This window comes from Amblyomma maculatum, chromosome 3, assembly GCF_055883805.1.
Source record: "Amblyomma maculatum isolate TAMU_Amacu chromosome 3, ASM5588380v1, whole genome shotgun sequence".
NCBI lineage: Eukaryota > Metazoa > Arthropoda > Arachnida > Ixodida > Ixodidae > Amblyomma > Amblyomma maculatum.
The window spans coordinates 179,527,987-179,600,075 of NC_139346.1; the positions used below are offsets into that span (position 1 = coordinate 179,527,987).

A 72,089-nucleotide genomic window follows, 5' to 3' on the forward strand; every position below is an offset into this window, starting at 1 on the left:
TGGCACCTGTCGCGCTTTGCAAAATACGGGGTTGCTCCCCTCCTTCAAAACCAGCCTGACTGGACTACCTTTGATCAGCCCCAGAGTGGGCTCGAACACCTTTGCGTACTTCTCAAGTAGCGCCGCAACTTTGTCTAAACACACGCCATGCACACTTGACCAGTCTAGCTTAAGAGCCTCCAGCCAGTCACGCCCTAGCAACGCAATGTCGCTATTGTTGTCGGTTTTAACGACAATGAGCGGAAGTTGCTTGCACTGACCATTATGTTCGACTGGAACCGTCAACTTCCCTGTGACTGCTAGCGGTGACCCACCGTATGTCCTCAGCTTTATGTGGCAAGGCTCTTTAGGTAGACTGGGCCACAATTTCCTGTATAGAGTTTCTGGCACAATGGAAACAGACGCACCCGTGTCTATTTGCATGTTAACATCCCTCTTGGCTACCTTGAGACAAATTTCATAATGCCCTGGGCGTTCTGCACAAGAATAGACATTGTACAACAACACTTGGTCACAATCCGCGTCCTCCACAGCTACCGAATTAGCCGCGTCTTTAGACTTGAACTTGCACATTTTCGCCAAGTGTCCGTAACGCTTGCATGCACGACAACGATACTTGCGAAATTTGCAGTTCGATGCTTCGTGCGCTGAGCCACACCGAAAACAGACCGGCGATTCAGACACTCGGTCCCTTGCTAGTCCTGCACCGGTTGAACGCTGCTGCTGGCGTTTCCCACCGCCTGGCTTATGACGTAAGGCGTCGACTGTACCTTGCGTCCCGGTCGGTTGAAATTCCCGACTTTCCTTCCGCGCTAGCTCGATGCTTTTCGCAACGTCGCAGGCGTCCGAAAACGTCAACTTGCTTCTCTTCAGCAACTCTGCTTGCGTTGCGCTGTCGCAGAGGCCCACTACAAAGCGGTCTCGAAGAGCCTCATCGAGAAATTCCCCAAATTCGCATGAAGCTGCCAAACGCCTCAACTCCACTGCATATGCTGCTATGGACTCTCCCTGATGCTGGTACCGCCGATTAAACTTGAATCGTTCTGCGATGACCATGGGCTTTGGGGTGAAATGACTTCCCAGCACTTCTACGAGTTTCGCATAAGTCTTGTCCTCTGGCGTTTTAGGCTCTAGCAAAGTCTTCAGCGTCTTGTAAGCCCTCTTGCCTATTGCCGTAATAAACATCGAGACCTTGAGGTCGTCGCTCACCTGGGAGGCCTTCAGGAAGTGCTCGAACCTTTCCACGTAGGACCCAAAATCCTCGTCTCCGTCCTCGACGAACTGGTCGAAACTTCCAAGCGTTGCCATCCCTGTGCCTCGCCCAAACGCTCTCCACGAACGCCGGTGCTTACACGCACGCCGCGATGAGTTTCACGCAGTACAGCAGGATCACGAACGCCGCGATGCGTTTTACGTAGTCCAGCGGGATCACGAACGCCGCGATGCGTTTTACGTAGTCCAGCGGGATCCCATCCTCGTCGCCAATTATGTTGTAGCCGCGGCGAGCGAAGCAGAGGCAGAGCGACTAAGCAACATGTTTATTCGGCATGCTGGGCCGTACAGATTAAGAGACCCGCACGAGCGATCTGCGCGCTGACTTCTTAACAAGTCCCACGCTCCCCCTCTCGGCGTTGCCATTCACACACGTCACAGCATCACGTGACACTACATACCAATCGCGCACAATGCGATCACATGATACTTCAGAGGTCATTTGAGTGAATTCTGCTTTCGATATCTAGGTTTATTCACCAAAGCTATTATGTCTTCATAGTCGGGGCACTTGTTACCCACTGTTAATACAAGGAACGGGCCCAGGAGGCCTATGCCGATTTGGCCGAATTGTGTATGTGGCAGTTGAATGGGTCTGAAAAATCCCGCTAGTCTTAGGGGTAGCTCTGGCATCGCAGTATTTTCTAATGTTCCAGTGGGCGGGTGCTCATTTTCTTGCCTATAATACGTGTTGCTCTTAATAGACAGTGTGTGCAAGCTAGTGATAAGCCAAAAGAGCAAATGATTTGGCTGTAAGTTCTCTGCGCTGGGAATCACAACGTGTTTGAATCAGATGTTTACTTTAAGGAACCTTTTGTGTTTTGGCTAGAGAACCACACGACAAAACTCATGCGACGACATTGTTCAAGCATTGTTGATTGGTAGTTTGAGTGCATTGGCATTGAAATTCGACAAGTTTTCTAACAAGGGTCGAAAAACTGATGGCCCCTATTTAAATAAAATTCATTCGCAAAAAAGTAAAATCAGAGAAACCTGGTCGCATTTACAAATGACATGTCAAGGCAGCCCAGAAGAGATATCAATATTGTTGCGAAGAAGAAGATCGGCAGTGGCGCGAGAGGAGCCCTCGCACGCTAGGCCAGACATTAAATCCTCGTTCATCCTTTCGCCATGTTGTGCCGTCTCTTTGCTTGTAACCACGTAACATTTTGGTTGGTGGTGTGGCGTACGTCACCCCCATCCTCGCCTTGGAGCATCAACGTCATCTGTAAGCCGGGACCATCGACTGATAGTCCTGGGACATCGCCGAACAGCTTCGCCCCAGCCCTTCCAGCTCAGGCCTGACCAAATACCACCGCCCAGCCCCCAGCCCGGATCTGAAGACAAGGAGAACAGACTGACCAACCAGACCCGAGACAAAGGACCCGAAATACCCGAAGGACCCAAAGGAACCGGACATGTACACGCAACCCCCAGCCAGCCGCTCGTCGCGACCTCAAACCATCGGTCCCATGGACTCTGGTGACGGATGGTTGAAGAGCTCCAGGGGAGGCGGATCACCCAAATATCATCGTGTTCATCGTCATCGCGGTGGCAAGCGCATCATTCTCTTCTATCTTTTCTTGAACATCTACACCATCACGTCACCATCGACCTCAACGAAACGATCGGGACGATCGCTCGGTGGCCCCGGGAAGTGTTGCGAAGAACAAGATAGACAGTGGCGCCAGAGGAGCCCTCGCGCTAGGCCAGACATTAAATCATTGTTCATCCTGTCGCCATGTTGTGCCGTCTTTTAACACGTAGCAATATGTTGAGCAGCACCAATTTATACACAAAATTATTTGAAAACTTAACTTTGTACCTTATATTTCAACGTAACTGTGAGCTCAATACTGTGCTAGGAACATTTCTTAATTTTCTTGCAAAACCGCGTCCATAACTTCCACGAAACTAGCGCAAAGCGCAGCACTTAAACATGTTTATCTGGTCTTGCCTACAAACTAACACGGCCGTCTGTTTTTGAAATTCACTTTAAACGACAAGGACTGCACTGCATAACAGTGCTTGCATTGGCGTTCACGAAGTCACTGATTTGTTACTCTCCCTTCTACACTAAATCAGGTTCCTCACTAGGCTCAGATGCTAATGCGCGGGGTTTTTGGGGTGATTTTTGTTCACGATAATTCCTTGTGTTCCTAAATTCCTCTCATTGATGTTCCATTAAGACCATTGCAGATTCAGAATTACGCTTTACAGTAAGGGAGGGAGCTAAAATGATCAGTAGTTGTACGACGCTACCAAACCTGAATATTGATATTTAGCTCATATCTCAGTTACTTAGCAATGCGTGATGACGCTTAAGTTGCATTTTTGCGTAAATTGTTTAGTAATGAGAATATTTACACACTATCTAGTACGATTGTATTCAAATTCAGCCGAAGTAAGTTCACGGATGGCTCGGGCTAAATGTGGAGGCCACCATCTTGTTTTCCAAAGTTGAATTCGGCTGGGCATCGATCTTGGCTCAAGTCACTGAGATCAAACTCTGGGGTGGCACAACGAGAGAAAGGAGATGGCTGCACAGTATGAAAGAGCACTGAACAAGGGTAGAAGAATGTAATGTAATGTAGGGAATGTAATGTAAAAAAAAAATAATCGATGGCCCCTTATGACTCCTACCGGTTGGTTTCCAAGAGTAGGCAGGTGCATGAAATCGAAGGCTAAGAGAGTGTCGAAAACGTTTCTGAGAGATAGCTTTACTTTTCCTTGGAAACAGTTATCTTAGAATTCTAAGATAACGGTGAACTGTTTTTTGGACGCTGGCGTGAAGGACCTCATTCGAGTCGTCTTTTTCTTCGTAATCCTTTTTAGCAATGACGCCCAACATATTTAGCAAAAAGCGCTCGGTGACTAAAATACAATAAATAAAATGTGTAAGTTTCACGTCATAGCTATTAAATCATGCGTGCGAAATATGCCGTATATTCGGTCAATTGGGCACTACAGAGTTAATCAGAAGTTCCGTCGTGCGCGCAACGTCGTCCCGGGGCTACTTACTGCACGTCGTTATTAAACTAGCTAAAAACCAACAACAAGGTATACGGGATGATAGTGTATGCTATCCTTATTGAAGATGTTCTGGTACTACTTTTTATACACGGAAGATTACAAGTGTTTACATTGTAGTTTTGCCCATAACCTTGCAGCAGGGCTGTAACGCAACAGGGCCAGAGGGAGCCATCAACCCGGTTTGTCGTCTTCTCCGAGCAGAAACTGGTGACGGGCTGGATCTTCACGCAGGCCGTAAAAGCGCGACGTACGCTAATTCTGGACAAAGTGAGCGATACTCCCCTTCGAAGTAATCGAGCACAAACCAAACGGAGTGGCCGTCCCCAGAGCCTGGAGAGGTTTCACCCCGGCAGCACACTGATTAGTAGTACTCTGATTGATTAGATATACAAGATCAGCACGCGCGTTTATTTTCAGATGGGCTATATTGTTGTGGAGGCGCTGAAATATAATTTATGTTGGTTAAAAAGATTTTTGCTATCGCCAGCAAATCTGCCGCGCAGGTTCGCGATGTCGATATACTAAGTGATACGCGACTGTCGTTCGCAACACGCATAATTATCTCTGTAGGAGTGATTACTTCTAGTCAAGCGAGCGTGCAGATAGTTCGCCAACCTGGAGAGATTCGGTCAATGAATTCGCATATATACAAAGAAGTAAACCTGAAATAACCAAAAGAATTCTAGAAACAGGAAAATTTAGCCAGATGTTATAATAAAGGTCCGTAATAAACGGCGTGGGAACGAAAGGACTCATATATGAAGCCGTATCTTATCGTTTTTTTTTTTTATTTCGCTCTGTACACACAGCTTCCAAAACTGCTCTCGAACAAATCGGGAGACAAGAAATTAAAGCGTTGTGTAAGTCAGTTGTAAGCCCTGCGTGTAAAATGAAAAACGATACAAAAAGCACTTGCCGCGAGTTCATGGCCATCAATGAATACTGAAAATGTACGTACGTCGTGGTAGAGGCGAAAATTACGAAATTTGTGATTACGTATAGGTAGCAAACCCCGTGTAGGTGAACGAGGTTCTGCAAATGTAGCCAGAACACGGGAGACATTCACGCCCACGCTTCATACCATTAAAAGCGGGGCTTAAGTGCCGCTAAATTTTTTACTTTTGTCGGTTCCACAGTGTCAAAATGAACACGCGTGCCACCGTCGTCGACCTAAACAGCTTACTGAGCCAGTCCAAGGAGAATCCTTTCATGACAATTCTTTAAGGGTAATTATTAAAGACAGCTGTGACTAACAGCTGAGGGAAACGTTCTGCAGAAAATCCGGCTTCAGCGCTGTCGTAGCATTGTAAGCCAACAATATGTCGGGTTGGTGGGTAACATGACAGGCACTCATTGGCTGATATTGTTTCACGTCACGCAACCACATGACATGCCCTAGTCGGCAGAAGGGCAGGTTTTCGCAGGAGATGGAAATTGACTTTTCGATCTCGAGTCAGACAAGTTCAATCCAGTGGTGGCTTGCGAGTCTATACCTAATGAGTAAGCCTAAGATGTTAAAGAAAACAACTATAATTAAAAAAATAACGGGAAGGCACAAATTAACGACTTAATGACGAAACATGTAGTCAAGTGAATGCGCGCTAAAGAGGGTCAGTAGGTGGCCGCATGTGGGAGGCTTTAAATTTACCTCATCATGTGAAGAGGCAGCTAAATTGTCCCCTTATGTTTTTTTTTTCTTAGTAAAGCTGCTAGAGTTTAATCGAAGCAGTAAAGGCGATGAGAGTAGTAATTTTAAGACATATATAAACTTAGCGTCATTATAACGTACCATTTATGTGGAATTGACCGTTTCTTTGCGCGGACGAGTACTGGCAAGCATCATACGTTGGTATCACCCGCCTCATGCTCGACATACTATCTTATGAATAGGCGCCCACGGACCTATTGCCTCCCGCGTTATATGGTCAAATAACCGATGTCAGTTTCATTACATTCTCGGAGCCCTTTATTGATTGAATGTTATTCTGTGCGCGGATGGCAAATGAGGATGGTAATACGGGGCAGTTTTTGCCGATGGGTCCATCTCACACTGATGTATCGTTCTTGTTGAGGACTCAGTAAAGCGGAACGTCGTCAGAACCACACGTCGGCCGGTCGCGGAAACTAAGGATGAGCATTTGCGTCACCGTCAACGATCGATATAAGAAGGAATGCTAACCAATGGCAGCGGAGTTTCAGACAATATGCAAGGAAAAAGGCGAGGAGAGCAGAGTCATCAAAGAACAGAAGACCATCACGTGCTCTTCCACATGCGGGTCTTCGGAATTTTGAAACCCCGCTTCCCGCGCTGCCTTTGTTCCGTTGTAATATCGAAAAGAAAAGTAACGAGTACGCTGTCAGATTTTCATCCTTATATTCAGATAATATAACGCTTGGAACAACACCCGGATGTCTCCGCGGAAGAAGACCTGTTACCTTCTATTTCTTCTAAATAATATTATAATATAATTCTGAATTCATGAATAATAACATCACCCCGAGAGCGGTGATAAAGCAATCCCTTTAGCATGCACAGTTTTAATCAAGATTCAATTAAATTCGATTAAGATGTTTTTTGTAGCGTTAATCCTACGTCTCGTTCTTGCGACATGCTGACACCACTGATACCTGAATGAACTGTTACCTGGAGCGTAGGATGTGTTCCGCGTGCCTTATTTTATTCTTGCAGCAGCATATCCCCATTGCTTTCTCAACTGACGGTTTACTCGCCTAGTACTAAGTCTACCGAATTTCTCGAAGCTTTGCGTAAGCTGGCGAGTAATTATCTCCGCTTTTATCTTGTCAGACGCATCTAACAATATCAATGATTACATGCCAGTGCTCGTCATCGCAGCAAGCAGTGGAAGTAAAAATTACTAAACGCGAAGCTCACCGGGGAAACGCTAAGAATTCTCGTTTTCTAGAGCAGTTCGAACTTGCCGTATCCAAACCAAACAAATGATTTTGTAGATATGTAAGAAAAGCATCGGCATAAACACAGATAAAATAACTTCGACCCTTGTGCCAACAACGATTGCTTCGAAAGACTAACTCATTTAGGAGGAGAAAAGCAGATGAATAGTCAGAGGCAGTCGGGGATTGAGGGGGGCGGAGGGGAGGGAGGGCGCGGGAGGAGGAGCTGCTCTTCAGGCACTGTTGAAATAGAGTGGCCTTCCTACGTGGCTGGGACGCTGAGCGGCCCGGAATCGTGGTTACGTGCTCGCCATGCGTGAACAGCTTTGGACAATTGGACGGCCAGAAATGAAAAGCCGGAGGCAGAACTGCTTCTGCGCCGGGGTCACGGCCCAAGTGACTGGTGCGCTGCTGGACGGGCCGGCAGAAAAATGCTTCCCCGCACTACAAGGGGTGCCAGGCGATCCCTTTTCAATCGAGACGTCACTGACCGAATCAAGGCAACAGCAGGTACTCTGCGGTCGGCCGTAGGTCAGTCGAGGCCAATGGCTCCTGAGCATGTCGTAGAGAACACCGTCATTTAGAAGGGCCAGAACCGCAGAACAATGACAAAAACAAAAAAATAGTTTGGGAACATCTCCTAATAACTCTGCATGTCTGGGCAGACCTGGGATGAAACAAGTCGTTAGCTCTCTGGGGTGTTGGCTGTCTACATTTCATGCGGTGTACATAGCTTCTGGTAGTTTGTACTCGGCTCGCAGTTTTTTCTTCTCCTTCGTAGATCGAGGGAAAAAAATGATGCAGCTTCAGGTAAGTGCATATACGATAAGCAAAGAAATATTCAGAACCCCAGTCCGCTCAGCTGCTTAAATGCTTAAACACTAGGGGTTAACAGTAGACGCAATAGCGTGGCGTTGATAGCCTTATTTGTTGCTAGTCTGATGTTACTTTGATCACACCCGCTCTTTGCTTATTAATAAACTACGTTCTCTTTTCAGTTCGCCATTTTTACCTTTCAGTACCAAACGAGCTTCAGCACTCTGGTTCCGGTCACAGGCATGTTGATGAAGTTTCAGCTCGGCTTTTTTTGCTTAATTATGGCTGCTTCTAACGTTTGAACCTCAGAAGACCGCCTTCATATCAGCTGTCTATAGCTTCATCATACCGAGTGTTTTTTTTCGACCTTCTCGGCATCCATCTTACAGCTTCTCCCTGGTTGGCAAGCAGCGCCATCACAAGACTCATCGTCGAACGGAGCCCCCGCACGATTATGTACATCTGGTAAAATTTCAGGCAGCCAAGTCACCCTATAGTACCAGCCACAGATATTCCGGCGTGTTCAAATTCCGCGACATACAGAGGCGAGATTAATTGTCTCAGGCTGCTTTCATTCTTTAATCACCAATCTCTACTCACTAAACAATCAGCCAACCAATCACACTATCAACCACTCCAAATTGCTATACCGACAGTACGTGTATCATATACACTCTTTAAAATGCGTGTATAATTTTTTCGGCATTTCTTTCGACTGGACGCGCATCTTAATTATTAGGCCCGAAAACACGAAGTCGCCATTTGCCTTAGCGAACACGTGTCAGGTCTGTAGTTCTGGCGTCCGCTGCATCCCTTGACGGCGCCACTCAAGTATCTGTACCGGAAAAAACTCTTACTTCTCCTTGAACGCTTTTTTGGCGGCGGCTTTTTGGTACCTTGGGTCCAGGACGCTACGTGCATTAACTTTACTTGTGTATTCTCCTTGAACGCTTTTTTGGCGGCGGCTTTTTGGTACCTTGGGTCCAGGACGCTACGTGCATTAACTTTACTTGTGTATGCTAGAATTAAGTCGCGTATAATCTCCTCGCGGAAATGCACTTTGGAAGCTATTAATGTTTGTAATATCTTGTCGTAATGTCTAAAATATTCAATACTATGTCTCCTAAATAACCTTCAGAATTCTACCACGCCCGACTAACTTGACATCAATAAGAAGATATAAGCACACCACACGCATTTAGCGTAGTATACTTCCAGCCCTGTTTCACCATTATCCTTATCAGCTGGTTTTTACTACATGACTGGTGTTTTCACAGTGATGCCCACCTTCAAATAAGGTGATTGTTTTCTTTTCACTCGTTTCTCGGAATATCTTGTTAGATTATCGTCTTTTCAAACCTCTAAAACATGCCGTCTATATTGATAGTTCTCACACAAAACTAATAGGGCTTCATTTTGAAATCACATCACTGTTTTAAAATATAGCTTTTCTTGTGAGACGCAACTCGACCAATTCCTTCATGACATACTTCCTCTTTCGATGCTGAAGTCAAGATAGTGCCGTGTTTTTATATTTTTACAAAGCATTCGGTTTTGACCCTCATAATAGGTAAATATTTAAACTAACTTGGTTGAACTTTTACCCGCTATTATTGACGGAATAAAGGACTTTCTCCCCGTTAGGCTATATTTTACCGCCTAAGACAAATACACGCTTTAAATTCACTTTTTTGGTAACGTGGAGGAATGTTATCGGTCTCCTGCTCGTCTTATTATAAATATTTGGCTCATCCAACAAGTGTCGTCTCCAACAAGACATTTCACGATGACTGCAAAATAAGCAGACGTCATTCTAACGATTACCATCAATTTTGGCAAGCTGAACTGCACTATAGGTCAACGCAATGTATGTATCATTACGCATGCCCTTCAACTTCTAAAGAAAGCTAATGTATTTCACGTGCGGTTCTTCTTGCATAACCACAACGTATTTGCAAAATACCGATCCTGTCGAACTTGTCAATACATTGACGTTTACCTGCAACCTGACTGAGTGTGGAGCCACCACATTAATCTAATTTTAAGTAGCGCTCATCCCTCCGTCGCCCTTATAAAAAATAATCTCGAATAGGCTCCTTTCATGTGATTAAATATCCTTTATAGTAAACATCCAGGAAATTGAATATTTGTCAGCCATCTGTGATTGAGATCAAGCCTCACTCGTAGCTGATTTAAGGCTTTTCAAAACCATGCTGGCCGTTTAATTTTTTTTTTTCATATTACTCAGACTTCTCGTAGAGAAACAGTATTTCAGCGCTGTGTACTTTCCGGCCTTGTACTCTTTTACGAACTTTACCATCATCAGTCCTCCATGACAATTTTCTTCTTAGTCGCCGCCTTCGCTCAGCGTCTCAACTATCTACACAAAGTCAAGGGTACCGAGTACTGTCTACCACCATTATCGAATGCTTTCGTGGCAATCAGTGCACTCAAGTGGAAAAACTTACCAGCGCGGATATCAACTGAGCCTAAATTGCCGCAATTTCATAGCTTCATACGCCGCGGAGGGGGCGTTTAACTTCTTTGTTTCTTGTTGCGCCCTTAGCAGTTGCCTGTAATTTTACCATTATTTCTTATCTTTGTACCTATAGTGAACTCAGCTGCACACTATATTTGCTATTTTGACTTATTATCATCTAGATTTTAAACATTTGCACAATAATGTTCTCACATTCACAGTTTCATATGGCTAAATTATACTATCATGCCAAAACTAGCCTGTCGATTATAACTTCTTCTAGTACTTTAAAACCACTATGGTAACTGTACGCTTATCCCATTAAAATATTGGGGAAAGAGGACCTTTAGGTTTATTCTAGATTAGTAGAATGAAGAAATAAAACTCAATAGAATCATTGAATAGTAAATTTTCGGGCGATGCAAGCTTCCATGCTAAAACTGTTTTTCAGTCTGTCGGCCTCCCACCTCCTTCTCTAAAAAGGATATCAGCAGCTTTTTTAAGGGAAAATTGAAATATATCTACAATTATGTTTTGCAACTAATACGCAAAGAAGTGTTAATTTTTCTGTACTTCGCGCCTCTCATAGCCTGTGTCGCTTTGCGACGTTAAATAAAACGAAACCAAATATCTGTATTATGCAGTCAGCTCTAGCAAACTTCTCTTTTTTAAGCCGTATCATATCTTTATGATTATATTCAACTCGAATATTGTCTGAATTCAAGACTGGTTGGGACAAAATAAGACGAAAATAATTACAACGTACAATTCCCAGAGCCGATAAAGAGCTGTGAAAGAGGTCACCGCAGTAACAGCTTACTACTTATACTTAAATATACTTTAAATTTATTTTGCAGTTAGCAATGTACGGCAAAATACAAAAAATAAAGAGGGCATCTATATGCAAAACAGCCCAGCCCCGAACGGCTCACGTCTCCACAAGCAAACAAGATTAGGAATTACGAGCAATAAAGGCCACTCTGTAAAACCAGATATCTGCCCTTTGTTTTATGGTCGCTTAGGCAAAAATATTATGATGTTAAGAAACCTTTGCTCTCAGGTTTCTCCGTTCTGCTTTGATGATATCGCGCTTTAACGCTCATCACCTTACAGCTTTAACGGCATCAGCATACGCAGCGCGGCATTACGCGTGCGAAATTAAAACGAATGAATAAAATTACGCGCTTTTTTTTACGGGCGAAACCAGCGTGCTGCGCGCAGTTTCACGCCAGGCCCGCCATGCTTGCTTTACTTTTTTCTCCTGTCGTCCCAGGAAGAGCACTGGTGCAGAAGCCATATAGCATACGGTCGTTGGTCGGCGCGGTAACGACCCGAATTGACTCCGGAAATGGCTGCGGGAGAATCATTTCAACGCAGGAAGAACTTATCTCCATTTGCTGGCGCGTCTTCTTCTCTGTGGCCCCGAACCCGGCGCTATCCATCTAGGTCGGGTGCCTATTTGCGCGGCCAAAAAGATCAATAGATGGCACAGACAGACAGATGCCAGTTAGCGCGGAAGTCGCCAAAGCGCGTCCTCTCCTGGTTGTCGCGCCACAACAGTTATGCTTCTTTGTCGTTGTAGTAGTCGTCTAGACTTCTGACCTGACTTGGCTACTGCGTTGCCTTTCCCAAAGTAGGCCGTCATGTTAGGTAGATGTAAAAATGGTAGGTCGTAAGATTACGGCCCGCAGTTGCCACTCGCCCTGATATGCTTGTTGGTGGTCCACCAACATTTGCGCGCACACATTGCTCTTCTCGACCCCCCCCCCCCCCCCCTTGTTTTTTGTTGCAACTGTATGTAATTGTTTTTGTTCTGCTTTCTTGCTTTTTATCCTTAACACTAAATTACAAGTGCAGGTAGGCATTTTGCCAGCGCATAGGGACGTAACACACGATGGCGTGTTTCTCGGCGTTGTGTTGTCAGGATAAATTGTGCTGTAACGCTGCGACAACGCTACGTGGCAGAGTTGTACACTATGAAGGAGTTTCCTATGGCTGACGCTTCCAATGTACTTACGAGCTCTTTTAGGGCTTATATGCAAGGGCTATTTCGTCCACGTTTACACTTTCGGCATCGTATAACACTGGCTCGGGGCTTAAGTGCGTCATGCAAAATGTTTTTCACTATTTTGTCAAATTTACCATCAGCAATAAGAAAAAGCAAAGCTGAGAGAACATATCGTGACCTATACGTTTTTTTGAGTGCAAAATTCGTTTCTCAGTATCTGATCTCAGCGTGTTAGAGAAATGCTTTGCCAGTATTGATCTGTGGCTTCATTTTAAAGGCTATAACAACTCGCGTAAATAAAACCACACAAAAGTCATGCTTGGCGCATGCCTGTCTGGAGCGATCATCTGCGTATTTTGGTTTGATATTTTTTTTTCTAGCCACAGATGTGCGGACATCATTCGGCAAAATCACGCTCATGTGGTTGGAATTATCCGCGCTCTTCCCAATCCACTGCAAGTTTTAAACAAATAAAATAGCTAATTTATTCGTGATGTTGGTGTGACTACTCAAGGCAGAATTTACGAGCTGGCAATTCAGCAGGAACCTCTTCGTCACGTTGCGGTGATGGCATTCAGCCAAAGCTAAATGTTGATGTGCTTAAAGATAAACTTGTTTATTTTGGAGGCTCTACAGCCCAGAAAGAAACTCGGTTAGACGGTATCAATAGGTGAAAGCGCGCTCAGCTGTCATCGAATACAAAAGGGAGGCCGCTTTTTACCTAGCTCGATATTAAAATGGGGACTAAAATTCCAGTGCAGGAACAACTGAGGCTATCATGCGCCGACAACGAGGTTGAATGACTGGGTGGTTTATGGAACGTATTTGATCTGAGTTATGGTTTGTGTATGATGTTAGTTTCTTTTAGAAAACTAACAATTCAGGAGAAGTCATAAAGAGGATTCTCACCTAAAACCAAAGCTGGGTGAAAAAAAAAAAGGTTTTTGTATGACTGTATAAAATGTTTCCTCCTTAGTGTTTCAAAAATTTTACATGAGTATAAACATGATTTACAATACAATCATCACCGCATGCATCACATAGGAGGTTGTTTGATTTGTGAGTATGAAGTTACGTGTCAGGTGTGTTGTCCTATGCGAAGACGGCTTAACATTACTTCCTTAAACGGATCACATAGGAGTTTGTTTGATTTTTGAGTATGAAGTTACGTGTCAGGTGTGTTGTCCTATGCGAAGACGGCTTAACATTACTTCCTTAAACGGATCACATAGGAGTTTGTTTGATTTTTGAGTATGAAGTTACGTGTCAGGTGTGTTGTCCTTTGCGAAGACGGCTTAACATTACTTCCTTAAAACGCTTCTGATGAGTACATGATTCCCACTCTTCCGACAGAGGTTTTGGCAAGCCACGTTTGTTATTTATCACATTATTCCAATTGGACTTTTGTTTATAATGTGCTAACTTTATGCAATCATTAAACGATACATTCAGTTTCTAGACTTTTCTATATCAAGCTTGAGCATCGCATACATATGCTCTTCGTTTGCTTTTCCGACATGACTTGGGATCCTGCAGAATTTGATGTTTAGTCCTGGACAGTGGTCATTGCCAGGTCGTTTATGATGCCTCAAATCAGCGGTGCAACTGCGTTTCCGGGGTGAAGGGTTGTGAGCAGGACCGGGAAGTGTGTGTAAATAATACAGTTTGTAATATTCTCACCCATAATTTTATCTACTACCACATAGATGGTGGCGTAGTATTCAGTAGTAAAAATAGATGCACAGTGTGGAAGTCTTATTATTTTCTCACATCTTCCTTGCACCACTGCGCATCCGACATAAATAATTGTTTTTGAACCATAAGTGGTACTGCCTTTTTGTTTACATTCGCGGAATTCTTGAATGACAGGCCGTTTTGGAGTTTCTGTTTTACTGAACTGTGTCAGGGTGAAATAGATGTTTGAAGGGAAATAGCACCCCGGAGGCAGTGGGTTATGTATTTGGCAATGCCAGGTAATGCATTCAGTATGTTGAGATCTTGACACATTTGTTCAAATCGAAATAGCAGTGGTTAGGTGAAAGGCAGCTTTTTGGTGAATATTGTTCTAAAGGAACATGCTGTTGTAACCTAATACCAGAAGTGTTTCGAAAGGGATATGATTTTAAGAATATACGCACATGTGAGTGCGATTCTTCTGATATCCAAGAGAGTGTTCGTTTGTTTTTACTAGCAAGCCGGGTATACGAAATGTTCTGTCACTCCGCAGGAAAGGAACAGCTCTTGATTATGAACTGCAGCTAATGTTTTCAGGTACGATCGTCTTGCTGAAGAATAGACTATGCATTCATTGTCTAAGGAAGAGTGTACTAGAGCGATAATTGCGCAGAAGGCATGTCCTCTAGGATTTCCAGTGTTTTTTTTTTGTTTTTGTTTTTTTTTTTTTGTTTTTTGTTTTTTGCGAGAACATCAAGGTTTCGAGCTATCGTGAGAATTTAGTTTTTAGGTTATTTGCGCGTGGCAGGACTGAGAGTTCTGTGTCAGTGTTATTCTTGTAAATTGATTATTTTTTCTGGCAGGGTTTTGCTATAGTGTAGGGTAGGGTCAACCTGCAGGCCTGTTTCATATGAGTATAGAACGGCCACACTGTTTTTATGACGAGAACTTTCTTTTATCTTGTCCTTTGTCTTCGTGTTCGCGCTGTTTAAATTAATAATGAACATGTGTTTCGTGTTTTTGTTTGTTGTTTATAGGTACCAAACTTGTACTTATATTTGTATTTGTATGCAATTCCTCTCCTGTAAAAGTCACTGAAAAAGGGATTGACAGTATTTCTAAAATAAATAAATAAGAGACCCTAGTTAGCAGCGTAACGCCAGTCAAACCTATGCTCAATCAATAGCCTTCTTTGTAACAAGCCAGCTACCACTTGCCAGACGCATGCCTGGGATTTTGCTTTTTGTGCTGTGCGATGTCAGCGCACGCTAAAGATCCCCAGGTGGTCCAAATTACTCCGTAGCCCTCCACTACGGCTCCTCTTTCTCTCTATTCACTTTCACTCCCCCTTCCTCCCTTCCCTTACAGCGCGGTTCAGGTGTCCACAACTACAAGTGTGACAGATACTGCGCCTTTTCTTTCCTGTGAACCAATTATTATTATTATTTTTATTGCAACAGCGACATCGAATGGTTTGGTTTGGCCTATGGGGTTTAACGTCTAAAAGCGACTCAAGCTATAGACACGGCGCAGTAGAGGATTCCGGAATTTTCGGCCCCATAGGGTTCTTTAAGCTGAACTAACATCGCACAGCAAACGGGCGCGGATCTTCGGAAGAACTAGACATTTAAAGCTATTGTGTTAAAGGCTCTTTTATCTTGAAAACTGCTGCCCGGACAGTGGAGAACCCTACCACAGAACAAATATTCTGTTGGTTGTTTCGCTACTTCGAAGTTGGTGTTACAGCGGCATTATTTTTCGCTTAGTGTCAGTGAAAGTGCCTTCTTCCACCAAAATTTTGTCTAGACACCAAAGACGAAAAAAGAATTTGAGCAAATATATTCTCGCGTGCTGCGCAAGTTCTCGATGGAAAAGAGCTTCAGTGAAAGTCCGAGTCATCTTTCTCCAATCTGCTGAGGGACGAATTTTGAGCAGGGACAGAGTCGAACTTAACGGCCGTCCTACAACTAGAAGCCTGCACTGAGGAGAATTAGTGTAGATGACTTAGACAAGCCCATCTCACACCGTCCGTGCACTGCGTCGCGATTGAGCAGCCCCATGGTGATCTGCATCAGACTAACGACCGTTCCTCTACGTGCACTTGTCGCTATTTACGTATAATACAAGAAATAGTTCAGGATGCAAAGAACAAATACTAATGACAAGAAAATTATCTCTCAGATCATGTACTTTGAGAAACAACACAGGACCAAGGGAACAAAGTGCTGAAAAAGGTATAATGTATTCTTCAAAGCGCCTGCTTATTTTGTGCTTCGAAAAACTCAATGTCTGCTGTTTTCATAAGCAGAAGCTACGCAGTTCGCAAAAAAAAAAAAAAAAAAAAAAGAAAGAAATCACTTCCCACTCCGCTGCAATAGATCCAGCGTCTAACCATGTTATTTGAAAAATGTAAAGCCCATGAACACGGGCACATATATTCCTTCTTTGTCCGCTTTGGGTAGTAATTAGTGCAATTTTCTGCCTGCAGGAGACTACGTTTTGCCATTCGGTCATTGCAAAGTAACGGTAATCAAGTCATGTTCTTTGTGTTTTGCGAGTCCGTCCTTTCCGACGCCCTAACTTTGCAAACAATTCCTAGAAATTATATGAGAACAAAAACGCGACATGAAATAAACTTTACATTCCCCAACAAGCCTTGTACCAAAAAAATCTTGAATTGGAGGGCGGGTTGATCACAGGAGAAAAAAATGCGAAATAATGTGAAGGCACCAAGCGGCCTAAGGGAACCGTATTCAGGTCAGTATCTAAGCGATCCGATTCCGCATGAGGCCCACGGCGAAGAGGCAAAGCGGCTGGCGTAGAGTAGCTTTCGCTACAAATTACATAGGTAACCACGACTTGATCATGCCTTCAAAGTTAAACGCGCAAAGTGTCATTTATCATCTTATGCCAATTCATTCACACCTCGCACTATCATTGAATGGAACAACTTGCCATCGCACATCGCTACAGAAACTAACATAAAAAAATTCCAAGAGCTACTTCGCTGTGACGGAAATGTGTAGAATATTTGGTGTTGTTTTTTCTTTCCTCTTTTGATGTTATATAACGGTTCTTATTGTAATTGTTGCTAATTGCATCGTGTTTTTTTACAATTGTATCCCCCCCCCCCCATATGTAATACCCTCCTTTGGAGGGCCTTTAGGGGTACCCTGAATAAATAAATAAATAAATAAATAAATAAATAAATAAATAAATAAATAAATAAATAAATAAATAAATAAATAAATAAATAAATAAATAAATAAATAAATAAATAAATAAATAAATAAATAAATAAATAAATAAATAAAAAAAGAAGCGACGAGTATACGACATAAGTGCTATTGTTTCTACTCCTAGCGATTTCTCCTTGCGTTTTTGCCGTCCTGTTCAAACAGAGTGGAAACAGTAATATACCCTTATTGTTATTTTTAAATTTTTCTTACGGCCCACTGTGCGTCCAGTGCCTGTTCCATGGAAGGGTTTATATACTGTAACAAATTTAGTCGGCGTTTTCTAGTAGTAGCCAATTCTTTCCTTTTACTATATTGCGCTCATTTGGCTGACGTTTCCCATCTTTCAAATGATTATTCTGACTAGCATTGAGCCAACCGTGCTTTACTGTATTACTCATCACTTTTATGCGGCACTCCATTATCTCTCATACGTCTTCTCTGCAGTATATTCGCGGGCAAACAAAAAGATACTGATCGAAAGTGGTACCTCCACTCCATTATGAATCGTTACATTAGGCAGCCCCAGCTTCCTTTAGCGGATTTTTGGTGGGGTTCATCCGCGCAGATAGATTACATTTCAGCAAATTACAATAGCAGAAAAAAGTTCTATGCTTATGATCGCGTAACAAAATAGAGCGACCATCCTGACAATGACTGGGGCAACGCAGAATCCGGAAAAACATATTTATGTGTGTTATAAACCTGTTTTAATAACTTGAGAGGCGTAAACTGGAAGTGTAACTTGCAGGACTAAGCTCCTTTCTGCCGGCATTCGCTATCGCCGGAATAATTTCTTTAAAAGGTGACTTGTGTGATGACATTGCTACAGCCTGCATTCTCGACCGCGTTATTATATAAATTACAGACAAAGACACTAATGCGCTCCATGTGAATTGAAACCTCACAGCTTGCTCGCCAGCTCAGCAAAGTAGGAATGCAGAAGAGTGCGTGCCACTCTCGTAAATTGCCTACTCAAAGGAAGTGGCAACACTATAACAGCCTACTCCCACATTTTCAAACATGAGTATAACGCAAGGTATACTACAGCCGCACACATTCTCGAGTTTGTATGACTAAGGAACGCAAAGCAGGCGATAACCGTTTTCTGGAATTCATTGAAGGTCTTGATGCCTGTTTTTAGGTCCTTACACTCGCACTGATGACTTTCTATAATCGCCGCGTCAAGACCAGAATGATGAGGGCTATGCGCATGTCATTGTGGATGTTTGGCATACTTCGGTGCGGTGTCGTTTCGCAAACAGCTGGAGGGACGACCAAGCGGAAGCGCCAGTCAGTGCAGGTGGCTTGTCCTTTTTATTATACCTTGAATGTCATTGACCTTTGTCCTTTGCTCGGCTGCACTGTGTTCTCCAACCTTCGCCTCCTACAAAGCCGATAAAAGTTTAATGTAGGTTTCAACGGACGCCTACGAACAGGTATATCACACACAAGGACTTTATATTGTGATGTGTTTCATAACCTTAGATGTGAATGCTATTTATCGTTCTATTTTGAAAGGCTTTTGTCTTCTCATTGAGGTGTACGAGGGTTTATGAAGAGAAACGAAAGTAACACATCTAGGTAGCTGCTCTTAACGCTCTAAACATTTGAGGCAAGTCACCTAGAAAAAACGGCGGCGTTTTTCGAAAGCCTCTACCACCTCGTAAAACAGTAGCATTGGGGTTCTAGATCCACCTCATAAACAGCAACGTCGGGGTTCTACACCCTCCACCCCCTCCCATCTGACTTCGCAAGTGGTTATATTTGTTTGGTATTCACCCCGGTTGGTAAATAGAAGAGGCAGCTGTCACATTCCAGAGGTGGCGAAATTCTTCATATTCTAATATTATAAGATTCAGCAGGTTTGAGCGCTTCGAGTTACCGGTCATCTATGGCACAGCAATGAGCGACGTTATGAAGCCATGTTCGCGGGCCGCCCTTCCAGCTTTTCTCTTGACAACAAGAGATCCCGTAAGATATGTGGGTGGCTGACAGGTCAGTCTGCTCCTTGCCACCTTTTGTTGCCCTCAGCTGTCAACCAGAGAGGTATCGAGTTTGTTAGGCTGTAAAGGCACTCGACTTAATTCTGAATATAATTTGCCTATATGGGAGTTGCATGATAAATAGCGCTCAAACACACACCTGAAAAGTTAAGTCACTATTATTCTGTTCCAGTAATAATAAATAATGTAGCATTTACTTATCGCAACAGGCCTATTAGCTGGGACAAGATTCGCTATCGAAGTAACATTAGCATCATCTGCGTACATATTTAACCAGGGATGGGATGTATACAATACAAGTAATTTATAAAGAGAACAAAAAAAATTACAGTACTGCGCTTAAATCTGCTTAAGAGTGGAAGTGACGAAAGCCACTCTACAGGACTGTTTTTTTTTTTAATTGTATCGTCATGATCATCGCTATTATAATCATTATCATTGTCACTAACTGCGTCGTCTTTGCAGTGGTGACAATCATCATTATCGCTAACAGAAACTACACCGTCGTCGCAACTATCATCCTTAGGTTGGATAAGGTGAATTACGACATATTGCTCAGGAAGCCGGCGTGGAGTAGTGTTTTGCGCCTCCGCTGGGGATCAGGGGAATAATCACCAGAGGGATGATCACAATTTCTGCATACCCCACGCATGAGCCCAATGAGATTTACCCACAGCCCAAGCGAACTTAAGCTGTCGGTAACGCCTTAGTGTAGGGATCCGAAAATTTCGACCACATGGTGTTTTTTAACGTGCACTGACATTGCACAGCACACCGATGCCTTACTTTTCGCCATAATCGAAAGCGGCCGCCATGGCCGGTATTCGATCCCGCATCCTCAGTCACAGCAAGCGAGGCACCAACCACAGCACCACCACCGCGAGGCTGAGCCAAGAAAGGCTTTCTCATTATTCGCCCACGTACAGATCATTGCGGGACATCACTGATTGCTTTTAATTGCCATCAATGTAGTGAAGCCTAATGCCATAATTATTAAGTTTAGTGAATAGCATGTTATGGGTAACAGTATCGAAAGCGTCACTTAGCTCAAATAAAAGGCAAACGATGAACACTTTAATGTTGTGATATATTTATGCTTTGAATTCAGTTTCCTGTTTGGTATTAGGTTATCTTGTATGAAGAGTGAAAATTCAGATAATGGGGAGGGAATCACACTTCGTCTCCAAACAATCATCCACTAGTAACAGGTACAGCCTTTGTCAAAAGTGTAGCGCCCAGGGGGTCTACTTTTGAGCCATACTATGTGGCTCGTAATGCATTCCCAGGTTTCCAAACTTGCTGAAGGCAAGAAGAGTTTTCGTACTACCCTATCCAATGGATAAAACTTTCACGATTGTTAGAGAAGTCGTAATATAGAACTGAAAAACAAACCCTCTGGGCTTTAAACTTTTGACAAAGGCTGTACCGTCTTTACAAAAGTAACCAGGCTGCGTGTTTTGCTGCTCACTTGTATTATAAAGCCAACGAAGATTCCCAGAGGATCACAACTCGTTGAGAAGTGAGGACAGGCACTGGCCTTTAGTTTTCCCTGATTGAAAGCTTAAGATGTGGTATGAATTTACTACCTACGGCCGAGAAACAGACCCTGCAGCCTGATTACTTTTGGCAAAGACGGTAGGTTACCTAGTGTGGTTAGAAAGGCTATTATATACTCTCGCTGTGTAATGTTTCGCTGTTTCCACTCTACAGATTTAAACGTAGTCCATAGGCCGGACCAATTACTCAACAAAGATGCCAGTAGGCTCGATAGTCCACTGCAAAGTTCATCTATTTCCGAATGAAAGGAATGGAAGTCGGAGTTAATGCCAGTCTATCGGCAGCCATATAAGAGTAAGACCCCAACAACGGCTTCTCAGGTTCCCTTAGACTTTATGAAGTCTTAATCATCATCATACTGATTTAGCCCACTGCCGATATTCCTCCAATTAACTCGGTCCTGCTCCAGCTGTAGCCATTTTAGGCTTCTAAAGTCACTACATATTATGTGGTCACGTAGCTCTTTACAGGGTACTTCTTTTGGAATCAAGTCCATTAGGTATAAAAAACGTCGGCCATCTCGCGCTTGCTATATCTGTCCTGCCCAAGTGTATTTATTCCCTTTGATTTTGAATAGACGTTACTAAGCATCCTTTTTTTTTCTTAGCCGACTCTGCTATTTTGGTTTCTTTTAAGGCTAAACAAATACCCCATTCACTGGCACATTGCGTCAGGTAAATTTAAACTTGGCCCACCTTTTTACCCTGCAGGTGAGTAAACAAACAGGAGTACGCTGAGTAAGCTTTTAGTGCGAAAGCACTCACACCTTCATCACCATCGATCGAGAATCTTGTTCGATCTTTGTTGTGTGTCTGGACAGTCTACAGGGTTGCCAAATTTAGCAGTGTTTTTCCAAATTGGCGACATTTACAATTAAATGGCCATCAAAAGTGTATGGTGGCGACTTGGTGACTTTCTGGCGACTTTTTTTGGTAAACGTTCTGAAACTATAAGTGTTCTGACTGCATAATTTACACCCTAATATTGTAGCTTGTTGCAATATGGAGAATAACAGTGACACTGACAAATAATTTGACTGTACTGCCCAAGCGGCAAGCCTATGGTCGGCCCGCGCTCGGACCTTGGCAATATGGCCGACTGAAACTCACCGGGCCAACCTAGGCGACCAACCTCAGCCCAAGGTCGGGGATTGACAATGGCCTAAGAATGGCCAATCATTAGCAATCGAGCTCGGGCCAACGAGTATGGCCGACTTGGCCAGCCTACCGCCACGCTAGGGTCATGCATGGGCCATGGCTTGCCGACTTGGCCAGCCTACTGCCGCACTTGGGTCATGCATGGGCCATGGCTTATCCACACATGGCCCAACCTCGTCGGTGGTACTCGCTGGCCGGTGGTTTATCCACCATCGGCAGTAGACCTCGGGCCAATGAGTATTGCCGACTTGGCCAGCCTACTGCCGCGCTAGGGTCATGCATGGGCGCTGGCTTACCCACATGGCCCAACTACTTCGGCAGTACACGCTGCTCAGTGGCCTATCCATGTGTAATTAGTGATCTACTCATCCATGGCCTATCGTTTACCCATTAAAACATCCGCAGTGCTATTGTTGCTGAAAATTAGTGCTGCGGCAGCATTTTGAGATGCGCATCTTCTCCTCCAAGCGGGCTCTAACTTTGTGGCATCAGCAATGCTGTTCGCCGGGCAGGTGAAAAGCAACCCATACGTATGTAGCTTAAAAAAGCCTGTGCATCGACAAATGTAGGTTTAAACAGCACTTTTTATTGGTCTTTCTTAAATATTCGAAAGGCTCAAAGCCCTCCTAATACAAAATTGCACTTACAGCTTACTAAGTTTGTGAGGCTTCACAGCAATTTATTCTGGCATTCAGCTTCTAGGCTGAGTTAAGGATGCCACATTTCCCTGCTCGTTGTGCCTGCCGTCCCATTACTTCACTGTTACGAGCCATCGCTTGACTGCTGCCGCGGTCTTCCTGGAGAGGACGTCACTCAGGTACACGCTGCCTCTCCTCAGGCATCCTAGAAAATATACGAAAGAAAATATCAGCCTTCACTCCGTATTCATGTGAATTTTCTAGCCTGTTAAAGTGATAAAAGGCTGTCACTCAAGCATTTATAAGGACCTTCAGTGGGATCAGTGGTGTAGTCATCGGATATATTTTTACACATATACTGCTTGTGTAAGCAAATTTGATCCAAGGGGGAAAAAAGACATTTCTGAGGCAGGGGAAGGAAACCAAATACATATCACTGGAAGCTACCTTGAGCACCACAGAAAAGGTTTTGTTTGGAATCCTTAATTGACATTATTTACCCAAGTTACTGATTAATGACTTACACATTAAATGGTGTTGCTACTTTGAAGAGTACCGGCTCAAACCACGTTTCATTATTTGCGATAAAGAACCCTCACGTCTGCATTTTGTTCCCCAGTACAATAGGAAACCCCGAAAATACATCCCTCGTTCCCCATCGTCCTGACGCTTCCCCTCCTTTGGTTCCAAAGTTGCAGCAAGTCATCCGCAAACAAGTCTCAGTACTTCCCACGCTTCCTGAAGCTCCTGCTGTCGCTCCCTTGACATACGTCTGAGGACCACTACAATATAGCCAACCTTCTGTCCCAGCCCCTTTGACCTACGCGGCAGTAGCTGCGCGGCCTCCGCCTCAGCCGTTACCACCCGTGCAGCCTGTCCTACGCCATGCACCGCTTCCTCAAAAGGCTCCGCTTCATCCTGCGACTCCACGCTATTACAACCCGTAGCGCACTTCGGACAATCGCCCAAGTTACTACTGTGGTTGCCCTGGACACGTGGCTCGTCGGTGCCATCGCCACATGGCTGCGTGTCCCGAGCCTGCGTCTTTGGAGGACTCCCCACCGCTGCTTCATTCTGCTCCGTCTTCACCTGCATACGACGCCGAACAGCGTTCGTACACGACCCATCGTTCTCCTTCTCCACGTCGCAGGTCACTGTCACCAATGAGCTGGCGACCACCCCCTGCTGATGAGGGAAACTAAGTTCCGCGGTTCATGAGGCGAGAACTGCTTGCTCTGCGAAAAGCTCAAGGCCTCATATTTTGCCCACGAACGTTATAGTAATCTCTATCGATGGTCTGCCTGTACATGCGCTGGTCGATACAGGTGCTGCAGTGTCTGTGATTCATGAGCGACTTTGCCGATGATTACGAAAAGTTACAACGCCATTTAACGGTTTGTCGCTCCGCACTGCCAGCGAAGAGAGGATTGCACCTTTAGCAGCATGTACCGTCTGTTGCAGAAGTTTGCGGCCCAACGCGCCGGGCAGAGGAGCAGTATCGCTCCCGAGAGGCGGCGCTGCGCCCGCCGGCGCTGCCTGGTGACGTAGCTATAAAGAGTGAGGAGGCTTGTTCTCTTCTCCTCATCCCGCGGTTGATATCGCACATCTTTGCTCTCAGCCGCGGGATGAGGGGAAGAGAACAAGCCTCCTCACTCTTTATAGCTACGTCACCAGGCAGCGTCGGCGGGCGCAGCGCCGCCTCTCGGGAGCGATACTGCTCCTCTGCCCGGCGCGTTGGGCCGCAAACTTCTGCAACAGACGGTACAGCGCGTGTCGTCATTGAAGGTCTTTTATACAGTGTCGAGTTCGTAGTTTTGTCGTCTTGTTCTCACGATGTGATCCTTGGATGGGACTTCGTCTAAAAATAATGCCGTGATCGATTGCGCCCGAGCTGAAGTGGAATTTTCTGCACTGTGCGACGTACTGCACGACGAAAACCGTTCAGTGTGTCCTCAAAAGCTTACCATCGCTGAAGATGTCGACGTAGCTCCAGAAGCTTGTGCCCTTGTACCTCTTTCGTGTCCTGCCGTGTCAGCCGTTAGTGTTCTGTTTACGCCGTCTGCATCCTTCATCCACCGCAAGCACCTGCCGCTGTCGTCTGCTGTTCTCGATGTTCACGGTGGCTTCACGAAGCTACTCATCTACAATCCGTCTCTGCGCCCGATTACTTTGCTACATGGGGAATCTCCCAGTTCCATTGAACCAGCCCACCTTCTCTCTGACCTGGATGCCTCCGAGACCAAATGTGGTAACTACATTGATGCTCTGCAGTCCGATTCGACGCCTGATTCGTTGCCAGACGACTCCTTCCGAACCGCCATCGATGACGCCCTTCCTTCCACCTACCGAACACAGCTTGCGGCCCTTTTACAGACGTTTTGCTCCGCGTTCGACGCCGCCCACACACCTCTCGGCCACACTTCCACAGTCGCGCATCACATTCAGACCGGCTCTAACGCCTTTTCGACAGCGCCCTATCGTGTGTCAGCGGCAGAGCGTCGCGTGATCAATAAGCAAGTTGAGGACATGCTACAACGTGGTGTGATCCGTCCATCTCAAAGCCCCTGGTGTTCACCAGTGGTGTTAGTCAAGAAGAAAGATGGTTCGTTTCGCTTTTGTATCGATTACAGACGCTTCAACAAAATTACCCACAAGGACAATTACCCCCTTCCGCGTATAGACGATGCTCTTGATTGCTTCCAAGGTGCCGAGTACTTTTCATCCCTTGATTTACGTTCCGGTTACTGGCAAGTACCAATGGCCGCCTGTGACCGAGATTAAGACCGCATTTGTGATGACGGATGGCCTTTATGAATTTAATGTGATGCCCTACGGTCTGTGCAATGCGCCCGCCACATTCGAGATAATGATGGATAACATCTTACGGAAGTTCAAGTGGCACATCTGCCTCTGCTACTTGGACGACATTGTTGTCTTTTCCACTGACTTCGCTACGCACCTAGAGCACTTGCGGCAAGTTTTGGTTTGTCTTACTGACGCTGGCCTACAATTGAATCTTAAGAACTGTCACTTCGGTGCCCAGCAGTTGACAATTTTGGGTCACATCGTCTCTAAGGAAGGTGTTCGTCCTGATCCGGCCAAGCTGCGCGCAGTCGCAGAGTTTCCTAAACCGTTCTCACTCAAGCAACTTCGAAGCTTCATAGGTCTGTGCTCGTATTTTCGACGCTTCATACGGAACTTTGCTTCTATTATTGCACCCCTGACGAAGCTACTCGGGGGAAACAGTCAGTTAAGTGATTCGTCAGCCGAGTGCGACGAAGCGTTCACCGCATTGCGCCATCTTTTGACATCGCCACCAATCCTTCGCCACTACGACCCGACCGCACCCACTGAGGTCCATACTGATGCGAGTGGCATTGGCCTCGGAGCCGTCTTGGCTCAACGAAAAAACGGCTTTCAGGAATACGTCTTCGCCTACGCGAGTCGTGTTCTCTCTAAAGCTGAATGCAACTACTCAGTTGCAGAAAAGGAGTGTTTGGCAATTGTGTGGGCACTAACGAAATTCAGACCCTACTTGTACGGTCGCCAGTTTGACGTCGCCACGGACCACCACACGTTATGTTGGCTGTCCTCTCTTAAAGACCCGTCCGGCCACCTCGCAAGATGGGCCCTCCGCCTTCAGGAATTTGGCATTCGAGTTGTATATCGTTCTGGCCGTAAACACATGGACACCGACGCTCTGTCTCGTTCTCCCCTATCCAGCGAACCTGCTTGCTCCACGGCAGCTGATCCCGTCCTCTCGACTCTAACCATCGCAGATATGCCTGCGGAGCAGCGCAAAGACCCGTGGCTCGCATCTCTTATCGACATCATGTCCACTTCTTCCAACGCTGCGCCTTCTCGGACTTTACGCCGTCAAGCACCACACTTTGCCCTACGAGATGGTTTTCTCTACCGCCACAATGATATGACTGATGGTCGACGGTGGGTTCTCGTCATTCCCCGCCATTTACGACATGAAATTTGCGCCCCTTTCCATGCCGACCCTCAGTGTGCCCATCCTGGTGTAGTCAAGACGTTTCAAAGAATTTCTCAACGCTACTATTAGCGCGGAATGTACGGTTATATTCGCAAATATGTCCGCTCCTGCATCGCCTGTCAGCGCCGCAAGCCATCCACACCTCGTGCTTTTGGCCCCTTACAACCCCTTCCATGCCCGGCCCGTCCTTTTGATCGCATTGGCGTTGATCTTTACGGGCCACTTCCCTGCACGGTCTCTGGGAACCGCTGGATTATCATCGGTATCGACCACCTCACCCCATATGCGGAGACCGCTGCCCTACCTGCCGCTACTGCCCGTGAGGTCGCCCTGTTCTTGTTTCATCATTTTGTCCTTTGCCACGGCGCGCCGCGTGAGCTGCTCAGTGACAGAGGCCGAGTCTTCCTTTCCAATGTCGTTGAAGCTCTACTGGCCGAATGTCGCATCATACATCGAACCACCACAGCCTATCACCCTCAAACTAACGGGCTGACTGAGCGCTTCAATCATACTCTTGGAAATGTGCTCACGATGTACGTTGCCGCCGATCAGACTAACTGGGACGCTGTTCTTCCTTTCGTGACGTACGCGTACAACACCGCCACGCAGTCAACCACTGGATTTAGCCCTTTCTTCCTCCTTTATGGGCGTGAGGCTTTGTCCACGATGGACACTATATTACCATATCGTCCAGACTCCTCCGAGTGGACTCCACTTTGTGACGCTGTAAAGCATGCGGAGGAATGTCGCCAGCTGGCCCGCAGTTTAACATCGGAATCTCAAGGCCGCCAAAAGCATCGTCACGACAAAGATCAGACGCCACATGTTTTCCCTACAGGGTCCCTCGTTTGGCTCTGGGTTCCTGGCACCCCACCGGGATTGTCATCGAAATTTCGAACTGAATACCACGGCCCCTACCACATCGTTCACCAAACCTCCCCTGTAAATTATATCGTGGAGCCACTCACTCCCTCTTCGGACATGCGTCCTCGCGGCCGCGAAACTGTGCACGTGAGCCGCCTCAAAACATACTACGACCCGCTCGTCTTGCCCTCACCATAGGTCGCCAGGGTGGCTCCTCTTCGCTCCCGGGGAAATTGTAGTGAACGAAGAGCAGATGTCACGAAACACGAGGAAGAGAACAACGAAGTGCCGCTGCGCTGCTCGAGCTCGCTGGTTTGTGCCTAGACGGACTGTGTTCCTGTGCTTTCGCCATGCAGCTTACAGAGGACTATATTCTGTTGAACCCTCAGTAAAACCCATTTCACACTCATTTATATCCTTACCGCTTTGTAGTCGTTATCCGCATTGCAAAGTTCGGCGCGCTCACTGTAACTCGCACCTTCATGTGTGCCAAAGGGCTGACGTGAAGCAACCATTGCCAGCATATCACCCTTACTCATGCATGGGGCCAGCCATCATAGCGGCAGGTTGTTTCGTCCGCTCAAAATCATGTTGAGAGCAGCGCAATTGAGGTGCGCGAATGGGCTGGTAACGGTTTCGGTATTTACATAACCCGGAATTTTTCTGCAGACGAATAAAAAGTTACATGAGGTTTCTAACCGCAAATATTGAAACAGGGGTTTCCGAACGTGCTCGCCGACTCTGTAAGTCCTATTTATTGTCTAAAGTGAATATTTAGTACTTGGAGAGAATAACCTCACTTTCCTATGCAGAAAATAAAAATGTACTGCGCTGTGCGAAGTGGCTGCCAGCAATGCACCCCCGGTTTCCATCGCCTGTTTCCAATGGTTTATTTCTAACCCTTGTCTCAAGCTATCGGACACAGCAGGTGTAATGTACCATGCATAAAATCTGCGTGAGAGCATATTAATGGGTAGATTTGTAAGCTTTACAGATTTCACTTACAAATACTACGAGAATCGCGTCACTGCGGCCTTTCTTAAAATTGACACGCAACAGTGCAATATACGTGGCTAAAATAAAGTACTCAACGTATTAATTCAGCTTCGCAAATGCAGCTGTAACAGAAAGTGAGGGCTGGAGACACCGAAGGTGCGCCTAGCTTTCAAATTTTCTTAGATGGCACAACCGTTCGAAATATGTAATTTTAAAAATAAGCCCTTGATAGCGGCTTTCCCACAGCGTATATATGGGTGCCTTAGATAAGAATTATAATCGAGGTCCCATGACCATCTTTAGTTTCCAATTAAATTTTTGTATGTGATGGGCAAATATCAGAAACAAAGGAATTAACCTTAGCTTTGCAAGATACGGCGTAGTTTCCTTGAAAACAAAAAAATTGTACGGTATATCTTTAGAGGTAGAAATTAAACGCTGTTTTTGTCATTTCAAAATGTTCCAAGTTTGGATACCACGATTTTGTCATGTATGTTTTACTCACTAAATATATGCAGGTTTTACATTTACAAACACTATTAGAAACCCGTCTTGTTTTTGCAGTCGAGTTATTAAAAATCGCAAACTTTGCTTCAAGAGCAATGGGCTGCAAAAATATTCATTTTTAATCTTATATACTGGAATATGATGCTTAGGTTGGTTGCACTAAATATGTTTTCACTTCCTAACGCATGTTCTTAATTCCAAGCAATTTTTGCAGCTCCAGACCGCAAGGTGTGTTCTCCACAACTTATCAAAATTGCCCAAAATTCGAAAACAGCAGTAAAGTGTAAATTTGCTGCAAATAAAAAAAGGATCATATTCGATTTTCATTCAAATCCCAGTCAAGAATCTTCAGTGCCTCAAAAATATCACGGACTAAAATGTGTTGCGTTATATTGTTTAAAAATATAACGTTGAATATTAAACCGAGTGCTTGTCCTGATAATGGCCAAATTCAGTCTGCATTCTTGCAAGATCCAATAATATTGTGGCACTGAAACTATCTCTAGATTATCAAGGTTCCATTCTTTATTTCTAAAAAAATTTTAAGCTCTAGATTTGTTTTTTTCTGCATATTATATTGAAATCGGACAAAATTAAAAAAAAATGGTAAAATAAGGAAAACTGATTAGAATTGAAGAAACTGCCACAACATCGATTTGTATCAAAATCTCTGGAAACAATGCAAACTACTTTGTTAATACGAGTCAGTAAATATATTCAATTCTGCAAAATGAATTATTAGAAACATAAAAATGCCTGTTTTTATTCTATAGATGTGCTTATATGGCTCCACCTCATGGAGTAGGCATCAAATCTTCAATTTAGTATTTGCTGAATTTAGTTACAGTCTTGTAAAATTTAAAGCCTTGTCAGAGCTTATAAACCCTTTTTCTGCTTGTCGGCATAAAATTGAATTATTCCCTATTTCTGTCAAATTCATGACAAAACGCAAGTGAAGGCTGAACTTTTTCTCTGTCCTGCACTCTTTTTTTATTGCTAGGTGCAGTAGTATTCAATCAAGTTTATTAATGACCATAACTAACAATACTATAATTTTGAAGGGGAAATGAGGGTGCTCGTTATAATACATGAAGGAAAGAAGCCAACAGTCGGCGAGGCCGAGGAAAGCGTTGGGGATGGTACTTTTATGTCTTTTTTTTTAATGTTTACTTGGATAATCACAGAAATTATTAATGTAATCTGATTAGGGGAAACATAATTAAACACAAAGTAGAAGAAAAAACAACGTGCCGATGGTGGGAACTGAACCCACGACCTCCGAATATCGCGTCCGGTGCTCTTCCAACTGAGCTACATCGGCCGCTGTCCCCCCTGCTACTTTCTTGGGTATTTATGTTGTCTGTATACGAACCTTGAGAGTGTTCACCAGCGCCACCCTCAACCATAGCGGCGGACGTGGAACGTCCTTTGTTACCGCCAGCGTCACATAGAACGTGATCAAGAGCGAGGGCGAAAGCTGTGCTAGAACCCTCTTACGCTACCTATGGCTTCAAGACTGCCAGAACCGAGACCCCCGTACGCTACAAGCAGATCAATTAAGGAGGAATGAAGGTGCTCGTTATAACACATGAAGGAAAGAAGCCAACAGTCGGCGAGGCCGAGGAAAGCGTTGGGGATGGTATTTTTATGTCTTCTATTTTTTTAATGTTTACTTGGATAATCGCGATATTCGGAGGTCGTGGGTTCGGTTCCCACCATCAGCACGTTGTTTTTTCTTCTACTTTGTGTTTAATTATCTTTCCCCTAATCAGATTACATTAATAATTTCTGTGATTATCCAAGTAAACATTAAAAAAAAAAAAGACATAAAAGTACAATCCCCAACGCTTTCCTCGGCCTCGCTGACTATTCGCTTCTTTCCTTCATGTATTACAACGAGCACCCTCATTTCCCCTTAATTGATCTGCTTGTAGCGTACGGAGGTCTCGGTTCTGGCAGTCTTGAAGCCATAGGTAGCGTAACAGGGTTCTAGCACAGCTTTCGCCCTCGCTCTTGATCACGTTCTATGTGACGCTGGCGGTAACAAAGGCCGTTCCACGTCCACCGCTATGGTTGAGGGTGGCGCCGGTGAACACTCTCAAGGTTCGTATATGGACAACATAAATACCCAAGAAAGTAGCAGGGGGGACAGCGGCCGATGTAGCTCAGTTGGAAGAGCACCGGACGCAATATTCGGAGGTCGTGGGTTCGGTTCCCACCATCGGCACGTTGTTTTTTCTTCTACTTTGTGTTTAATTATCTTTCCCCTAATCAGATTACATTAATAATTTCTGTGGTTATCCAAGTAAACATTAAAAAAAAAAGACAAAAGTACCAGCCCCAACGCTTTCCTCGGCCTCGCCGACTGTTGGCTTCTTTCCTTCATATAATTTTGAAGGTCATTTTTCAATGTGTAATTTTTTATAATTATAATCATAAGCAAATCTCTTTCCAGCATAATAATTTTGAAGGTGTTACAAAGAACACACATACCAGCATAGAGCTCCAGATTCTGCCTTAAAATAACAATATAACCTGCGTAATAAACACAGAATGTTTTACTGCGAATAACATAACGCATTACGCCAGTATGTAAGGTCGAAAATTAACATTTTTGTAGCGCGTTGCTCCTGAAGCAAAGTTTGCGATTTTTTACTAAATCAACTGAATCAATGAAACAAGCCTTTAATACTTCTTATACAAATAAAAGTTATGTTGATTTGGTGAGTAAAAAACAATGGATGACAAAATTTTAGTGCGCAAGCAGCAGGCCTCCAAATGTGCAACTTTTTGAAACGACAAAAAACGGTGTTTTCTTTAGTGATAGGCGTTCTTGTTTTCTTTTTTCGGGAAAACTATGCTGCATATTGCAAACCTAAGGGTCTTTCCTTTGTGTCGAGACATTAGCCCACGACATAGGAAAATTTAATTAAAATAAAATGGTGATGGCACCACGATTACTGTTCGTGTCCGAAGACATGCATATTTGTTTTCATTTCGTCTCTTTAAACATGTTCGTTTAGGCAATGCGGTGAATAAAAATATCATCGCATATATTAAAGATTTCTGCGCTACGCGTTATACCTAAAGCCACCTATATTGTCACAACTGTTATTCGTTATTTGTAGCTGAAACAACATCACAAAAGGAATTCGATCGCAAATTGTTCGTGAGTTAAATAGACGTACAAGATGACACACGTATACTTTGTAGAATACAATTTAAGAAAGAGCAGTTACAAACTATAGGCAAATAATGCTATGATATGGAGCATATGTATTACTCCGGTTAACAGTAAAAAAGGCGACTTTTAACATATTAATGTATTCGACAAACTATTGCATGAACACAATTATGGGGTCATCCACGTATGTAATGTCTATGGGCATTAGATGTGTGAATGACTTCGTTTTAATCCAATTTGCGCGTCACTCAAACTAATTGAACAAGGAAAAATTTAGTATTTACACAATTTTCAGCGAGTATACCACAAAATATACTAAGGTGCTTCATATACAGTCACATCACATAGCAAGTGAAGTGGGATACCAGAAGTAATCACTCACTCTGATCAGCATTTCGCTTTTGCGTCATCTTTGTAACTTTTTAGGCAGGCTTTTTCACCGATTATCCTCTTTATTCCTCTTCCAACCACAGGACACAGATCTTCTGGGGGGTGCCGAAGTGTTGGTTTTCGCACCAGTGATACAACTCAATCGATCCATTTCTACGTAGAAAACACTCTCAGTGCGCACCTAAAAAAAATGAAAGCATGTATGTGTAGGCGAAATCATTCACCCGTGATAAAATAATATGATTTGAACAATAAAATCGAATGATCACACTCGAAACAACAAGAAAGTGGTGGAGAGATAGGAATTAAAGCTTGAAAGGCGGTTGCCTACTGCAATAATAGCAAGAGGTCCACTGTCTATAAGAATAGGCAATAAATATAAGGCACATTTAAAGGTGCATGCAGCAGTTACAGTGATGCAGTGCTACCTTTTGTTAGGCAGGCTTTTCCGCTGATTATCCTCTTCTTTATTCCCCTTCCAACCACAGGACACAGATCTTTTGGGGGTGCCAAACTGTGTCGGTTTTTGCGCCAGTCATACAACTCAATCGATTCATTTCTATGTAGAAAACACTCCCGATGCGCATCTAAAAAAAAAAAAAAAAAAAAAAAAACCATTATGTATAGGCTAAATCCTTCACATGTGATAAAACAATACGATTTGAACAATGAAATCACATGATCACACCCGGAGCAACAAGAAAGTGGTGGAGAGATAGAAATTGAAGCAATGAAAGACGATTGCTTACTGAACAAAGCAATAGCAAGAGGCCATGTGTCGATAAGAATAGGCAATGAAATTAAGGCACGTTTAAAGGTGCATGCAGCAGTTACAGTGATGCAGTGTTACCTTTTTTTTTCACTGCAGTAGTTGGTATAAATATTACAGCAATTGCTAGGTATCAGAGGTAACCCCATTGAAAACCTCATCCAAGGTACCGAGCAGCAGTGGCGCATTTGTACCTTAAATGAAAGCGACTGAACAGTGGGTGTTGTAAGAGGTGCAGCGTCCCTAGGAATAGGGACCAAAATTAAGTTTGCTTGTAATAACCAAGTACAAAAAGGAGCAAATATGCTTGCAATAATATCATGATGGCCTATGTTTTCATCAACAGCTGTAAACAACCTGTCACTACCAGTCGGTTCTTTGGATAGAGTTGTCAATGTCAGAGCTTAAAGCTAAGAGCAATATGAGTAATATTTATTGCGGTCACGGCTGTAAAGAATTCTAGCACAACACTCCATTACTGTAACTATTCAATTAATAATTATAATTTTTCATCTAGTGTCACGTCTATTAAACATCATCTTGGTTGGGAATCTTTAGCTCACCGCAGAAAACATTTCAGACTGCAGATCATGTATCGCATTTATTTTGGAAAGTTCAGCATTGACAAAGACCGGTACCTGCTTCAACCTCACTTTTTTTCTAGACGACTTGACCATCAGTGGAAGATCCGCGAAATAAAATGCCGGACAGATGTGTACAAAACCTCGTTTTTTCCACTGACGATCAATGAGTGGAACCGGCTGCCAGCTGGCATCACTGAGTGTTGCACTGAAAATTTATTTCGGGCTTTTTTATCGGATGTGTGACGTGGCGCCCAGTTCTCTTGCGTGTGTTTCCTTCATTACTTTGTTTTTTGAGTGTTTTCATCACTTTGTTCGTCGCGCAGTTGCCCCCTTTAGATGCATGTTTTTCTTTCCGCATTATCACTTGTGTCCTGTTATTTTCTTATTTTCTTCATTTTTATGTATTTTATCACTGGCGTTCCCAGCAAGATTACGTGTCATCTCTCCCCCTGCAATAATGCCTTCGGGCGCTGCAGGAACTTGTAATAAATAAATAAACCGTCCATTTGTATACATATTGTTCATTTAAGAACCATGCACATCTTATTAAGTTGCTCTTTTCTACTCCCAAATGGTTTCCTATAGAATTAGAATACGTAGATCGCTGCTTCGGTTTCAAAATTTTTGTACGATGGCTATGACGTGCACTTCATGCATACAGTACGTTCATTATTTCCTATTCTTCTCCCATACTCATTCTATCCTTCTCGGCCGCTCAATTCTCCGCAGCTTTTTTTTTTTTCCCGCAGCCACCCTAGCTTGGGGCATTCTAGGTTGGCCTTTGTGAAGCTCTGCCACACTTGGGAGGAAGGGTGTTCGCCACAAATGCTTTTCGTATTTATCTTCATTTTTACCATGTCTTTTACGGCTCGGCTGCTATCGTCTATCGACTTTTGCCAGAGCTAACAAAGGTTCCACACGTGGCTGCACTACAATAGACGCTATCTCCCTTGATTCATTCGGGGACACGGTGCCCGATTCCTTGCCTTCAAAGTCCTCTCTGTCACTGACCTGAGCCACTCTGCCAAAATCTGATACTACCTTGGTTTGCCACTGCCTGGCCCATCGCGAGAGAAAGCTCATTCTTCTTTCGGCTTAGTTCAGCTGCAATTTCGCGGGCTTTCAATCAAGTGAGCGCTTGGACGGCTCGGTCACCGAAGCTACGACCTTCCTCCTGCAGCATCTGCTCTGACCTGTTCGAAAAGAGGTACGGAAACTGCTCTGGCAGGTTCCGTGATACCGCTGCCTCTATTTCCAGAATGCCAAATGGGCCTATTCTGACACGTGCGACCGGCAAACATGGGCTATTCTTTACGGGAACCTGTTTAATACATGCACAATCCCCCGTTAAGTCAGCTGCCTTCACGTATGTGAGGTGGATTACGTCCATGATGGCCGCGGAATCTCTCAGAACCCGACAATGCTTCCCATTAACCTGCATCTTTTAGGTATGACTCTAGCAGGCGCATGTTTTTTTTTTCATCTGCATCTGCCAAAGAGAACAAAACCTTCAACTTCCTATGTGTTGGCAAAGTGAACGGGCTCGTTGCATCGGAAACAGACCGATTTTTCTTTGTTTCCTTCCCTTTGTCGGCTGTCACTTTAGGGTAGTTACTCGACTCTGCCCTGTGGCTTTCGTCTCGCTCCAAGGTGCCGCTTGCTAGGTTTCCAGTCTGGGTTCACGTTTTAGTTTGCTTTAGGGTTTCCCCGAGAACGCGATCACTCCGTTTCCCACCTAGCATGGAATTCTTCGGCCAGCTCTGCTGCACGTTCTAAGCTTTTATTTCCCGGCCTGTCTTGCACCCACACACACGTTCATGCTCCTAGACAGCTATAGAATTGTTCCAGGCAGATCACTTCTATTAAGGAATTGAACGGCGGCGCAACACGGAAACGGACACAGACAAGAAGGGGACACCACATGCGCACACTACCAACTATTTATTAAACGGAAAGGTGGCATATTTATACGTTCATCTCAAGCATCAGACTCATCGCCACAGTCCGCTCCAAACCCAAAGATATTCCTAACCTCAGTAGATAAACTATCAAAAAAATTTTTTTTTTTTTAAACGGAAGGCAGGCCATATCTCATAGCAAATGCAGTGTGGACCGAAAACAGCAGAGTAAGACATGAGAAGCGACCAGCCCGAACCCTAACAAATAAAAAATAAAACGATAAAACAATCGTAGCAAAAGCAGAGTCAAAACAGTTAAGCAAAAGCAGTCAGAACCCTAAGCCAACAACAAAAGACGATCGTAGCAAAAGCAGTCAAAACAAAAGAAGCAAAAGCAGTAAAAAAAAAAACTAGGCCAACAACAACAAAAGACGATCATAGCAAAAGCCGAGTCAAACAAAGGAAGCAAAAGCAGTCAAAAAACCTCAACCAACACCAACATTCATAGCTCAGAGTCAAAGAAATGAAGCAAAAGCAGTCAAACACAATCGTATACCAAAGGCGTAGTCAAAAAAAGGGGGAGCAAAAAGTCAGGAACCTAAAAGCAACTAAAAACGATCGTAGCAAAAGCAGAGTCAAAACAAAAGAAACAACAGCGGTCAAACCTAAAACAACAGCCTAAAACAACGATTTCCTGACTGTTTTTGCTCCCCCTTTTTTTGACTATGCCTTTGGTATACGATTGTGTTTGACTGCTTTTGCTTCATTTCTTTGACTCTCCTTGAGCTACGAATGTTGGTGTTGGTTGAGGTTTTTGACTGCTTTTGCTTCCTTTGTTTGACTCGGCTTTTGCTATGATCATCTTTTGTTGTTGTTGGCCTAGCTTTTTTTTTTTTGACTGCTTTTGCTTCTTTTGTTTTGACTCTGCTTTTGCTACGATCGTCTTTTGTTGTTGGCTTAGGGTTCTGACTGCTTTTGCTTAACTGTTTTGACTCTGCTTTTGCTATGATTGTTTTATAGTTTTATTTTTTATTTGTTAGGGTTCGGGCTGGTCGCTTCTCATGTCTTACTCTGCTGTTTTCGGTCCACACTGCATTTGCTATGAAATATGGCCTCCCTTCCGTTTTAAAAAAAGAAAAACTTTTTTTTTCCCCCGTTTTTGATAGTTTATCTACTGAGGTTAGAAATATCTTGTCTGATTTCCTGTTGGTGGTGCTCGGCGTTCACGTGTTGGGTTTGGAGCGGACTGTGGCGATGAGTCTGATGCTTGAGATGGACGTATAAATATGCCACCTTTCCGTTTAATAAATAGTTGGTAGTGTGCGCATGTGGTGTCCCCTTCTTGTCTGTGTCCGTTTCCATGTTGCGCCGCCGTTCAATTCCATCATGCACCAACTGGCCCCCCAGGCCGTTATTCACTTCTATTATTTTGTCATGAGTTCCGAAAGCCTCTTCTCCTCTTTTACCATTCTGTCAGGTCTGCCTTCAGATTGTAAGTGAAATGCGGAAACGACTGATTACGTTGTTACCTGGTTTCCCTGAAATGGCGGCAAAACGCATCTGAGGGATAGGCGGTACTTTTTGAGAAGCGCTGCCTTTGCTTTAGCATAGTCGGCTGCTCCTTCTTTTGTCAGACCAGCAAGCACTTGGGCTGCCTCACATGGGAGGATGGTCAGCAGCTTCTGGGGCCAAAGCTCGGATGATAACTCAACATTTTCACACGCCCACTCGAACTTTACGAGAAAAAACCCTATGTCTTCTTCTAGTTTGTACGGTAGCAAGAGGTTTTTTATTTTAACACTTGATGCTTCCTGACTCACGACGGAGTTTGGTGTGTGTCTCCCAGTGTATTTTGCCTGTGCTAACTGCAGATCGAGCTGTTTTTTTCTCGATCCCCCTTTCATTCTACTTGTCTTCAAGATCCTTTTTGAGTTTCTCCTGTTCCTCAGCCTTCTTTAACTCTTCTTGAATAAGCTCCTGACGTTCTGCTGTCTCCTCCGCGTCCGCACCGATGTCCTCAATTGCCCTAATCAGTTCTGGTTTTCTGCGGATGGGCCCACAGTCAATGCCCAATTCCCCAAAGATTAAAACCAGCTCCAGTTTGTGCAACTTTTTTCAGTCCATGACTACTGCAGCAATGGCAAGTCCCTGCACTATGTGGTTAGAGGAAACCAATCTGCCTCTAAAACCACCCTTCATTTGCCGAAGCTTACAAATATCTACAAGTTGTAAAACCTGGCAATGTTCCAAGAGAAGGACCATGTACTTACTGTACCAGAGTCAGGACTGGAGGCGCAGACCATTACACCGCAGCCATCCACTTGATGCGATCAGGTTCGGGGCCAAGGCTTCTGGGTAGTGTGATCAGGTGGACAAGACATCGGACGGGGAGCAGCAGGTAGAGCTGGCAAAGAAGTTTTATATACATTATTTACATGTCAAAACAGGAAGAAAAACTCAGACGAGGAGAGCAGAACCGAGCTGAACTCCTTAGCTACCATGGATAGCTCCACACATTAATAAAGCGTCCGCAATCTCCAGTTCCCTAGCTGGGGAAATGAAGGTCAATTGGGCCTGTCAGGGGGAGTACAATTATGCTATATCCAGCTTTTAACACTAAACAGCATGACGCATGGTAAAACAGTGTTGAATGGTTTTGTAGCGCATTGCGTGTAAAAAAAAAAAAAGGTCACAGCTCAGCGGTGCGCTACTACACTGTGATGGAAGCAATGACTTCCTCTTGCTCCTTTAGAAAATTAATATCTACCCACACTAGCATATTTATTTTCCTTTCCTACCCTACCAAGCTTTTACTGAATTGTCTCGATGCGCTCATATATGCACGGATCAGACGAAGTGAGCGTCTGCAGGTTCTTCGCTCAAATCGGACTAGGAAAACCAACTTCGCTCACAAAAAAAAAAAAAAAGAACTAGGACGGAAATTGAGTAGCCCAAAGCCTTCTGCGATTGGCTGCCTAGCGAGCTGCTTCTGGGTGATACGCGAAATTTTCTACAAACCCAGAACCTGAGCGCGACAGCGCCGAGCGGAATGCTTTGGCGTCCCTCGGCCTGTCACGCCTGTCAACGCTCCACTGCACTAAGGGAGCTCTTGTAATTAACGGAAAAGAACTCTCAGGAAAAACTCAACCTTATGATTTTTGAAGGAAGAACTGGGTAATGCTTGCCAGCTTCGCGTTGGCATTCTGCCCGACAAAAGCGTCCTCTAGCTGCTAAACGCATCGCATAAGCCGTTGGTTGCCGCCGCTGCATTCAACTTTGTTGCGGACACCACATATACAACAAAAATCAGTCAACGCTTCGTGAATATGGCGCGACAAAACAGAACCACACAATCACTAATTTGCTCTTGCCGGTATGCACATGCGGAGGGCAGCTGACCGAACCACGCCCAATAAGACTCATCAGCCCCCGCGTGCGATCGGTGCTTACGTGACTGCTCCCAAGGTGAAAAACGGCTGCGTCTGCGGGAATTTTGTATTCGCTCTTTAAACGTGACTGCGTTTAGCACTTAATATAAGAACAAAGCACTCGCTTGGAGCCCCTATCACTTTTTGGTAATGACCTGTGTCTTCGATCTTTGCGGTCAAAATTTCGACATATCCGCATTATGCCCGAAAAATGCTTCGAGATAAACGGGAGTCAGTACATAGTACCTATGGGAGGTGAAAGCGCGACGTGGAAAATTTTGAACTTAACCAATTTTTCGAGATATGCGAGTCCGTGTTAACGAGGGTTTACTGTATTTTTTTTACTCACATACCTCACAGGCTCCAACTGGAGTATTATGTGAGGGGGGGTTACATAAAAACCTGGGGTGCAAAAAGAAGCAAATAGAACACAGTTACTTGAACATTGTTATACAAATAGTTAAAAGCCAACCAGAAAGTTGAATGCAGTTAGAAAAGCTTCAGATCAAGAGCTGAGCACCCCAAAAATCAGCCACTCAAATAACACACTAAGCAATGCATCTTTAGCTAATAGAGTCACTAGCCGCTATTTACAACTGAAAATAAGAAGTGAAGCTCTCATTTCCTATTTCTGTTGATTTATTTGGCCGTGCAATGCAAAAGAAAATACTCTTTGTAATATTTTTACTTCCATGACCACAAGCTATATAAACACGTAATAAAAGGAAGTGAAGGAAAAGCCCTATGCTTATGTGTAGCAGACTGCACAAAATATCATGCAGTGGAATGTTTACTTCATGTGCCTACACTATGTACAAAGATACTGTCCATGTCTACCTTCTGGCTTCTTAAGTGTTATGGACAGAAGTCTGCCATCAAGGACAAAATTTACTGGACCACTCCACAGCAGCATATCATGCACACACTCATGGTAACACACCAGGTGATGAGACTGGCTCTAGGACCATGCGTGTCCTTCGTTACCAACAAGCATGCTATTTTTCTGTCACTGAGTAGCTGCTTATTGATTGCCAAGGGCATGCTGCAAGGCACTGTTGCAGCAGTGGCATTCTGCTGACTCACCAGTGCGAGCAGGTGCCTATTGTTCCCTTGCTCGGCCACTTGCACACCATTGTGATAATGCACATCTTCGGTACTGTGTATTAGCATAAATACACTGCCGCATGCAACGCATTCATTACAAAAAGTTCCGGTCTGCACGTCGCTGCTTCTTTATATTTGCACAGGCAGACAAGATGTTGCAAACTTGAGCATGCACTGGGGAGCACCTATACACAATACCAATGAATCAGAGTAATATTGTAGATAAAAACAAAATATAGAAAACTAGCTGTGTGGGTATTGCTCATACTTGCTCAAGATATCAATTGCATCTGTCCATGAGTTATCACTTATGCAAACACCTGGTGCCGAATTCTCTAAGGTGCTGTATGTTTGGCGACGACCCCTTAACTGATGCAATAAATATACCAACCATTTTCCTTGTTGGTAGATCATTTAATATGCAGCTCTATTGCAAAACTACATTCATGAGAACTGTGGCAGTGTCCACTCATATGATACGCATGGAGTGTGGTGGCTCGTAAAGGCACAACTGCTTTTTGCAACATTTGAATCAAATTAGCAGATAAGGAAGCTTGGGCAAGTTGGTGACAGTACTCTTGGTACCAGTGGCCTAGCCAGAAATATTTTTCGGGGGTGTTATACAACAGAATACAACAGACAAAACAGACCAACCAGAAGGGGAGAGCGGGGAAAGGAATGTGGGTGCAATGTTCAGAGAATTTTTCTATTGTTCTCCTCAACGTTACACTAACTTATGGTTTCTGCTTGTATATAGATCCCAAGTACTAAATCGAGACCACAGTTCTCACCTGGCCCTTAAAATGTAAGGAGACAGTAAATTGCCATTTTAGAAATGCGCTGTTTACAGCACTGCATTTGTTGTTTTATTTTCCTAATATGGCCTTTTAATAAGATGCGGTTAAAAGTGCTGAAGGCAAGCATAACCATAATTGCATTAAAGCTCCCAGGTAAGTGCATGAGACGCGCCTGACCATGCCAATTAGTCAGCGGGGTGCCAGTAGTGCAACAAGAAACTAGAAGCACATTCTTGACGACCAATAAGAAACTAGAAGCACATTCTTGACGACCAATAAGAAACAACCCGAAGCATGAAAATTGGCATGCTTTAAGGGAAGGATTGGGCATGCTCCCAACATTGGCCTTGTCACAAGGCGTCTCACTGTTAGAGTATGTGCAGATATCTAATTAATGAGCAGCAAGTCAAGTTTAGGAAAGTAACCAACATCTTCAATTTCTTTTCGACACTGAATATTGCTAAGGACAATGAAGATGAAGCGAGCAGTGGCACAGGCATGAGCACTTGATCCAGGCCTGCTCCCATTATTAAAAACCATCCCATCCCATCACCATCGGTCATGCTCTTTCTTCACTAGCTTCCCATCCTGTAACAATGTTTTTCTAATCTTTAGAGACAGGTAAAACTCAACACTGGGGCCCCAAAAGCCCTTCAAAAGAGGTATTCCAGCTGTACAACATCATGGCTTAGCCAGCTGCCAAGCAGCTCATCTTTGGGACTGCTGCAGGTACCACTTCTTACATAACAGCAAAAGCAGAAGGCAATATTCAGAGATAAACACAGGGGTTTCAATCCTCAGTGCCTTTACCTCTTGCTTCTCCCTGCCCTTCCGCCATGTGCAAGGTGGGTATCCAATTTCATTTCAATATTCTCTGCGAACACATGCAAACAGAAACAAGTCAAGTAGAGTTTGCAACCTCGTTATAGGTAATTAACAAGAAGCTGATGTTTGCAAGCTTCCTTCATGCACTGCACTGCATCAATGCTAAACACTTTTTACAAGTGACCAACATTTGACAACTCCTTGCATGCAAGCTACAATGAAAAACATTGTTTACAGCAAAGAGAAAGCCTTAAAAGAGCTTCGAAATGCTTGTTAAGCACATTGTTCTGCCTTTTGGTTACGTAGATAGTGACACAATAACTGCTGGTTGTTTTGTGTATTATCCAGCGTTTAATGCTTTAAGTTGGTCGCGAAAAATGAGTTCGGGCCACTGAGGGTGCTGGCACACAATGGCCGTTTTTGGCAGCGGATGTGTTATCACTGGGTAGGGGTTTGATGATTGGACGAACAATAAATTCACAGCTAAAAGGGCTCATAAGTAGATATATGTTCTGTCATATTTTTGTATTTTCTATAGTATCTACAAAACCAGCATGTTTGCTTTCGTCAAATTACTCCAAAGTATTGCAAAAAAGTAATCATTGCTACAGGCTCTGGCTATTGTTCTGCCTCGGAGAACTCTGCGTCTCTCTACATAAATGGCTTTGGCAAGTATAGCTACCCTCTATGCACATGCAAACTCTTGCCTACACAGCTGGTTTCTCGTAGGTGATATCTCGTTGAATTCTGCGCTGCCATGAGAACGAAAACTAGGCAGCACCATGCTACTTGAGCAGCGAAGGCAGTGGAAAAATGTTTTTTTTTTATATATTTCCCTCTCAGAATAAGCGAAAAAAATATGGATGGAAGTTCTTGGCATTCACGAGCCTGACGCGGCGGGTGTGCTCAGCACATTTCACTCGAGCACGCCCTCGAAACTCCTTAGAAGGTTCACCAATTCGGCATTCGCTGGCTACAAGCAACGGCGGCAACGATGCGACGCGGTGCTGGCGGTGGCAGGCACTCACACAAAACATCAATTGAAAAAAGTAACTATCGTGCGCATTAGCTGAGCAGTGAAGGCTCGTTCCGATCGGAGCCTATCCATGTTCATACATAATAGTTTGCAATGTTTTCACTGCTGTTCTTTTCTCAAAAACTCACCATCACGAGTAACGTCCCTGGCAGCAGCTCACTGTGCTCTCGCCTGTTGGCTTAGTTTTCAGTCAGATTAACGCGCGTGAGCACACTTATTGAGAGCTTACATGCCTTTGAAATATTTATAATATTGCGTTACCATCGGATGCATGGATTGTCAGCGCCAGGTTACAGTGGAGCACAGGAAGGTCAGCGAAATTTACCACAAGTGCACCATTCCTTTTTTTTTTTTTTTTGCTTCATTGTCACTAGGAAAAAATACTGACGTATTTACATCTATGGGACATGCGTTTCCTTTTTTCTTGCCAAAGCGTCTGTTGACGCAACATAGATAAAATGTATTTTCAGCCAATCCTGCTGCTGTTGTTTTTTTTCAATGACTTGAACCCATACATACCAAATGGAATTGATCAAAAACTAAAATGGGAATTTATCAACTGCGTGCTGGGTGCTTTTTTTTTTTTTTTGGAATGTGAACCTTTTGATTTTCCCTCGCAGGACGCAAATTCGGAACGCATTCACAGGAGTGAACCAGGCTGTATTCTATTTGAAGCAATAAGTCTTTTGAATGCATCTTTGCAATAGTTTGATACCTTGCTTGAATTTGCGCAACTGATTTAAGCGTCATCCTCAGCATTACTGGAAATGTCTCACTGCCCTTTGAGGTGTGCAGGCAATTTAAATATTAAGGCCATGAAAGATGAATGTACACAGACAAAGCCTCTATCCACTGAAGATGGCCGCATCAAACGCAAAACTGGTGGCACATCTGATGATGCCGTGGGCTGTAAATTGTTGGAGACTCCATCCTCCCTCCCTCCCCTCCCCCCCCCCCCCCCCCCCCCCTACTGCTGCCTTAGCACAAACCCCGATAGGTATACATACAACTGGGCGCCGTGCGCACCGCTCTGAAAAAGTCGCCGCAAGCCACCAGCTGACGGCCACTTGCCGCCCAGTGCTACGTAACGTGCGTCCCGATACATACAACTAGGCCTAGGCGCCGTAAACAGCGAGCCCCCAGCTGACGGCTACTTGGCTCTTCCACTAGGGTACCCCGTAACTCAGCTTCCGACAATAAAGTTTTGTTTCTCTAGTGACGCGCAACTGCCGATACTGCTACTGCTAGCCCTACTGCCATTGCAATGAGAAACAGGAATAGGGAAAAGGTACATACGCCCGTGTAAACATAGTTACAGCACTTACCTGCCAATTCTTCGCCATTTCCATGATAAAAGTTCTTCTCTTGCGGTCATCTCCTGGCCTGCCAACACCAGTAAGCCTGCCCTTCGCAACATTCTTTGTAGTCTGTGGCTTGTATGCTTTCACAAGCGATACGTTCACGAAAGCTTTCCCCCGTCGTCGCATACCGCATAGGCTATTGTGGAGCTTCCATGCCACGCGACAAACTGCCTGCAGGCAGTGACTGGCAGATATGAAACAATGAATACTTGCGTACAACAAGAGCATCGCACACCGTGACCGCGCACAAACACCGCCATTAACGCAGCCTCCCAGACTCTCTTGGCTACAGGAATGCCTAAAGCTTTGGATGGCTCTGGCTTCGTTCGTTTTGCGACGTGATATCGTCTGCTAGTAAATTATCGTCTTCAGACAGGAAAACCGGTTAGGTCAGATATTTGTCATGTAGTTTTAACAGATAGGAAGCACTTGCTGCTATTTAAAGTAAAGAAAATTATCATTTTATTACTGATGTCCACCGTGGTCATATGGCCAAAGGAAACAAATATACACTCTCATAATCACGGAGGTTAACATAACCGCGCGTTCACATTACCCCATTTTCTATGCGCTTTGGTGGAGGACGTGTTGCTCATTAACGTGTGCATTCATAGCAGCATACATACTACCGCGGTATTATTATATCACGTGATGCAAATTATGTGCTATTAATTTTTTTTTTTTTTTTTTTTTTTTTGTGACCACCACATTACTGCGAAAGGCGCGGTCGGGATTCTACCATTCTACTGTACATTATACCATATATAGTGTATATATCTTTATTTTCTTATTTTTGCCTACCCTGTCCTTTCTCTCTGTCGCTCTTCTTTGATTTCCTCTACCGCTTCCTTACTATCCTTTTATTTTCGCCGCCTCAGCCAGGTGCTGCCGGGGATAGCAAACATCTTTTCCTCCCTTTTTGATATCTAATGATAAATAACCACATACTACTGTTTAATTTTTGTGGCACAGTACGTCGATCTAACGTCGTTACCAGCGTAATTTTGCAGTAAATCTAAGTGCCCCAGCATATGTTAAGTTCAGTATCCATGCATTAAATGTACAGTCCAATACCATCACAGCTAAAATCGAAGGGTTGGTCCCCAGCATGGTCTTAGAATGGCGCAAACTGTAACGAGGCCCGGAGACGAAGTGTTGTCGCGTTTCATGCCTTTAATATATAGCTTTATTTGCATGCAATGCTGCTATATGTTCAAGTCCGACTTGCAGACTGCCACTTGATATATGACTTGATTCATACAGCTGCACAAAAATGAAAGTTTGAAGCCATATCAAGCCCTGTATGCCCGATTATATTAGCACACATTTTTTACCATAGGGTTTCCTCTGCAAATATATGACCATCACATTAAATGCTCCTACTTCGATTTTGTCTCATTGCATTCAGCATTAACTCAGGAAAACAACATATGCAGTTACTATACGTCCTGTTACTATACTTAATCCCTCTCTCATAACATAACGAGAGAGGTGTCCCTTACAAGGATTAGGGCCCTTACCCCATCGGTGACATGCCGACGGGGCTCTGAAGAGGATGCAGTGCAGAGTACATGCCCTAAGTGTACAAGGCCAACTGCCGAGGTGGGTCTTCGCCACCTTTTATGAACGTGCCCATGAATGCAGCCGTCAAGAATAAGACAACTACAAGAAGTTGGACTGTCGGCTACGAGGGAGGAACATTTATACGTGTGGCTAATGGACAATATTAAGAGCCGGAGCTTGCTCCGGTTTCTTGAAGAAAATAGACTGCATGACTTCCTTTAAGAAGACAGCCTCATTCTATGCCACATGGCAAGCCTTTGAATAATAATAAAAAAAAAATGAGTGCACTTCTGGGTGACCATTTTCCTACTAGTGAAATGCAGGACATGATAAGGGGGGGGGGGGGGGGCGGGGGGTGGCATGATTAAAAATTGTCAAATTTACAATAATTTATTTCTCAACTTTTGATGTGAAATTTTCTCTTGCAATATTTTCACATCTGTCTGAAACAAGGCAAGGGAGCAAATAATACAAGTTGAAGTTCATATACATATATGTAAACAACACTGTTTTATACAACTCTGTTATCATTGTAGTATATGCTCTGACACATTATTGACCTGAGATGTACATGCCACTACCAACCGGTGGCAAGATGTGGCTCCTATTTTATACTGTGCTGTGCTATTCAGGCATCCTTCCCTAACCGAATTTCATGATGCTTGTTGGTGCAGTATTCATACTACTTTTAGAAGAGTTGAGTGAAGAACAGCTATAGCATACTGGTAAGTTGAAAAATTTTATTCAGCTATGTTGTTTCAATATTTTAATAGTTCACACTTTTCTAACAATTATGCATGACATAAAAGAGATTAATAAGAAAGATACATACGACATATTTCAAAATGTACAGGGATTGCAATCACTGGCTTCAATTAAACTAAATGAGAGCTGTAACTATTGTCATTTACACATTCTGCAGACAAAGCAATTGCTGGATGTCACAACATAATAATAGTAGCTGTTCAAATACTAAGTAACAGTTGAGCTTGCACTCTTCGTGGATTTGCCCCTCTGCAAAGGATCAGTGGTTAGGGCACTTGATCGCTGTGCCCAAGGATGCAAGTTCAAACACAGGACATGACTGCTGCTTTTCATTGGAGATGAAAAGCAAGGCACCCGTGTACTGCATGACACCAGTGCACTTTGAAGAACCCCAGGGGGTTGAAATGACACGGAGCTGTTAACTGGTATACGTCTACCATTGTGGATATTGCGCATTAAATAATGCAGTGCATTTTACAAGGCGTGATTTCAGTTAACAAGGTATCACTTCATTTTAATAGAGATAAAAAATTTGTTAATCCATGCAGAGTATCAAATTTGATATTTGTCGGACAATTGAACTAACCAGAATCCATGTGTGAGATTGTGCATGAAGATGCCAATGTATGCTTTATAGTCATATTTTAGCATATAGCTAAAATGAATAATATTCCCCAGGGAAATAAAATGGGCACCCAGTCAAATACAGCAGATCCTATCACAACAGGCTGAACAAACCCAACTTTCCTGCCTTTGCAATTGTTTTGCTTATTGCACAGAATGTTTTGCCAGGGCTAATACATGCTTTATTTGTTCATTTCTGTGGTGCAGGTCACTTGCTACAGGAGTTTGTTGGATGAAGACTCTATAACCGGCAAATGATGATATTCAATCTGCATCAATTGCTTCACCTCGTAGCAGCTATTAGAAACTTTGGATATCTGTGGGGACATAGTGTTTTTGTTTTTGAGAATGGGAGTGGCAGGCTCATTAAAATGATAACTGGTGCAAAATGGGTGCCAAATAAGGTGGCGGAGAAGCTGATAATGCTACAACAGCTGTAGCTCAACACTTCATTCTTTTGAGAGATAAGTGAAAGACCTCATTATTGCCATGCTAGCTAATCCACTTACTGCTACAGCTACACACATATTGATGGAGCATGTCTTCTTGGTCATGCCAACTGCACACCTAGCCTGTCAGCAGAGGCCATCATTTTGATGGTACTAGTACTATTTTTCTTTGTAAGAAACTGGTTTACATTGATAGTACACACAGGCTGCGAAGACACATTACTGAGTGCTTTTTGTCTCTTCTGACTGCTCTGTCAATATTGAAATTGAATGATATTGCAGCATCATGCCTTCTCATTGAATTTCCAGCTGATGACACAGCATATATGTATGTGATTTGCCAAACCTTATTGAGCGGGATTAAGATTTAATACTTTGCTTGTACTCTCAGTTTGGCTTATAGGGTTTAACATCCCAAAGTGACTTAGTCTATGAGAGATGCTGCCATGATGGGTTATGGCAATGTTTAAACATCGTTGCTCTTAAGAAACACTGACGTAAAGAACGACACGAAAGACAAGAGCACAAACTATCAACTGAAATTTTATTGTGATGAACACACAGATATAGCATTACACATACCAACATCACAAAAATCGACAAGTCAGCAAAGTAGCTATCGTCTCAAGGGTGAACGTGACATCTCCTTCACAAAAAAATATGCACGCTCTCATGCGGTCGTGCATATATGTGGGGCAAACGGGAAGATGCCTTAAATAAAGGCTCAGAGAGCACAGGTACAACTGTAACCAAATTAGTGTATCTGGAAGTCTGGTGCCACACTGCGCTAGATGCAAAGATTGTGCACCATTTTTCAATGAGACGGCAGTTCTTCTGAAATCTAAAGACAAGCTAACAAGGGAACTGTGGGAGGCCCACTGTATCGAATCCGGGAATGGGACATGTGTAAGCGACCCTTCGGTCTCTCTATCGAAAAAAGAAAGGGAATTCTTGGGAAAATAAAGAAAAGGAGACAAATGGTTTTTTTTCTTTTTTTTTGTGAAGGAGATATCACATTCACCCTTGAGACAATAGCTACTTTGCTGTCGATTTTTGTGATGTTGTTATGTGTAATGCTATATATGTATGTTCATCGCAATAAAATTTCAGTTGATAGTTTGCACTTTTGTGTTTCACATCGTTCTTTACGTCAGTTGTTCTTAAGCACAACAATGTTTGAACATGTCAGTCACCAACTAGCCCAACTAGAAACCCTCTTGATGGTTATGGCAATTTCAATCATCTGTGGTTTTTTTTTTAAATGTGCAGTGGAATTGTACAGTAGACAGGCACCATTCTTTTCACCTCCATTGAAAAGCAACCACTGTGGCTAGGATTGAATTCGTCTTTGGGTTTATATCAAGCCCTGTAAGCACTGAGCCATCATAGTGAGCATATGCTTTGTACAGTGCACTCTGACTAGATTATGATGAAATGTCACTCAGTATGGCCCACAATTTTTAAGACGCAGCTACTGTTAATAAACGTGGGAGTGCAGTGATGGCAAAACTTTGCTGCTAGCTGCTAACAGAATATTTTCAGTGTCTTGCTGTTTTGTATTAAGGTGCATTTAACTACTCTAAAGTTCAAGCTGGTTACTGTTTTCTTGAGCATGTTGTAAATCACATTGTCATTATACTCTACAGGGTACAGGGTGCTTCTAACTGTAGCTAAATACCAGCTGCTGCTTTCTCTTTACTTGTACCCAGCAATAAATATGCCATAGATATTTTGAAGTAGTGCCTGCAAAATGAAGGTTATACACTTAGCTAAACAAAACTACACTTAAGCAAGTAAATTAGGTCTACTAGAAGAAATAGGGGGCATGAGGGATTGGCAGGATGCTGGTACACAATGCTATTGCCTTGCAGGCTAAGCAAAGATTCACATAGCTTTCCTATTTATGAAGTTATTGTCTGATATCAATGCTCTAATTCAAAAAGCAGATGCCTCCAGGTCAATAATAAGCTTCCAAAGAAAGTCATGCAGCACCTTAGCATCAAGTTGTGCCACAGGTAGAATGTGTACGTCTGTTTGAAGAACCCCTGGAGCATGAATATGTGGACGGCTTTCGCAGGGCTTCACAACTAAATAGCAGCCAAGCCAGCTTTGCGATCAAAATTTGCTTCAAGTTGCATTTCATCTATCATTAAAGTTGCTGTTTGTTCATGCTCTGTATGTGTTCAGAACCCCCTTCACTTAAGAAAGTTAGATTCCTGTTTTATGTAGCTGGACTTGTGTTTTGTGATAACATCCAGAGCCATTCTGACTGTATTGGTGTGAGACAACCTGCCTTCAAACGAACTTTTCAAAAACTTATGAACGTGAGATGAAACTGTGAATTGACTTGCAAAAGATAAAGAACCTGGGGGGCATCAGAGTATTGTTTAAAACAAGATTGACTTTGTTTTTGAAGAATTTTAGCACCTCCAAAATGCAAAATGCTCATCACTCACTTAATCCAGTAAAGTTGCTACCAAATCATAGCATTGCACATATTAACTGTTGCACGTTATTAGCGCTAAATTCTTCATTTTTCCAGACGCAATATGTGGAACGCCCTGCCAAACACCATCGTATCATGTACTGATTGTAAATCATTCAGGGTAAAACTGAACGACCAACTTTTGTGAAGGCATTGATGGTGACGTCGGCGGAATTGTGGGCGCGCGGGGGGGGGTGGGGGGGCAGGAGACAGCGCTTACATTGTCTTGTCTTTTTTCGCGTGTTTAATACTTCATGCATATAACATAGATTTATATAACAGTTTCGGCATCATTTACTTATGGTATGTTGTTATTTTTACTTTTCATATTGTTCCGTTTAACCCGGCCATGCACTATTTCTCTCGTTTCTGTTTTCTTGTTGTTCCAATGTTTTCCCGTTCTTGCTCGCATTGCATATTAAGTTTGCTCCCCCCTTATGTAATGCCCTCAGGGGAAAATAAATGAAATTAAATTGCAGAAGATGAACCCTTTCAGAAGGCTCACATGCATGCTGATATTCTTGTGAACCTCTATTAAAACACATGTAGCACTGTTTTCAAATCCCTTCGGTCACTCAGCTTTTCAGGCTCAAGCAACTCATCACAATTGCGCAGCGTCACCAAAAAAACGCTTCTAAGCAAACATCGGCAATGACACAATCACCCGCGAACGGATTGCGGAGAAGAATGAATAGTACCGTGCTATTGTTTTCTTCCGAAGTTCGCGGTTGTTTTCGGTACATATCCGTGCGTTCAATGAACGCTGATAACATGCAAAGTGATAGCGGCCAAGGCGTGGCGATCGTTCATGCTACCGATCGACTGCAGTGCGTCTGCAACTGCTATTACCGCCGCGCGAGCCATTTTTTGGTGCGTCTTAATTGTCACCGCGAGCCATAGCTAGTCTTTACATGGCTTATACATATACGTATGATTCTCTCAATAAATGTATAAAAAGTGAGCGAAACAGCCTCATTAATTATTTGCAACGACTGCGTTCGGGACACGTGGCTCAAGCGAGTAGCTGTGGTGAAGTCCGTTTCTTCCGCATTTGCCGGCCTGTACAGCGAGGTTTCCGCTTACGCGGAACGGAGTATCCGCATCAACCGTACGCACTCGTTACCGCATCATGTCAGTGAGGAATCCGTATGCTCCGCACACATCCGTCCGCAATCGCCGTACATGCTCCGTACACTCTATTAGAACATCCGTATCAATCGCATGACGTCTATATGCTCTCCGCACACGACCATCCGCATCCGCAGCATGAAATCCGTAAGTTCCGCAAGGACTTCCGTAACGAACGTATGAAATCCGCTTGTTTTCTGTAAGTGTGATGCGAAAAACGTACGGAATCCACAACATTTTCTGTACTGCTGCAATAGGGGGGCTTGCCATGCTCGCAGTCTATGCGAAAAGCTGCCATTTTTTCTTTTTTTTTACCACCGTGTGAAACTAAAATGGCAAACTCGACAGTCCCGACTTTTCATTTTTGAGGGATTGCATCTAGAAAGTGCACACATCGTATTCGGTCCTTTCCCCAGGTAAACATACGATGCTGCGCTTAGTTCCTGCGCGCAGAAAACGGTCATTTATTCGATCAACTTGCGGCAACGTTTTCTTTCTCGGCAATGAAAAAGCTGTCTTCTAATCACTAATTTAATGTCACATGATCGTGCTACGACCACGCGGTTTTGTTTTGTATGCGCGTTCTCACTGACAACTGGATTTGTACAAGATGTTAAGTAGATCCAGGGAGGTAATCGGCGTCCACTACAGGCATATTGGGTCGTGAGTGCTAGCCGGCTTCCCGGCCAACATGGCACGCGGCCGACTGTGGGCAGCCAAATGCCCGAGCAACCGTTGCCAAACAGGTCGGCGTTCAGTCGGGGTTACAAGCTCGGGCCATGGCTGCTGGCCGACTTCTGCCCTACCTAATACATGGCCGGCCATGGGCCACCCATTGACCGAGCTACCGTGGCAAACAGGTCGGCGTTCAGTCGGGGTTACAAGCTCGGGCCATGGATGCTGGCCGACTTCTGCCCTACCTAATACATGGCCGGCCATGGGCCACCCATTGACCGAGCTACCGTGGCCGGATTGGTCGGCGTTCAGTTGGGTGCCTGAGCTTGGGCCTTGGTTGATGGCCGACTTCCGTCCTACCTGGTACATGGCCAACCATGGGCCGTCATTCGACCGAGCACCGAATGCCGGCAGGTCGGCTGCCGACCAGCTGCCGATGACCGGCCATAGGTCGGCAGTCGGCCAATGCTGTCTGGGTGGAGATTGTGGAGAATACGAAAATTGTTATTTGCACTGTAATTTAAAGAGTCACTAATGGAACGAAATGTCCTACGAGCTGCTTGTTGCTAGTCTCAAGATAAAGTTTGGATCGAGCCTGAGGGGCGCCACCCCTCTACGCGGAGTTTTTCACACGTAGAAACAGCAGTTCTACAAGGTAAAAAGTGTACTGCAATATCTACAGCAAAGCTATGGATGCTTGCGTACGTAGCATGCGCTTTTCTTTTAGTTCCCCAGTTTGTTGTACAGTGTGCTTTGTGATAATTTATCTGGTCAAGACTTTCTTTCTCTGGTTTTTTTACATCCAAGATAAGGATCCGCAAATAATTTCAGTAAGTGCTTATACTAGGTTAAGATATGTGATAAAATTTTATTTATTCTTAGTTTGTACACACTATATAGAACAGAACATACTTCATGGTTCTTAATGTCTTCGCATAAAAGTTGCCAAACATTTCTTCCTGTGCTGCAAAGAAGGAACCGCGATAACTCACTGAACTCCGCGTCTGTCCCCCAAATCCGCCAGCCATGCAATCTGTGTCATTTATGATGTCTCTTCATTGTAGACTGACTTGGCGTTGGGCGACGAGTGAGCATACGAGTTTTCATATAACGTAATCAGAAACCAGCCTGGCTCAACTACTGGACTGCCTTGTCCAGACAGGACACGTAATATAAGGCGCTCACATTGTGAGCACACGAAATTGGAATGTTAATGCTTTCGAGTAGTACAGAATCCTGTTACCTGGTCCAAGTCATTAATAAAGGTATCGCACCAAATATAGCTTAAACTTATCACTTTCCTCTACGGCGGTGATTATCGACAAAATAAAATATTTGCGGCTGCTGGCTATTTTTAGGGCTACTTTATAGATTTTTGTAGTGTTTTCCTTCCCAGAAGGTCTGGCAAACTACACAGTCACTCTGATTGGCTAAAATATTTCGTGAGGTCACAGCCACCTGGCTTTGCCTGGTAATTCAAACTTAATACGGCATAGCAACTCGAACACGCGAGTATCGTTTACTAGTCTTTCAAGTACGTCAACAAACGGAGAGTGATGGAGTCTGTGATTAACCAGTGACTAACCATGACAACCTGTAGTACTTCCACACTAGAAAAAAAGCATCGATGCGATTGTAATTCTAGCGGGCGTGCCTCTTTTCCAAGCCAAGAGCACATTTTTTTGGCAAAATCTTTCCCCTCTCTCAGACGCTGTGCCCCCGCCCTCATCATCGCACCTTCATTACGCTCCGTATCTACTGCCTGCAATTTCAGCTCAACGGACCGGATTTTTTTCAATGCACGCACTTGGCTGGTTGTACTCTTTCAACACTACAAAAGTTAGGTCGTTTCTAAGCGCATTTTATTTTACATTTTCCTTTTGTTTTATAGTGCATGATCGTTCAATAGCATACGTTTTGTTTTCCTGTTTAACTCTTTCCAACTTCTTTCCCGAGATTCATTACAAACAATTTGCTCCTCGTTTAAAGACGATGTTAAATGCTCCACAAAGCTATCACCTTTCACAAGCCTCTCACATTATTTCTGTTTTCCCACACAAACTTGTTCTCGCTACCTTTATTTTTCCAAACCAAAATACAAGACAACGGTCACTAAGCGGCACTTGGTATACGCGGCATCCACAGCAGTACGTTATTAGTTCAGTAGGTACGTACGCCCGATCCAATCGTGTGTGACCGTCTCCTTGGAAATTGATCAACAGCACTTCAGTACCGCGTCCGACGCATCGCCCACATCATAAAGATTGAAGTTTACCTTGATCCATTATGTCACTCAAACAAGCAATATTCGCATCTCTAGAGGTCGTAAAATTAGTCTTGTCGCGGGCCATAGATACGTATTTAAAATTGCTAAGTAAAACGGCCAAACGTCCAAAAAGTTTCGTCTTTCTACTGCGTAAAGCGTGCACGTAAATAGATATAAAGTGAAATTTCAAACAAGCTAATGTGATGTCAACGACAAATAAGCAATCGAAACTGCTGGTGGCAATGCTTTCCACAACCCCACCCCACAATTCGCGAATCATAAGCACATCAGTTGCCGAAGTCCCCATCGCGTGACACACGCAAATATATCAGCTATTGAAAGGGTGCACCATACTGCCGCTCTGGTCTTGACTCTCGAGTTTGGTCTCTTGCACCGCTACAGTATCTAATTCCTGCTCATTCACCAGTCATAGCGATTGGTGTAGTCTCCTCCTGGAGGACAAACCCCTAATATTGAGCGTTGCTACTACAATGTGCCTTTCAAATGTCGCCATCGCTTAGCATGAGTAGGATGCCAGTACGCTGCTTACCTTTGCGGTCCTTAGGACTCCGGGTTGTCGCCACGAGGAAGCGAAAACGATCGTAGTGTTCTAGTGACGCACTGCTTCTTCACATAGCCGATACACCATTGGCGTTGTAGGCGCCGCAGTCGTTACTCCTGGCTCTTTCTAGTCACCTCGTTGGGACGCGGTTTTACCGTCGAAGAGTCGAAGTCTATGGATTCCATGCCGTCGTTTTCGACTAGGGTGGTGCAGACGCTGATACACTAGTGTCTGCCTCGGCGTCGCCATCTTCATTGCTCCGCACTGCGTCCGTTTTCTTATCGACCATTGCGTTTGAGGCTTCCTGCTCAGCTTCACTCTCGTCCATGTGCCGCTCACTGTTTTTACTGAGTGCTCCCCGTCCAGCAACGCTGGTATACGACCTTGTGCATTCCGCCTCTTAATTCGTGCCCGAATGCGTGGCACTCGCTGCATTTGGGTATCTTGCAGTCGCGCCTAATGTGGCTAGTATTTTCGCAGCGGAGGCATATCGGCGCCATCCCCGGACACGACGACTAACACTGTGGAAGCTCCTATATGCATCTGTTGTAGTATGCGATTAAGGCTGTCACTTTCACGAAGAATCACCCACGACGTTTTCAAAACCACCTGTTTTCTGTTTTTGGCCCGATACGTCTTTTACTCTGCCATGCTCGGCGAACGCACGTTTAAAGGTATCGTTGCTAACATTGAAGAAAACTAATGTACTTCTAATGTACATTAGAAGTACATTAGTTTAGAAGTACAAACTAATGTAAGTCTCACTTCTTGCCTTTCGGGCTCGAAAAGAACACTCTTCTTTTCTTCAACCTTAAACAAGTAACTGACGAAGATACAAGGAGTGATTCGCTCTTTTGATCTGATTTTTGTGGGATCTACTTCCACTATGTTCCCCGACTTTACACGAGCCGATAACGTCGCTATCACTGATTGTATTGTAAATGATTTCGAACAGTTGGTCACGCTTAGCCATAGGGGCCTCATTTTCTAGTTTTTATTCTCGTTGTAATACATCGAAAATCAAAATAAATTTTACTAAAATGCAGTTATGTCTTTTACTAACAGCAAGTAGCCATTGCCAAGGACTCCAGAATAAAAGTACCTCGGTGTTATAATTACTACTAACATGTCCTGGTCAAATCATATTAATTTCGGTTACTAAGCATCCGGTTAAATAGGATTAAACATCCGACCCTTAACGCAGCGGGTCCTAAATAGACCCACATTTGCGGCTGAAATTGCTGTGAACCAGGACCATAGCCACCGAAAATTTGTATCAAGCAAATGTCCTGTAAAAAATACCTATTGCATCGACTTTTAACACGGTATTTGGGATATTAGTAAAGCTTTCGTGAATTAAGATATTTTTATCTGCCTGTAAATCATCTGATTTTACCGTGAGTATTATTTAAGCCACTATGCATTGCGTGTTCCATATAGAGCCTCTGAAAATCATCAAGCTGGTTGCAGCATCTTTTCTGGTGTCATCTTCCTTCCTTTCCGGTGAAATAAAGGCCGATTTGATTCCAACTAAGATGAAAAAAGCCCGTGTTTTTGTACTATAATCGGCGTTATATACTACTTGGGCATTGTTTCTCTTGAGGAACTGTGGTAAACTGCTATTCATGCCCTGCCAAATACGCTTCACCCCATTTTTATTCTTTTAGTTCTGCCACCATCGTGATCTGGACATGACGTTACTACCTGCATGCCTTAAGCTCCGGAAGATACACAACAGCGAAGCACTACCCAACAAGCGCAACCTGCTAGCAGTAGAAATTAGTCAAAAGAGTGCTTTAAAAGGTAGCATGTGAGAGCTCTCGCCGATCCACGCACACTGCAGCTGCGGTGAACACTGAATTGTTCACCGCAGCGGTAAGAAAGTGCGCAAATACGCGGCTGAAAATTTTCATGTCTTTTATTGAAAATTTGCAGGTTAACTGAAACTTTGTTGCAAAATGGCGCCACATTTACAAAAACGCAACATACATAAAATACAAACATACATCACGGGCGTGTGGCAAACTTAGCGCCATAAATATATAAATAAATCATGGGCGAAATGTCACCGAGTGCACTCGCCCTGCTCAGCTAGGTTCACTGCCCCCCAAGACATATCAGCGCTTCTATGAGTCGCGTTTGATTAGTGTATCGATCTTAATCGTATCTGATCAAATTTTCAAAGAGACGACGCATTAGCGCTGCTCTTTCGTGGCGTCTGGGATACTTAAAATGCGCGAGCACCAGAGCTCACTTTTGTTGTCTAACGTAGAGATGGTGAGCTAGCCTCACCGCACATTTGGGTCCTGCGAAAAACCTAATCACAACTGCGACTGTAATGAGGCAACACACAAAAGATTCGCGGCGCTAGATGGTCGGCGCAAGCCGCGAAAGCGAAACATGCGTCACAAGATAAGACCAGATATCGAAGGGCACGAGCAAGACTCTCGTAGCTGTGGGTGCACTGACATGATGACAATACGCGCACGCGACAACACGACAAATCAACCGGAGCAGCAAAGCCAGCGCTCTGAAAGCAACAACCAAAGCAACGCGGCTGGTGGAGCTCACGAAACACACAAACCATTCAAACGACGCCAACAACGCGCGGTGCAACGGTAGCGCGGTGGCGGTGGCTCGGCGGTTGAGGATACAAAAAGGATAGGGAGAAGGGATAGAGAAGAGATAGATGGAGAGAAATAGAAGAACAGCTTTCCTCTTTGCGCCCACACCTTGGTCTCTAAGTGAAAGGAAGTTCCTCGAATTGGCAGAGAAGGAAGTTGTCCTCGCTTCCCTCGCCCGCCGGTTTAACCAATGCACGAATTTCTCAGGGCAGAAAAGTACCAGCAGTTCTTTACCGTTTTTGAGCCCTGACTTCTATGAGAGGTCGACACTAATTCTGGGTCTACGCGCAGACTTCTCAGAAAGAAGCGGCCTCGGCAAAACAGTCGGGACAAACAACGCTCAATTAAGACTGTTGCATTGAGAGAATGTTGGCCGCAATATTGTTACGGGGCGGCAAGCCGATGAGCACAAAGAACAGAGACCACAGAGTTGATGTCCGATGACCGTGAGATGAATTTATTGAGTTGCGCCTGGCCTTGCGCGAGCGCCCTTGCTCGCGCCACTGCCCGCTTCTTCCTCGTCCTTAACGGGACCCAGGGCCACCAAGCGGTCGTTCTGATAGTGCACGAGGACGTTTGCCGATGTCGATAAGATTCATGGCATTACGATGAGCGTGAATAGATGGGTGAAGAAGAGGAAGAACGAAGACAACGGCTTGCCGACACGATGATTGGCAGTAATTTCCGACTCTCTATCCTTGTGTTCATCTCTCTCTTCGTCGGCGGATTCTGCAATAGTAAAAACCTTTGTCTCCCTGATCCCAAAACATTTGAAAATTGTACATATGGTATGGGTACCAGGCCACAGCAATGTGGATTTAAATGAATATGCTGACAATTTAGCAAAACAGTCCCTTAATGGCCCCGTATTATCTATCCTTCCGGCGACCGCGTACATCACCGCAGCGAGGTTTCGAAGAAACGTTCTATTAAATATGAAAAACGGACATCTTTTAAGATCTGAGGACTACCTGCATCTAAATTATTCTTGGAATAGAAAATTATGTCATTCACGGCAACTTGAGATTTCACTAACAAGGCTGCGATGCCGCATCCCACCTTTAAATTTCTATCTTCACAGGTCTGGTTTGGCAATGTCTCCCGTCTGCGCATTTTGCGGTGAACAAGAAACATTAGATCACTTTTTATTGTTTTGCCGCCGCTTTACTACGCTGAGAAAACAGTTGATGGAAAGGCCATTGCAACAGCTTGGCCTTAGTTTAAGCAGCCCGACATTGTTATCATTTGGCGCCACCATCCTTGGGCACAGTCACAGGTCTATTTTTACCGCCATGCAAAATTTTTTACTGCACTCAAATCGTTTTCCTTGCTAAATATTTAAACATCACTTGTCCTACAAATATAGTGTCAATCTCCCGTGAGTGTTACCACTTTTCATATTATATTTCACTTATTTCCCATTTTGTTTCGTTTCCTCTACCCCTCAAATTATTATTAATATATATATATATATATATATATATATATATATATATATATATATATATATATATATATATATATATATATATATATTTCTTTTTATGCAAGTATATTAAAAAAAAAAAATTCTTTGCTACCCAATTCTTGGCCGATCCCCCTCTGTGGGTATGTGCCATAAGTTATTTGGACAACAACAACATGATTCCCGATGAAGCCTGACCCAGGACACTTTCGGACCACAGGTCGGCGAGACCCGATGGCAGAGGCCTAAGCACGCACCGCGTGACAAGGGCAGGGGTAATTTCTTTGAGTATAGCTGCGTCTTGGGTCGTGGGGTCTTGGTCATTGGGGTCTTTTGTAGGGACAACGGGTCAGTGGGTTCATATGGTGTTCGGCTCTCTCGTCGTGTCTTGTGGTCGTGTGGGTGGCGTCTTATGTCAGTCTCTCCTTCGTCGTGTTTGCTGGTCGGAGCAGAGGACAGGCGGTGGAACGGCGAGGTCACATCGGGTCCACTGCAATTGGTGTCCTCATTTGAAAATACCACGTAAATATTGTTTCATGCTGAATTCAGAATGAGAGTATCATACAAGCGAATCGCGGCTTAAAGCGTGCGTGGAATGCACATTCCTAAGACGCTATCACATCTTCAAACCGTAAGAACATTCTCATTACTACTTTGATAAGTAAAGTCTTTAAAGTGTTAAAAACTTTAAAAAGTTTAAAGAAGCCAGCGTATGCAACAAAATTAATTTATGAAGTGGCTTCTTTGATAAAATCGGCTACATATATCCGGAAAAAATATGCGCTTCTGTTATAAAAACACAAAAAATCTACTGAAAGCTTATTGAGCATCATCTGCAGCTGTCGCCACAGTCTTCAGGCCTGAACAAAGCCCACATTCTTATCAGTGTGCGCTCAGACGTACTACTGACGTGCTATTTATCCGCCACGTGGAATTTAAATGAATGAAATATCGAGGACCTTGCAGGTTATTTAGAAAACCTTTGTTTACATTTAGAGATCTGTTGAGCAGAAACATCATCAAGTACCCAGGGAAATGCTTCCCAGAAATCGCAAATTATTTCAATTGCTTTTGTTTTCAGAACTGGCGCCCGTGAACTTCGAAGCAAAATATGGACTTAATATCATCATTCGTTCCAAAATAAATTTTTTTGCATTGTTAAAAACACTCTTCATAAATCTCCGAGGTGTCTCAACGGGTTACGAAGCAGCCCTCATTTATAATATTTTCATTACGCATAAAGCAGGCAGGTGAATGCACATCAAACAACTAGGCGCGAAGCTTGCATGAAGATCGTACTGAGCTGGAATGAAATGCACCTTTTTAAGTTATTGCTCAATGGTGTGTGCGACAAAGACGGCCTTGCCATCTTATTAAAATAAGTAAGGTAAAACTTTTTGATGGTGCTTTTTTTCTTCCACGTGACAGAAACTGCAATATTCCCTTTCGGGGCATGGAGCCGAAGAATGAGCGAAAACTAAATAAAAGAATTGTAAAAGTTGGAAATACATTTGGAAGGTACCTAAACGACGACAATGGGGCGTGCTTCATGACGCACGGCTTGACGCATCTCTGGCCTTGCACGATAGCAGCAGTAGTCAGAATCGACGACTCTTTTTTGTATTCTCTTTTTTGCATTCTTTTATTTTTGACATGCTCGCCATAAAGCACGCATCCGATTTATTTCCTTCACTTTGCTCCACTCCACGCCTCTTTTTATGGGCGTACTTTCTGCTCTTGTCGACGAAACTTTTGTGGAGTTGCCTCCTTCAACCACGCTGACTAGAGCGATTTTTCTAGCCTGGTTGTGCCGACTCGGCGTTGTCTCCCGCTGTGCGCAAGTACAGGACATATATAAAAGGGCCACAGTGCTAAAACGTAAGATTTCGACTGTACACACGTCAGTTTGCGGTATATACTCGGTAAGGTTGAGACAATGCGATGTTGTGCTGGGATTTTGTGGTCACTGTCATGTTCAGGCAACATTTTTCTTCTCGCTGCGCACTATCTTTGGCTTGTCTGAGCGATTTATCCGATATAGCTGAACATATCTTGCTAGGAAAGACAAAGTGTTGTGGTTTCTTGCTGTTAGAACAATCAAGTCTTTTTTTTTTACTGCTTTCAGCAAAGTAGGGAGATCATCGTCAAAACCTGGTGAAGATAAAACCGAACCTGTGTGATGTCAGTGTACATTAAAGAACCCCAGGTGGTCGAAATTTTCGGAGCCCTCCTCTACGGCGTATTTTAGAGCTTGAGTCGCTTTGGGACGTTAAACCCCGCAAACAAAACCAACTAGACAGAATAATTAGAGTTCGCTCTCTCTTTAGTTTTAAGATAAGCAGCTTTAGCGAGTGAAAATTTTTGGAATGCTTAAACTCCGCTTTTAAAGCAAAGACACTATAGATTTCAAAGGTTTTCCGTGCCTATGCCTTCACGGTCACTTTTTTCTCTTTCCTACAACCTTGATGTGAGAGACCACACGACATAAACATGAAGTCCCGCTTTAAGCAAGCCGTCGGAACATATCTGTGAGGCCTAGCGGTGAACTGCCTGAGATGTATCCCAAGGATCGGGGTTAGAATGCCGGCCAATTACCATGATTTTTGTTTTCAGCGCTATTCCTTTATGTTATATACTTGCACGTCATAACGACTTTTGAGTCATTGTGTGACATTTTAACCACAATTTAGGCCTCGTTTCAATCACTTTACTTTTCCGCTGCAACACGTGTGACGTCATGCCTTTTCGACGAATCAATAGCATCAATTTTGTGCTTAACGGGATTGCTAACATTGTACAGTTAAGACAATAGTCCTCACGGGGCCACGAGACGATCCCAACAGCCTTCCCTTTACTTCACAGGTCGAGGACACACCGTCCTTTCAGAAAATTTGAACATATTTTGTTGGAACAGCTGGTTACAGACTTTTGTTAACAACCTGCTTGACATATATCTTTGAGGAAATCGTGCAGCAGAAGTGTACAACAAAGCGAACGTCATGTCAGGGATTGGACATAATTACTATACGAAGGGAAACCCAATCAACTGTTAATTTTTTACTTAAGGGTCAAAAATATAATGCGATATTTAAAGACGTCCTCACTAGAGGTGAGGCCTCTTCCTAAATTATATTTATTAGACAATCCGGCACGAAATATCGAATGTCGAATATAGGCACCTCCAGACTGGTTGAGTCGGCTCTCACGCATAGATAATTTATACACTGGCGGAGTGCAAGTCAGGTGTCGTCAACTGTCAGGTGCACCTGAAATGCCATAAACATTAAAATTATCAGCAATTTACGATAGATAATTGGAAGTAGCAGGGAAGTCGTGCATTCCTATCTGGTGATTGCATGGCAGCTATCGTGCAGAACACAACTTTTGAGCAAACACTATAATGCTGGTCAGTATTAGGACTCGATATATGGTTAAATAGGCTAACCTCTCTCAACAGCAGCAGCTCTTCCTGCTCTTCCCCAAACCATGCCGTGGTTAAGAGCAACATACCCAGGAAAGTTCATTGCCTCGATGCTGGTAGCATTGATATCCGTACAGACATATTCTTTTTATTGTTGTACCGTTGCCTTACAAATAAGTTGAGAATGGTAGTCGTCTTATCTGTGAGTAATTTCTGTGCATTATGAACGTCCGTACCAGGCATCGCCATGTGTTGGTGCACAGCTGACAGAACAGCAAAAGCCGAAGCCCCATGAATCATACCTTGGCAGCCCACACTTCTAGCGGGGAATGAAGCAAAGGCAGCCTTGCAGAGATGTGCACAGACTTTCCACACCCTCCTCCACCAACGTGGCGGGCTTGGTTAGCATCTTACCAGCTGAAGGATCAGTTGGCCTTGATGACCCTGGCCCAGGACATCCTTCACGCTTAGTAATGCGTTGAATAAAGTTGTTTCCTCCTCCAGACATGCCGCAACGGTGCCACAAATAGCCGCAAAATGCCCTTAGGACTTTAACAATGGCACACACCTACTCATGCATTAGACGCGGGACTTTTGTTTTGTTATTCATGGCCACGACACTCTTGGCAGCTTCATTATTCGGGTGACCGAGCTCCCCAATACTGTGCGGCACAACCGACTCCACCGGTATTCTCCCGCCAAATCGCGTGCGACTTTCTTTATGGCCCCGAGCGACTCATGTTACAGTTTGCATTACCGCGACGAGATGCACATGCGCGTTCAAGTAGACAGGGGAGAACATGAGCCGGCGCTCCCGTCGCCACACATACGCTGGCGGCGGCAGCACTCCTTCACCATTCAGCTCTTTTTTTTTCTTCCCCCACAGGAAAGCTCGAGCAACGGACAAATACAGAAAAGTGACGGTTTTCTTTAACTACAGCCGTAATAATGCAGTTTTTACTTTGTGCAGCGCGTAAAGAAACACAGCACTTCTTGCAGTGAAGGGGGTGGGAGGCGATGTTCGTTAGTGTATTGTGGGGCAAAACTACCAGATAGTGCGATGGAACTCGCAATTCTTCCGCATTACTGCATCTAAGCAGAAATAAGTGAGCATCCTACGAATTTGTTAAATATTTAGTTGCATTTGCATGGAGCGGGAGAGGAAATGCTCAACAGTTATTGCTTTCGAAGTTTTCCAAGCATACTGAAATAGAGCGCAGCTTCTATAATGGAACGATGACTCTGTAGTTCTCACTGCTCGAGATGACCATAACCAATTTCACAATATAGGGCTGCACATGGAAGAATAAGAGGTCCAAAGCTTCCTTTTTATACCTGTGCCTTCCTCGGAAAATAGCGTTTTTATAACACCATGTTTGTGAGAGCAAGTGTACACTGGCAGCTTAATGCGTGTCTCTTCGTAGATTGAGAACGTTTTTCATCAACCAATCTGTAACGCGCAAAAGAGCACAAATTCACGCATGATCCCAGGTGGAGTTTCCGAGCGATTTGCAGGATTGTTTCAGAGCCGATTTAGCGCTACATCTTCCCTTCCGCGGGAGCGGTGAATATAAGCGGAATACAAAGCGTTCAACCCGGAATTACAAGCCAAGACGGACCGCTCCATCACCGTCCGTTGTGGTCATACGCAGCCCGTGAGCCTGCCAGTGGCTACTGACGGATTACTTCCTCTCGCAATTTCGGTGGAAGAATCGCTGGGCTGAAAATGCAGAAGGACGGCTGAAAAAAACAGAAACGGGGCGTGCGCGCTGTGTCGTTAAAATTTGTTCGATTTTGTTGTTCTTGTTCGGCGCAGAATCTCTCGCCGTTTGTAATAAGGCTGCTACTGTACGTAATATGTTTTCAAGAGTTGTTTTTCGCTTTCTTCCTGTTCATCTCTTTATCAGAGCGTGTGCAACCTACTAGACATCTTCATCAGCCTGTTTTTTGGTGTCGCCCACGGGAAAAGTTAAATTTGCCTCTCGGACATTTAGTCTGATCTGCTTAAAAAAAAAAAAAAAAAAAAAAAAAAGCTTTAGGCACTCAATTATTAGCGTTTAGTTCTTTTTTTTTTTTTCAGTTTTTACATGCTGTTGCGCGTTGAAGCTTTTAGGCAGCCCATATGAAAGCCACCTGCCTGCCTTCACGGAGAGGAGTGCACACGGAATAGGATCTGTGTAAGAAACACAAGGACATAAATCAGCCGACTCTAGCTCTGCATCGTCTGTTATGGTGGTAGTAAGGATTCTGCTTCAGTACTGTACCTACTGTACCAGCAGGCGAAATATATATGTATTTATAAAATCAGTCGTGCAGCAACAATACAGTCACCTCTTTTTCTCAATGCAAATATCGATTCTGTTCCTTAATAAGCTCGCAATCATCTCCAAATGTAAAGACGAGACTTCATGAATGATTTCCGAAGCAGTAACATATACAACTGCGGTGGCATGCGCGTTAGCAAGTTGCCGATGATTATGATCCCCAAAGAATTTAAATTTCTTAGTCAATAACGCTATAAGCATTTGTCGTCTGCTCTCATTGTTTCCGTCATTTTTCTGCCTTCCATCCACTTGCTTGCTAGTCAGGGCATCCTTCTAGTTTTCTTTTTTTTTTTTTTCTTGTGTCAGTATTGATCAAACATTTATAATTATTCTTGTTTCTACCCATCTTCTTAAAGCAATCATTTCTATAGCCGCGTATATTTATACCCATGCATGTTCAGCTAGACTACATAATTACTGGATATAGCGTAAATTGTGATGACGTTTTCAAAACAGCTGCACCTCTGTTGAACTGAATGATAAAATTGTAAATCGAATATGCCGGAGCTTCAGTGATACACTTCTCTTCTAGAATTTACCACTAGCGTCATTGGAGTTCTGAGCGCTCGTTGTGACCCAGCGGCTTCGATAACATTACAATTAGGTCTTTTTTTTTTTTTTCACAGCTCCCCTCTCAGATCATCTGGTAAAATTTTGTATAGCTTGTTTTTCTATAGATAAAGAGTAAATAAAAAGGCGGAAAACGCCACAACAAGTTTCCTTACAGGGCAAAAGCTTTATTTTCCCCATGAGTGGCAAGAGCAGAAAATGTGAGCTGGAAGCGATACCAAAAATCTATCGTGCAATAGTATCTAAAATTGTAACGCAATTGTTCTTTGTAATAATAGAAACAATTGGTTTGCAGGGAACGAAAGGCGCTGTATCTGTCACACGTTTTGCCATGTTAGTCTGAACCGCGCCTTAAAGGAAGAGAGGAATGTGGGAGCGAAAGTGAAATGAGAGAAAGAGGAACCTGTAGTGGACGGATACAGAGTAATTTCGACTGCTTAGGGACCTTTACCGTGCACGTACATCGCACAGCACATGAACGCCTCTGCGATTTTCCGCTCTCGCAATGCAGCCGCCGGCGAAAGGGTCTTCGTGCAAAGTTGCTTGCTCAGCCACCACAACATAGCCTCCTCATGTTGTCGCACTCATGAACCGTCTAAACATATAATTCAAAAGCATCGCCGGACTCTTTCAAATGCTTCATGTTGCACAGATGAAACGCTTGAGTTAGCACACCACCATTGTTGCGTTTGGCAACAACCGCGCGAACCGATGGTTTCTCTAAAGGGCAAAGCGCTTGCAAGGAGAGGGCATTTCATTATTATTTTTATTATTATTTCATTCAATTTGCGTGTTCATTATTAATCGCCTAAAAAGCTACTGAGCTGTAAAGTGTCCTAATGACGTCGTTTCAGTGCTATCTTCGACAAGATGTCTTAGTTTACTGCCCCACCCAGAGTAAAATTCTACCAAACTGCGGTGAGCTAACAGCCGCCTATTCTCCATGTCAGATGTGGATTCAAACCAACCAACGCATTACTCACACTTTTACCCTGCTCAGAGCAACAACGCTACAAGTAACACGCATTTTCACCCGCATCACCAACAGGCGACATGGCATGCGCGAAGAGGACACACCAAAACTATTCAGAAACCTGGTAGTGAGCCGCATTATGTACAGCCTACCCTTTCAGTGCCTCAAAAAAAGCGAAATACGACAAACAGATGCCCTGCTACGCAAAGGGTAATAGACAGCGCTCCGACTACCGCGCAATACGTCGAAAGAAAAACTCGTGGTTCTTGGATTGCAAAACACTTTCGAAGAGCTACGCGTGACGCAGCTTGAGTCGCAAACACTCACGCTGCTGCAGACAACTACTGGAAGAGCGCTCTTGCAGAGACTCGGATACAGCAAGCAGATGCAAGAAATAGCGAGAAATGATCCCCCACGAACTTCGCAAGTCGATCAAGGTAGCTCTAATCCCGAGAAATAAGGACATCAACCTCCACCGAGGCAGAAGAAAAGCAAGGGCCGAATACATTCAGAAAACATACGCTCCTCAAGACACGACCGTGTATGCAGACGCGTCCTCGAGAGAAGGACAGAACAAAATTACAGTGGCCACGGTGGTCGATTCGTCTCTACGCGAAGTGACCTGCGCCTCTATGTGACACTGCACGGTAGGGCGAGGAAGTAACCGTAGTTCTAGCGGTGGTTGAGGGCTATAGAATCGGGCGGCCACTAACGATACTCACGGACTCTCAAACAGCCTGTCGAAATTACATGAATGGTAGGATAGGTCGTCACGCGCTCTGTATACTCCTCGAAGCGAGCGACAAAATTAAAAACCAGGAAGGAAACAAGACCACAAACAGAAGTATGTGGGTACCGGGCACATGGGGGTGGCAGGGAGCCAAAAGGCCGAGAGGATAGCTCGAGCATACACCACTTTCCGAGCATCCGACGAGTCCATGGAACTTTTGCAAGTACCCAAGGTATACTCGGCCATACTATAAAACTACAGAGGCAGAAGAATGCTATATCCCCCACCGCACCGTTGTCTCAACACAGCGGAAGCTGTCATTCGGAGACAATTACAGACAGGTTCATACCCAAACCTACACATACTAGACAAAATGCACCCCACTATATACGCGGACAGATGTCCGTGGTGTGACGAAACACCCACACTATGCCACATCACATGGGCCTGCCAATACATATAGACGTGGTCCCCACAATTAGAAAGCCGAGTGCGGAGCAATGGGACTCTGCAGTCAAGTGACCACTGCGAAGACCAGCAAGGTCTGGTACAGCGAGCTCAACGGGCGGCAGTGGCCAGCGGAGCCCTGTACTGAGGGCAACCGACCATTGGCTAAAAGAGGACGAGGTCGACGGAGAAGGCTCCTAGGGATGCAACAAGTAGATACATTTGATGACGCCCCAAAATCCGCGAAAATAATATAGGGCAATATAAAGTTTTTTTTTATTTCCTTCCTTTGAATAGCATCGTTTCAGCATTAGGCTCTTTGGAGCCGTTTCTGAGTTTCGCGAGCTGTGCTTAAGTTTCGCATTGGGAAGTAACGTAATCGCCGGCAATTTCTTTTCCTTCTTTCTACTGTCGCAACAACAATAACATCAAAGCAAGAATCAGCGGAGTTTCAAACAAAGGCTTTCGCCTCATTGCACTTTAGTGGACGAAATAATAATAATAATATTAATTGGTTCACAGGAAGCGAAATACGCAGTTTCTGTCAAACGTTTTGTAGACAGCTGAACCGCTCCTCAAGGAGAGAGAGGAAAATGAAAGTAATGGTGGAAAGAGAGAAAGATGAGCCGTTGTGGAGGGCTGCGGTGTTAACTTCGACCGCACGGGCGCCTTTACCTTCCATTGATATCGTACAGCTACTGCATTGTGGCCTAATGGTCTGGTTGCCCGTCTCGACTGCGGGAAGTGACTGGACGTCCTTCGGCCCGGCGCCCGGCTTTCACATGCGTTTAGCTCTTGCAGCAGGCTCCGCTAACTCCGCAGTGCCCCTGCGGTGACGAAAACTAATTCCGAACATCCAGCTTTCAAAATTAGTTTGCGGTGCTGTGCTACTACACGGCGTATGGAATACGCTCCAAGGTCCATTGTGGTTTGACAATATTTTTGAACAAAGCAAGGCGCACTATACATTTGGGTGGACACCACAGAAATCATGGACACCCACACTAAACTAGGTCACTTCAAAGTTAACTCTAGCGCCACGCGAAGGCTGGCCTTGCCTATCATAGTGAAGCTTTCGTTTCAAAAGGCAGAATTGAGTTAAAACAGTGAAACAATGTCTATATTTGTAAAATGCTATCGCGTCATACTCTTAACTGAGAACTTGTCTCACCTAGTTTCTTTCCAAACATGCGCAATGCGTTAAGGTGAATGTGATCACAAAAACTAAGCCGACGATTACGTTACTTCCAAATGCGAAATTTGAGCGCAGCTCATCAGCTGTTTCACCTTTTGAGATAGATTGAGGCGACGATTTCTAACAGGACATGTATGTACAATTACAGACAACTATCTTATTTTTCACACATATTCCATCAAGAAACACTCCCCGAACAGTTCTTGGCTGTCATGAAAGAAGCTTTGTGGTCGGAGAAATGAAGAGAGCAATTAAGTTATCGGGAGGTTGCGGGAGGCAGCGCGTTGGCCCATAGGAACGTTGCGCAGCGAAGAGACTAAGGCTATAAGCTGCAGACGAGAAGAACCTTCGCAAATGTCTTAGACTTGAAAACGATATAGTGAAAGCTCGTAAGCGTCTCGTGGAATTTCGGGTGGACTAGATCCGGGTTAAGCCTTCCTCGAAATCCAAGGGACGATCGAATAGAGATCCGGACTATCTAACCAGCTATATATAATAAAACTACATCAAAATATGATAATTTTCTGTTTGAGTGTGTGAATTCGCGGTTACTGCACATGGTATATTGCAGTTCGGTGTGGGCGCTCGCATTATTCATGAATTATCTTTGCAGTGTGTACCATGTGTGATCACGTCTTCCAGTTGAGCTCTGAAGCCTGCCTTTCATAATTGGTTCACGGGAATGGAAAAGGCGCAGTATCTGTCAGACTTGTTTTTGTGGCCACCTGAATCGTGCCATAAGGGAAGGAAGGAAGGTGGGAGTCACCGACGACTAGGAAAGGAGGTAGTGAAGAGTGGCTGTTCCTGGCCCTACGGGGTTGAGACGGTAGGTCAACACAGCTTGCAGCGGGGGCTAGCCAACCGCCGAATGTTTATTCTGTTGTAGGCCGTCATTTCACCCGCCACCGCTTAGGTAGTGGACGATGGCTGTTGCGGCGCGCATCTTTATCTCACTCTTCTTTTACTTTCTTCTCTACTTTCCCTCCTGTCCGCACGAGGCAGCGGAGGTGGCTCAGCTACAGAGCCAGTAGCAGGCCCGTGCATTTTCTTTTCCTTCTTCCTACAGCCACAGCCACAACACAACACCGACAACTGCGACGATGCGAAACCCAGGAACGGGCACCGAAGAGCTTCGCTCTGAAAGTTTTAAGAGACATTAGCCACTGACATGAGTGGGGACAAAGAACAAAACTGAAAACGTCCATGATTTGGAAATGGGAAGAATGCCCATAGCCTCATTACGAGAAAATGCACCATAAATCATATTTGCATATTGAAAAAAATTGCCTACTTCAATTATGGCGGCCTGTCCTCATCCCAAAAAAAAAAGGACTCCTCTAGCTTCTCGCAGGAAGGAAGCAGAAAAATGATTAATCTGGAAAACTCAGACCACTAGCTAGTGAACGATCCTACTTCAATAACAGCGTCACTCCGAAATTTCTAAGAGCCGGAACGCAAGCATGTGGCGCTGGAATACCACGCTAAAGACATAACTTAGGTAGAGCGGAGGATGTAATGTTTGCGACCGTTGTACGTAAAATAACGATGTAATCTAACCATAAAGCTGCATACCTCACATCTCCTTCTTCGATTTGCGCGTGTTCTTCTTTTACAACTTACTATAAAATTGAAATTTGGTTTACAGCAAAAAAAAGTAGCAGAATATGTCAGACTTCTCGGATGTTTGATTTATAGGAAGGGAAAGGTGCGGTAAATGTTTCACTTGTTTCTGTGGACACCGCAACTTGCGCCGTAAGGGAAAGGAGGAAGATGGGAGTGAAAGGGGAAAGAGTGAAATAGGAGCCGTAGTGGAGGGCTACGGAGTAATTTCGACCACCTGGGGATCTTTAACGTGCGCTGACATCGCACACCACACGGACGCCTCTTCGTTTCGCCTCCATCGAAAGGCAGCCGCCGAGGTCGGGTTCGAACCTGGGTACTCCGGCACAGTAGTCGGGCGTCTTACCACTGCACCACCCCAGCGGGGCAGACTTCAGGGATGAAATATCAACCATGCAGTATGAGGAATGTGAAAGGTGTGAGTTAAAAAGGAAGAAATAAAGGGGTTCTACGCTGCTGAACCGAATGTGGTGCGAAAGCGTTGGCTGTGACCGAGCGTTGCACCGAGCATAACCAGCATTCCTTTACATCAAAGTGCACCGATGGTTTACAATAATCATACTAGTGGTAATAATAATAATAATAATAATAATAATAATAATAATAATAATAATAATAATAATAATAATAATAATAATAATAATATTAACAATAATAAAAATAACTGGCTTACAGGAAAAGAAAGTCGCAATATCCCCCACACTTCTATCGTTCACAACAAAATCGCACCGTAAGGGAAGGGAGGGATGTGAGAGTGAAGAGAAAGAGGTGTCGTAATGGAGGACTACTCAGTAGGTTCAACCAATGTAGGAATTTTACCATGCACTCACATCCTCCAACGAAACGCAGCTGCCGTCGCTCTACGCACAACCCACTTCCATGCCTGCGCATGCGATAACGGCAGACGCTTTCCCGCTCCAATTGGTCAGCTCTCCGCGTAGGCGTGCGCATGCGGAGTGTGAGAGCTCCGCCATTCTTCTCTCTGAGAAGAGCACTATTTAGCTGACGAGACACTGTCAATTATGCCACACGACTCACGAGAACGAGCGATTGCAGCGACAGTCGGCGCTACAGAGGACGTGGCAGCGAAGCGCACAGCAATGGCTGTAGCGCGCCTCGAGTTAAATGTCATTTACGTGCACGATTCCACCAGCTCTGCATGCAAGAAGTCCATATTTATTCAGAAATTGCGATTACCCTGGAACGCTCAAAACATTAAAGCAGGGTGGTCACAATATAGCATGAAAGACATATTCATTCACTGAAAAGAGCCCCGCCGCGGTGGTTCTGTGGTAAGACGCCCGACTACTGTTGTTGTTGTTGTGACTGTAGAAAAAAGGAAAAGAAAATGCACGGGCCTGCTACTGGCTCTCTAGAGGAGCCACCTCCACTGCCTCCGGCGGACAGAAGAGAGAAAATTGAAAGGAAAGAAAAAGAAGAGGGAGAGAAAGACGTGCGTCGCAACAGCCGTCGTCCACCACCGAAGCGGTGGCGGGTGCAATAACAGCCTACAACAGATAAACATATGGTGACAGGCTAGCCCCCGCCACCAGCGGCGTTGACCTGCTAGGCCCAGCCCCGTAGGACCAGGAACAGTCACCCTTCACCACCTGGGGCTGGGGCAGGTAGGTCACCGCCGCTTGCGGCGGGGGCTAGCCTGCCACCGTATTT

At 44.2% G+C, this 72,089-nt stretch overlaps 1 protein-coding gene, 1 long non-coding RNA gene and 1 other non-coding gene across 5 annotated transcripts; 1 reads left to right on the plus strand and 2 right to left on the minus strand.

Moving 5' to 3' along the window:
• Positions 1–346: 346 nt before the first annotated feature.
• On the minus strand, positions 347–1,692 carry LOC146197065 (uncharacterized). Its single transcript, XM_084597118.1, has 2 exons — positions 500–1,692; positions 347–383 (listed from the first exon to the last, which is right to left on the minus strand). Exons 1-2 carry the CDS (start codon positions 1,306–1,308, stop codon positions 347–349), a joined length of 846 nt encoding a protein of 281 aa, XP_084453244.1. The 5' UTR covers positions 1,309–1,692.
• A 21,025-nt stretch (positions 1,693–22,717) lies between these two features.
• On the minus strand, positions 22,718–45,190 carry LOC146197066 (uncharacterized). 3 transcript variants are annotated; one of them, XR_014706165.1, is made up of 6 exons: positions 44,497–45,190; positions 42,121–42,184; positions 38,257–38,385; positions 33,159–33,317; positions 32,723–32,911; positions 22,718–22,994 (listed from the first exon to the last, which is right to left on the minus strand). It is a non-coding gene; the product is annotated as an uncharacterized LOC146197066 (long non-coding RNA). The 3 variants fall into 3 exon arrangements; XR_014706166.1 differs by having other exon boundaries at positions 38,252–38,385; positions 44,497–45,184; XR_014706167.1 differs by lacking the exon at positions 33,159–33,317 and having other exon boundaries at positions 38,252–38,385; positions 44,497–45,188.
• On the plus strand, positions 31,311–31,383 carry TRNAL-CAA (transfer RNA leucine (anticodon CAA)). Its single transcript has one exon. It is a non-coding gene; the product is annotated as a tRNA-Leu (tRNA).
• Positions 45,191–72,089: the final 26,899 nt, after the last annotated feature.

What these genes read in the sequence shown, in the direction of transcription:
- LOC146197065 (XM_084597118.1), bottom strand. Translation starts at nt 1,308, where the DNA reads ATGGCAACGCTTGGAAGTTTCGACCAGTTCGTCGAGGACGGAGACGAG. An exon ending in GATTGTGACCAAGTGTTGTT is followed by an intron (nt 384 to 499) that starts GTACAATGTCTA and finishes CCATTGTGCCAG; the next exon opens with AAACTCTATACAGGAAATTG.